The sequence below is a fragment of the Oryx dammah genome, unplaced genomic scaffold, assembly GCF_014754425.2.
Source record: "Oryx dammah isolate SB20612 unplaced genomic scaffold, SCBI_Odam_1.1 HiC_scaffold_13, whole genome shotgun sequence".
Classification (NCBI taxonomy): Eukaryota; Metazoa; Chordata; class Mammalia; order Artiodactyla; family Bovidae; genus Oryx; species Oryx dammah.
The window spans coordinates 57,912,447-57,984,535 of record NW_024070197.1 but is presented as its reverse complement, the minus strand read 5'-3'; the positions used below and the strand labels follow the sequence as shown (position 1 = coordinate 57,984,535).

The window sequence follows — 72,089 nt, the reverse complement described above, 5'->3', positions numbered from 1 at the left end:
ATCTCTGTACCACCAGCCGCAGGGCAAGTCTTTGTCTGTACTGGGAGCTTAATCCGTGCATGTCCAATACATTGCAGAAAGGTCCATTCCTTTCTGTGCTTGGAAGAGAGTGAAACAGGGCTTTCTATGCTAGGCAGCAAACTGATGGAGACCTTATCCCCAGGGGTGGAATAAACAACATCGTGGACTGACTGTGGGGAAACCGAGGCACGTAACCCCTGAGAGGCTCCCGATGGACTGTGGCTTTTTACCACCACTTTTGCTTTGGGTTCATTTCTATTCCTCCCTTCCCTACTCCTGGTCTCTTTGTGGTGGGCGCTGTCCACATTTGGATCCGAAGTCTTCCTGACATTGCATTTCTCTGTCTTTAGAATTAGGGTCCTGGAGCTTGAGAAAGCCTCAGAATCTCTGAGGCAGCTTAGTTACTGCTCAGATTTCACCGAGACAGTGGGGATGGGCGGGGCTTGGGGGGGCTCCAGGAGATGGCATTTCTCACAAGCTCCTGAGGGGCCGGCCTGTGGGTGGTCCTCCAGTTGGGCTCGGGAACTGTGCTCCACGCTGCCCATCTCGGCTAACTGACCTCTTCCAAGAGCTTCAGCTGCCACCTTAGTACAAATCTCTCCCAGCTATATATATATATATATATATATATATACACACACACACACTTATTTTACAAGGATATTCTGAGTGCTGACTCTGTGCCAGGTATTGCTCCAGGCCCTGAAAATGAGACGGAGACCCTAAGAATGGTCCTTCCCTCATGGGGGACACAGTCAACCTTTTGGCCCATTCTTCCATGACAAGAATGCCTAGAATGTCCCTTCTCACCCCTTCTCTTCCTGGCAGCTCCGCCTCCCACTGGCCTTCCCGCCTCCTGGTGCCAGCATTCTCAGCCCAGTCGCCCAGCTTCCACGTGGCCTGTGCTCTGTATACTCCGACTTCATAAGCAACATGTCTTGATTCTTCATCCACATTTGTCTCTTCCCGTGTCTCTTGTCACCACAAATAAGATGCTCAGAGGTTCATGCTGGAAATCGCAGACGACTCTTACTCTGCCACTTTGCCGGCGATCTCTGTGCATTTTAATTCATTGAGATTGATCTTCTACAGCAGCGTCTCTCAAACTAGAACATGTGTCAGAATGACCTGGAAGTCCTGGGAAAATGAGATTCCAGTTCAGCAGTTCTGGGGAACGGCCCTGCGACTCGGCCATCTGAACCCCTCCCAGGTGAGGCTATGTGCTGGTCTGTGGACGTCACTTTGAGAAGCAGGGTCCTAGAGCAGAGCGCTTTCTCTTTGGCACTCTCCACTTAAGAATTCTTCACTGTCACCCACTAGGTTAAAGCCCTACATTTAGACAGACATTCAGGCCCTGAATCTTTCGGTAGTCTTTCTATTCATGCTTTATCTCCCACGGCATAGATTACTTCCTCCCTCCCGACCCAGTCCTCATCCTTGTTTATGTACCTTTCACACCAAGAATGCCACCGTCTCTCTCTTCCTTCTTATAATCCTTACTTATCCTTCCAGTTAAAAGACGCTTACTCCTTGGAAGGAAAGTTATGACCAACCTAGACAGCATATTAAAAAGCAAAGACATTACCTTGTCAACAAAGGTCCGTCTAGTCAAGGCTATGGTTTTTCCAGTAGTCACGTATGGATGTGAGAGTTCGACTATAAAGAAAGCTGAGTGCTGAAGAACTGATGCTTTTGAACTGTGGTGTTGGAGAAGACTCTTGAGAGTCCCTTGGACTGCGAGGAGATCCAACCAGTCCATCCTAAAGGAGATCAATCCTGGGTGTTCATTGGAAGAACTGATGTTGAAGCTGAAACTCCAATACTTTGGCCACCTGATGCGGAGAGCTGACTCACTTGAAAAGACCCTGATGCTGGGAAAGATTGAGGGCAGGAGGAGAAGGGGAGGATAGAGGATGAGATGGTTGGATGGCATCACCGACTCAATGGACATGGGTTTGGGTGGACTCTGGGAGTTGGTGATGGACAGGGAGGCCTGGTGTGCTGTGGTTCATGGGGTCGCAAAGAGTCGGACATGACTCAGCGAGTGAACTGACTGATCCTTCAGGTTAAACTCAAGTTCTGTGTCCTCTGCTTTTTCTGTTTCAGGACCCAGGCCAGTCTCTGATCTCCCAAGATAAATACTTTTGACTTTTTGCCTTTGTCTTTATCATGTGCTTTGTCCTGCGGTGACTTTACAGTTCCGTCTACTATAAGAAGGGAGTGCGTTTCCCTGCCCTTGACTTTCTGTTCAGCCATGCGTCTTACTGTGCCAATAAAATGACAGGGCAGCCAGTTGCAAGCCCAGGCCTTAAGATATCCCACGCTTTCCTCTCTGCTCTTGTGTGTTTCTGCAGTAGCCATGAAAGCTCGTGACCGAATGTGCCCACGGATCTCCCAGGAGGAGAAGGACAGACAAGCGGCGCAATGAGGCTGACACTGCAGGTGACCCAGAAGTGTGAGTGAGCCCAGGCATGGCCAGCAGGGCCCCTCCTGCCACTGAGCCCCAGTTGGCCCGTGCTAGCCAACCCACACTTCCTGTGAGTCAAACGAATGCTTATTTTTGCAACAAAAATTGAGACTTTTGTGGTTATTTATTATGCAACTATAGCTAGCCAGAAGAGGCATGTATGTTTTTAAACTGCTATTTTTTAAAAATTGAAGTATAGCTGATTTACAATATGGTATTAGTTTCAGGTATATAGCACAGTGATTCAGTTTTACATTTATATATAAATAAATATAGGCCTTCCCTGGTGGTCCAGTGGTTGAGAATCTGCCTGCCAACGCAGGGGACACCGGTTCAATCGCAGGTCTGTGAAGATTCCGCATGCCGTGGGGCAGCAAAGCCCATGCACCATGCCTCCTGAGCTTGCTCTCTAGTGCCGTGCTCTGCAGCTACTGAGTCCAAGTACTGCAGGGGCTGAAGCCCGTGGGGCCTAGAGCCTGTGCTCTGCAACCAGAGAATCCACCGTAACAAGAAGTCCGCACACCACAACTAAGAGGAGCCTCCACTCGCCACAGCTAGAGAGAAGCCCGAGCAGCAGCAAAGAGCCAGCACAGACAAAACTGAACAGATAAATACCAAACTGAGTATATATACATATTATACATATATATTAAAATATGTATATTGCTTTCCTGCTGGCTCAGATGGTAAAGAATCTGCCTGCAATGTGGGAGACCCAGGTTTGATCCCTGGGTCGGGAAGATCCCCTGGAGGAGGGAACGGCAACCCACTCCAGAATTGTTGCCTGGAGAATCCCATGGACAGAGAAGCCTGGTGGCTATAGTCCACGGGCTCACAAAGAGTTGCATAAGACTGAGCGACTAACACTTTCACTTTAAATACATGTATCATACATAGCAAAGAAGCAAAGAAGAGAAATGCTATATATATATATATAGGTTATATATATAGGCTCTCCCCACCCTGGAGTTAGCCTACAAAGCAGGAGACACAGGAGATGTGGGTTCAATCCCTGGGTCGGGCCGATCCCCTGGAGGAGGATATGGCAACCCACATCAGTATGTTTGCCTGGAGAATCCCATGGAAAGAGGAGCCTGGGGGGAGTGGCCTATGGTCCACAGGGTTGCAAAGAGTTGGACACGACTGAAGTGACTTAGCGCACATGTGTGTATATATATACACATATGTATATTCCTTTTCAGATTCTTCTCTTACAGGTTATAACAAAACAGTTTCCTGTGCTACACAGTCCTCACTGGCAATCTATCTTATATATAGTAGTGTGCGTATGTTGATCCCAATCTCCTACTTTACCCCTCCCCACCCCCAGTCCCTTTTACCTTTGGTAACCGTAGGTTTGCTTTCTATGTCTGTGTCAAATTACTAATTTTTGCACAACACTTGTGGGCATCGTGCTAAGGAGTTCACATACTGTGAGCTCACACACTCCTCTCCTCATTACAAGGCTGAGAGGTGGATACTGACCTTATTCCAATATGACAGAGGAAGAATTTGAGTTTCAGGGTCATTAAGTGAGCTGAACTGTTTGGGTAGGTTGTTCTCAAACAAATGCTCACTCTGAGGCTTGTCTTCCCAACAGCTATCCTGCCCTCTGAGGGATGTTTCTATGTTTGGATGCATAAGAAAATATTTGGATTTGGTTAGGAAAGAGGGGGCTTGGATATTTTCACAGCAGGCAGGAAGAATCACAACATCTTTAAAGACCGCTCCATTTCCACCTTAACCGCCTCAACTGACAATTTTTAGGACCTCCATCCCAAGAAGTCAGTTGTGGTCATGCTGATATCTTTAAAATATTGCTCAAAGCAGGGGGATGGGTTTGCTGTTACTGCCTGTCTGCTTCTGAGGACTTGAACCCAGCCTTGGCTGGGTGGAATCCAAAGGTCCAGGAACTTTGTTTGTGTTCCCTCCCCAGCGGGGCAGACAGCCAGAACCCGCGCGTCCTTTAACCATTTGTACCTTTGGGTTTGCAATGGCAGTGGAAACCAGGGGGAAGTAACGATAGGAATGCTAAGCTGTGCTGGGCTCTTCAGCCAGAGTGACCTTTCAGGATGCACAGAGGATCGTACAATGCCTGTCAGTCAAATGCACAAATCCTTTACGTGACCCACAGTGACCCCGATCTCTGTCTTGTTCTCTCTGCTTCTAGTGTCACCACACTTGCCATGGGCTTCCCTGGTGGCTCAGCTGGTAAAGAATCCCTGCCTGCAATGCAGGAGACCTGGGTTCGATCCCTGGGTTGGGAAGATCCCCTGGAGAAGGGAAAGGCTACCCACTCCAGTACCCTGGCCTGGAGAATTCCATGTAATGTATAGTCCATGGGGTCATGAAGAGTCGGACACGACTGAGCCACTTTCACTTCACAGTTGCCTTGACTCTGAATATATCACACCTTCTCCACTTCTGAGTCTTTGCGTATGCTGTCTCCTTGGTGTTCAAAGCTGTTTCTTTTCCCTTTGATGGCTAAACTCTATTTATCCTCCAGGTCTAGACAAGAGTCTGTTACTCACTGAAGCCCTTCCTAACCTCTGGGACAAGTTCAAGTCCTTCCACAGTGCCCGTTTTCAGTGTCGACCCTAGACAGTGAACTTGGGCCCACTACTGTACCAATACTAGTTAAAATTCTGAACTATTTTTGTAGTTGTTGATGCTTAACTAAGGCTCTGAGCCCCCAGTGCCACGCTCTGGCCAACTTGGCCATCTCTGGACCACTGCCCCAGCCCATTCTCTACTTCTACATAATTGAGCAACTCAAGGTTTCTTGCCTGGCACTGCAGAGGACTTCCAGAGCTGGAATGGGTTTCCAGCAGCTCTGATTAGAATCAGCCAATTCTGATTGGTCTGTCCAGCCCATGCTCATACTTCCCCTTATGATTATTTGTCTAATAATTCTATAGCTCGACAGTGAGTATTTCTCTTCTTTGCTATAGTTGAATTTCATAAAAGCAGGGACAAGTTTTGGAGTGTAGAAAGCCTGGCGCCTGGGAGATCCAAAATCCATACATGTTAACTTTTCTTGCCATTAATCCTCACAACAGCCTGTGGATGTAAGAGTGATTCTGTGTGTATTAGTCACAAGTCGTACGACTCTTTGCAACCCCATGGACTGAAGCCCGCCAGGCTCCTCTGTCCAGGGAATTCTGCAGGCAAGAATACTGGAGTGGGTTGCCATTTCCTTTTCCAGGAGATCTTCCTGACCCAGGGACCGAGCCTGGGTTTCCTGCATTGTGGGCAGATTCTTTACCATCTGAGCTACCAGGGAAGCTCTAAGAGAGCTTGTGACCCCCATTTCACTAGCAAAGCTCCGAAAGGAAAATCAGAAGTGCATGCTGACAAGAAGGGAGATGGAGAAAACCCCAGACGTTGAAGCTTGGGGCTGTGTCATCTGAACTCTACCATCTCGGGACAGCCTGGGAGCTGCCAGCTGTCTTGATGGCTCCTCTTTGAAGATGCTGCCATGAAACAGCTGAGGAAGGGCCACTGTGGCTGTGTCCCACCAGCGTGCCCCTGTCAAAGTAGCAGAAGTCGCTAGTGCGGCAGTACGTGGGGCTTCCTGGCCTGGTCAGGGGCTGAGACTCCAGGACCAGCCACGTTATGCTGGGACACAGCTGAGGCTCATGTCTGCACCCATTTTGGTCTCTAGCCAGGTGGTCAGCAGCCCTCAGCATGCTCCCCGGTGACCCCTGCCTCTTGATAGCTCATGCCCTTGTGCCATTCACTCCCCATGAGCGTGGGCTGGACCTACCGGCCGACTCCTAGCAAAGTGGTTCAGGAGCAGGGATGGATAGATACCACTTTCAAGGTGAGGTTGTGGGACTTCTTTGGTGGTTCAGTGGTTAAGAATCCACCTGCCAATGCAGGGGACATGGGTCCAATCCCTGACCATGTGTTGTAGCGCAACTAAGCCCACACACACAACTCCTGAACCTAGGCCCCGGAGCCTGTGTTCCACAACAAGAGAGCCACTTCAATGAGAAGTCTGTGCCCCGCAGCTAGAGAAAGAAGCCCTCTTTCGACGCAACTAGAGAAAGCCTGTGCACAGCAGTGAAGACCCAGCACAGCCATAAATAAATAGTACATTTTTTAAAGAGATGAGGCTGTAAAGATGATGTGGCTTCTGCCTGGCTCACTCTCTCTTACTCTCTGCCTCTCCAAGGGCAGTCAGCTGCCACTTTTTGTACTGCCCTATGAACGTGCCCACGTGTCAAGAAATTGGAGTGCCCCCTACCAACAGCCAGCAAGGAACTGAGGCCCCAAGTGCAGCAGCCTGCAAGGGCTGAGCGGTGTCAACAGCCATGCAGTTGAACTTGGAAGAGCTCCCTTCACTGGAACTTTTAGATGAAACTATAGGAATATCTGCACTGAGGCCTTAGGAGACCTCTTACAGCAAAGGAGCCCAGCAAAGCCACACTTGAGCTCCTAACCCACAGCAGCTGCGAGATAACAGATGTTGACTGTTGTCAACCACTAGATTTGAGGGGGGGGGGCGGCATTTGTTACCCAGCAATAGAAGATTAATACAATTTGGTAAGGTAGTATTCCAATTGTTGTTGTTTGTTTTGTTTTTTTTAACTGCAGGATAAAATTAACCCCTTTGCACAAACACTCAAATCTCTATGCTACAGACTAAGTTTTGGCTTGCGTGTGTGTGTGCTAAGCCATTTCAGTCATGTCTGACTCCTTGCGAGTCTATAAATTATTGCTACGTGCTAAAGGTTCATCTAGTCAAGGCTATGGTTTTTCCAGTAGTCATGTATGGATGTGAGAGTTGGACTGTGAAGAAAGCTGAGCGCCAAAGAATTGATGCTTTCGAACTGTGGTGTTGGAGAAGACTCCTGAGAGTCCCTTGGACTGCAAGAAGATCCAACCAGTCCATTCTGAAGGAGATCAGCCCTGGGTGTTCTTTGGAAGGAATGATGCTAAAGCTGAAACTCCAATACTTTGGCCACCTCATGCGAAGAGTTGACTCACTGGAAAAGACTCTGATGCTGGGAGGGATCAGGGGCAGGAGAAAAGGGGATGACAGAGGATGAGATGGCTGGATGGCATCACCGACTCGAGGGACATGAGTTTGAGTGAACTCGGGGAATTGGTGATGGACAGGGAGGCCTGGCGTGCTGCGATTCATGGGGTCGTAAAGAGTCGGACACGACTGAGCGACTGAACTGAACTGAACTGAACTGAAGTTAAATTATCTCATCACTGGTCAGCCACTATGACCCACATCTTACTGAGAGAGGTGACTGGAGTTTAAATGAATCACAGAAGGTCACTTAAGTGGAGTTAGGTCTTTCACTCAAATTCTAAGGCCACCACCCCAGAACTTTGAGACCGTGTAAACTAGCCCACTACAATCTTGAATGGTCTTGCTTCCCCTCCTCCCTAAAATACAAGCTCAAAATAAGCAGGTGGCTTAAAAAGTGCTTTTATTAAAGGATTTTATTTTATTTTTTTAATATTTGCCATCCTTTTCTTTCCCCCTTAAGTACAGTGAAAGGGCCTTTACCATATTTTAAATACATTCCTGGGATAAAGTTCCTCAATGATAACATGTTAGAAGTAAGTAACAATTAGGTTATTTTCGTCTCACTAGAAATGTTCATGGAGCTGTTGGTGTTGCTCTCTGAGTTAATAAAAAACACTTGCAGCAAAAGCCACTGCAGATAAAGCCACTGGCAAGAACTGGTCTGTTTAAATACCAGAAAACAGCCCCATATCCAAACAGGTGTGCGATAAAACAGCATAAATAAACTGCTCTGTATGCAGTTTAGCCCAAGCAAAATTGGGTAAGAAACTTTCCTTCTATTCTGAAAAAAAAAAAAAAAAGAAATATATATATATATGTGTGTGTGTGTGTGTATGTGTATACACATATGTCCAAACCAGACCTCTCCTAGCCTCCTCAGACTATACAGCTGGAAAAACAGTTCTTATACAGAGAGTCAAAAGTAAAAGTTGTTTTAAAAAGTTTTTTTTTTTTTTTAATGGCCAGATAAACAAAATCTTGCTAGGGCATGATTATACTTTTCCAAATGTGGCCTTGAGCTAGAATCTTGTGAAAGACTCGCCTCTTTTCAAACTTTAAGAAATATGTCTGCCTCTTTGAATTAGCGACGGTCACTTCACGTGGTGCTGTGATATTTTTGAAGAATGTTTTTGTTGGTGCAGCTTTCTCAACCACGTTGGTGCCTGACTCGGGGCGCTGGGAATTGACAGGCCTGAGAGACCTGTTTGGTTTCCATTAAGGCCTGCTAAGTGCACAGGAAACATGGTTTAGAGCTGAAAGAGGTTACAAAAACTGCCCTTCATTTCATGCCATTTCCTCCTGGCCAGGAACAAAGGTGGAGCAAGGAATTCGTCCATGCCAGAGCGTCTGGAAGTATGTGGGTTAAATATTCCCCACGGGGCTGTCTGTGGTGTTTGGGATCCTTTATTCTTTGCCAGCCTGTGTCTGGGTGGGGTAGGGGGTGGGGGGCAGCACAAACACTCTGGTCCTGGAGGCCCCGATGCTTGGCGGGCCTCCATGGTGAGGAGGAAAAGCAGGGCCTCCTCTGTCTACAGGAGTGCGAAACCCCGCCCAGCTCCCAGCCAGCATCCTACTTTAACTATTGTCACCGCTTGCCTCAAGAAGCTTTTCCCCCAGGGAACACATTTCTCCCCTCAAAACACACCTCCCTCCATCCTTTCCTCCTCTTGGAAAAGCTTCTCCTAGGCATCATGTGCAGAGTGGAATTCTGCCAGGGGAGTCAGGGGGGAAACCAGTTGTACGGTGATCACATGGTGTGGCCCTCAAGGCTGTGAATTCTGAACTCAGGCCTGCTTCAAATTCTAGCCTGTTTTTTTTCTCTAGCCAGGTGATCTCTTTGAGCCTCAATGTCCTCACCTGTAAAATGGGGATAACAGCAGGCTTGCCGAGCTGCCCTCTTGAAAGGGCAGAGTGCAGATGTTGCCGGGCCCCTCACGTGCTTTCTTTGTGCGTCTGGGGAACCACACGGGCGGTGGTATCCTCTCATGCTGTCTTCCAGACAGACAGAGCTTCCACCATGGCTCTCCTAATTCTAGTAACCCTTCCAGGAGGGTCCCAGCCTGGAAATAACCACTTCAGAGCCAGAAATCACTGGTTCATATTTCAGACCCTCTGAACAGACCTCTGACTTGGGCCAAGCTGAGTGGTTCCGCACCCAGTTCTGGCTATGTTTGAGAATGAGACAGAAAGCCAGTATTTCTTTCTGGAACAGAATATTCTCTAAGAAATGATCAGGGAACAGCTAATCAGGATAAGCCTTCCCTTCCAATGCCGCTGAGGGGCTGGGGCGGGGGTGGCGGCCCCTGGGCGCGCAGGGCCTGCAGCACCTTTGGGGGCCTTCTGCTGTTGGTCCTGCTCTTGTGTTTTCCCTTCCCGCCTCGCCCCCCGTGGCAAGTATTATAAATAGGTCTCCTTCTTATCTGATCCTCCTCTAAATGTTTTTCATTTGAAAACCACAGTTAATTTCAGATAATTGTCCGAGATAATCTCAATTTGTGTGTAATATAGGCCTGAGTTCTAAGAAAAACATGACATTTCTGGAGGACCTGGGTTTGGTTCCTCCAACCGAATTCCCGCCCTTTATCAGAGACAGGCTGTGCCGCGGGCCTGCGGGCTCCCTTTGGCAGAAGCGGAGAAACGGTCTTCCCCCATAGGGCTCCTCTTAAACTCAAGCGCTTCCCGGGTATGACTGTTTTAAAGCTGGAGAAAGGGGCTCAGGGTGGCGAGGCATGAGCCCCCCAACCCTGCCGCTGGGATCAAGTCTCGTGTCCTCCACCCTCTGACTCCACCCTCCACCCTCTGACTCTCACCCGCCCAGCCCCCCAGATAACTGCAGTTGTAAATGTGCAAAGGCTGCTGTGCCGCTCTGGTAAATAACAGGCTGCTTCTCAGGGCCTGGGCCACCCTTGTCCTGGCCCGAGTTAAGAGGTAAAGAACATTCCAGTTGCGAGTTTGGAGGGAAAAAAATATTTCTGAAGTTTTTTTTCTGCTAACAAGGTAGGCAGAAGACTCAAATTCCAGTAAATGAAGGTTAAAGACGGGCTGGTTTGCAGAGTACAGTCATCTCCCTCCCTCCTTCATTTTTCCATAAAGTGCCATAAAAAGCCATTATACTAACAAACATTTGGGGAAGGGAACAGGCTCCCAGCCAAGAAGCCGCAAGCTTCAACAGGGGTGGGGGGGAGCTTGGGGGGTGCGGCGGGGAATCTGAGCCCTGAGGCATGGTTTCTTGAGCAGTCAGGATTCTAAAAGAGATCAAGCATTAACAACACTGCCCAGACCAGCTCTGTGACCACCCGGCTCCCTCCTGGGGCCTGAAGGTCAAGGGAGGCCCACCTCCTCCAGTCCAGTCCTGCTCTTCAACCTGACCTAAGAAGTATGGGGCGAGCGCTCCTCCACAACCCAGCCTCCACACCTGAGAAGCAGACACGTCTCTCTGTTGAAAGGACCGAAAGCAAACCCGATGCGATGCAGTTCACAATCAAAACTCCAGCTGCGTTTATTTTTTTCAGGACTTAACTGTTGTGAAACACAGAACTATTATGCAAAAAATGGATACAGGAGAGCAGAGCTCCCCAGAAAGCTAGGTCAATCATGGAAAAGAAGAAATGGGAAAGGGCTACAGCCCGCAGAATATTGACATACTACAAAACCATAATAATAAAATCAGTATGGTACTGGCTCAAGAACAGAGACCCACAAACAGCGCCTATTATAAATGAGGACTTGAAATATGATTAACACAGTTTATAAATCATCGGCAATGATTATTTAGTAGACGGTATAGAGGAACTGGCCATATGGGGAAAAATAAAATCTGTATCCCTCTATTACACAAAGGTGGAATCCAGATGAATAAGGGATTAAATGAGAGGCAAAGTGATAAGGTTAACTAAGAAAATTGAGAAGAATATTTTTATGACTTAGAGGTAGAGAAAAATTTCTAAACAAGACCTAAACCCTCAAAGTCTAAGGGAAAAAAAAAAAAAGGATGATTTTTATCATTTAAAAACTGAGGAGTTTCTTTTTAATAAAGGATAGCAAAGATGATGCTAAAAAAATACAAATGGCAGCACAATATTCACAATGCCCCGAACGGACTAAGAACTAACATAGGGTGTGTGAAGGAGACTTGTCAATTAACGTGAAAGGAACCATAACAAGCAATACAAATGGGGCAAAGGATATGACAAGCAACTCGCAGAGGCAGGAAGAAATCCCAGTGGCTAAAGCAAGGAGAGGCGTTCAATTCATGAGTCTTCAGAGAAACCAAATCAAGCCTAATGAGATCTTTCATCAGATAAGCAAGGAAGAGAAAGCTGGATAATTCCAAGGGTTGCCAAGTGTAATGCTCTTGGGTTGTAAGTGAGATGGGGAACTTGGTGAGGCCATCCTAAAGAGAGTTTCCTGAGACTGAGAATCTGTGAGCATTAGCTAGCATCTACAGTTCAACTTCGGGAGTATCTCGAAGAACCCTCACTTGGGTCCATCAGAGAGAACAAAGGGGATGTCCTGGGTATCTGTGGTTCCTGGGCAAGGGAGGCAACCGTGGGATCCACAGTTGAGGAAAGGAGGGGTATATAAGACAGCGGGGTGCATTATGGAGGACTGTATGGGCAGCAGTTAGCAGAAATTTGGTGGATTGCCGATTGGCGCTAGGTGAAGTCCTTAAAAATGTGGCACTGAGTGAAAAACAAGGAAAGCACAGTCAGGGTTGCTGGGGGCTCAGACGGCAATAGAGCACCCCATGCAGCTACTGGCCCAAAGGAAGTATCTGATTCTGTCAACAGGCCGATGGGAAATCAGGAGGCTTAGTCAGCCCTAACTGGAGAGTAGGGGGTGGTATCTGGGACTATTCCGAATGGAGTCTGTGGACTGTCAGCCACTCAGTTTTCTTTCCCTTGTCCTTTCTCTCCCACTTGGTAGCTGAACTGGGGATTCTGCAGGGAGGAAAACCCTGAACATGAAGCGTTACTAGACTGGCAGGCAGTCTACCTGTCCTAACGTGAGTGGGAGACTCCTGGGTCGCCCTAAGCCGGGTGCTAGGTTTGCCAAAGTGAATTCGGACCTGTTCATTTCTGCAGGTCATCACTCATCATTGGCCTCCCTTGCCTTTGCATGTGCAGTCCATGTTCCACCATCACGGAGGGAACCTGCTGAGCTTCACGGAGCACATGGAGTCGATTCCAGATGGGCTATGGGGGAACCAACCATGATTGGATGGAATGAGGTTTTTTTTCCCCTTCTTCCTCTGACCAGGCATATACTGAATATTTTTGAGCACGGCCCTCCTATGAACGTGCACTATTGATCTGCCAGTGCCTGGCAGCTCTAGAAGTGGAGGAGGGCCGTGGACGAGCTCGCCTAACACTCTTGTTCTGGGGAGCCTGGGAGGATAGATTCCATTCTGCAAGCAGGAGGCCGGGGAGTTCACTCATGGTGCAGGAGACAGCAGGTTATTTACACTGTTTGCGATCAGGGGTCACAGAGAGGGGCCAGGAGTTGAATTCCAAGAATGGCACAGAATCCAGCTCTCTGAAAAGGAAATTCAGGGTTTGGACAACTCCCAAGGAGCAATAATTCAACCGGACTAACCCGATGAACTGTTTTTAAATGAGTTTGGAGAAATATAGTCAAACATTGAACAGCTTCCTAGAACTGAAGCACCCGGGCAAAGGTAACCTTTTATTAGACCTTAGCAGTACAGCCGGGGAACTGGTCAGAGTGTAGGGCTCGGCTACCCCAGGAGGAGGGAGAGGAAGACTCCGTCTTATCTTCTCCATTGGGAAGCTGTGGAGTGCAAGGCATGCGTTTTCCACTTCCTGATAATTCCTTCTTAGAAGCTAAAGTATCAGGCAAACAAAGTCAACTCTGTGTATTGAATGCCTCCTCTATGCCTGGGGATCTGGTGGGGTTTCCCCTATCTTATCTCACGTAATCTGTTTGCAAGCCTTCAAGGAAGAAATGATCTTTCTCCATTTTTCCAGAAGAGTCAGGGAGTCTCTGGGAGGTTAGAGAGATCTTCAAGGTCAGATGGCATTTACCAAGAAGGTGCAGATTCAAACCCAAATGGCTATTCCACCCTGGAACTTCCTTCAACCCAGACCTGTGTTTTTAAGGGATATCAGGCAGCCTAGAGGGCCCGGTGATACCAGGGATGAAGGGATAAACGGTCGCCTCCCCATCCATCTTCAGGCAGGGGTGCTGGAGGAGAAGCTGTGCACTGAAAGGAAGCCGGGCAGAGTGATAATCGTAGTCATGATAGGGGCCTTCCATGAAGTTCTCAGGTGCCGGACATGGAAAAATGGTCTGCAGGTGTCCTAGGAGCTGGTTAGATTACTCAGGTTTTCCCTTTGGCCACGTTGAGTTTCCAACTTCAATTAAGTATCCAAACTCAAATATATAGTATTTCATGGCAGAGATCCTAAATATGTCTGACTTTCAAACCAGCGCTTTAAAAAAAACCAAAACACTACCTGAAGTTGCTTTCCTAGGAAATGGGAGTGTGGGCGGCGGCGGCGGCGGCAGCCGTGGTGGCGACGTTCTGGCAGCTGCAGCAGGATGGTGGTGGAGACGGAGGTGGTAAAAGCGCTGGTGGCGGTGCAGCTGAGGATGGTGTTTGTGGTGATAACAGCGGTGGTGATGGTTGCAGAGGTGCTGGTAGTTGTGGCGACAAAGGCAGTGGCAGTTGCGGGGACCCTGTCGATGGTGATGGAGAGGGTGGTCATAGGGGTGGTGGGGGTGGAGGTGGAGGTGGAGGGGGTGGTGGTGGTGATGGGGCGATGGGGGTGATGGGGTGATGGTGGTGGTAATGGGGGTGATGGTGGTGATGGGGTGATGGGGGTGATGGTGGTGGTGGAGGTGATGGAGGTGATGGTGGTGGTAATGGGGGTGATGGTGGTGATGGGGTGATGGGGGTGATGGTGGTGATGGGGTGATGGTGGTGGTGGAGGTGATGGAGGTGATGGTGGTGGTGATGGGGGTGATGGTGGTGGTGGAGGTGATGGAGGTGATGGTGGTGGTGATGGGGGTGATGGTGGTGGTGGGGTGATGGGCGTGATGGTGGTGGTGGGGTGATGGTGGTGGTGGTGATTGTGGTGGTGATGGGGGCGATGGTGCTGGAGGTGGTGGTGACGGCAGCGGGGTTTGCAATCGTGACGCTGGAAATGGTGGTGCAGGTGCTGGGGGTGATGTGATGATGATGGTGGAGGGGTGGTCACCTTGCCAGTGCTGATGATGATGGAGGGGGACTGGTCCTGATGGCGGCAGAGGCTGGGGTGGTGGTGGTCACAGTATTAGTGAGCAGAGCGGCTCTAGTTGCTTCTAGTTCTTCTGGCCTCATGGGTGAATACACAGAGGGGCTTCTTGGCACTGCCTCCTGGGGGGGTGGGCTTAGCGGAACAAGGCTTTTTTTTCCCCACCACCTAGGCGGTGGTAGATGTGAGGGTGCTGGTTGTTGCTGTCTGTACACCCTCCTCTGGAGGCGCTCCTGAGGCCTCTGCAGAGATTCTGAGAGTGAAAGACTTTGATTTTCTCTATGCCTGCAAGTGTTACTTAGCTTTTTCTCCACAGGCTGCCCCTGAATTCCTTCTCCTCTATTCGCTTCCATGCTGTGGACAAGGCCGTAGACGTCCAGGACCAGTCAGGGAGAGACGGACCCTGTGACCGCTTCCCTGAAAGCGGCCTTTGACCGCTCTGTGCTGGAACACAGGAGCCCCTGCCTCGCCCCTGGCACCTGAACCAGGTGACTACTTGCCAGGGCCCAGCCCAGTCCAAAGGGATTTGGGATTCAGTGTCCCAAAGAGGCACTGATTAGCTGGCAATCAGGCAGCGATTAGCAGGCCAGGTCACCTGCAGTTCAGTGCCCATTGTTCCCTGCAAAGTCCTGGGATGTTTGCCACGAGGTCGGAGAGTGCGAACATCTGAGGATCCCAGGGCCTGCAGCTCTGCTGTGTCAAGCGGTGACAAAGAAAAAAAAACCCTGTTCCACTAAGCCCACCCCCCCAGGAGGCAGTGTCAAGGAAGCCCCTCTGTGTATTCACCCATGAAGCCAGCTTGAGAGCCCAGCACTGATCAGGAGAAGAGGCCCCGAGGATACGCTGAAGAACCAGAAGCAATGATCACACTCTTCTTCATGCCTGATGTGGAGAATGTGAGCAGGGAGACTGGACAGAACTGGGCCCGGACTGGGACTCTGCTGCGGCCTTGATATGTGACCTTGGACAAGATACTTAACCTCTGAGCATTGCTTTACCTCGGTTTTTAAGAAGGTTAATAATAATGCTTGTTTATTATGATTGTTTGGGGTTTAAATGAAAAGAAAAAGTGAAGCAGTTACTGTCGCCTCTAGGACAGAGAAAGTATCCACAAGTGCTAGCACCATTACCATACTGTGTAGCAGTAATGTCATCATTTGAAATGCTGTAATCGTCCCTTCTTCAGAGACCACCATAAGGATGGGAGAGCTGACTCTTGTAAAGCACTCAACACGGGCTGGGCACATAACGAGCCCCCGACATGTGACAGTACTAACAATGAGAACTGTCATTACTATCTGCTCAAAGACGGTTGCAAAAGAATATTTTTGCAGCATGTTTCACCATACTACAGCATGTGATCACGAACATTTAGATGGAGCCTAATTTTGAATTAGAAGGGGATTAATGAAATGCTTCATGGTACAGTCACACCATCAAGTCCCATTCGGCCAGGTAATCCCCATGCCCTCAGACGACCTGGAGGTCTTGCTAAAATGCACCTTCTCGTTTGCTGGATCTGGGGTGAGGCCCATGAGCCAGCATTTCTAATGAACTCTCAAGTGATTCCAGAACTAGGGTTCATGGACCATACACACGTCCATAAGAAAGAGAAGTATGGGTATATGTATTTCTACACCAGTAGAGAAAAAATGCCTGGACTCCATTATAGAAGAGTCATTTCCAAATGAGGGTCTAGGAGTGCATTTTTCCCCGCTTTCCCTAAAATGTTCTATTTCCACCTCCCCCCCCCCCCGGCAGGAGGGGTCAAGGAAATGGTACAAAACACCACACGTTTTATCACGATAGGATAGAAAGCCCCTCCCTTCCCCTAAGTCCTGTCTTGCAGCCGGCTCTCCCAGCACACGCCTTCCTGGTCAGAGGCCTGAGGCCAGACCTCCTCCTACAGCCACATGGTGCCGGGACCACAAGGACACGGCGTCAGTGTCCGCGGGCCCTGTCGGCATCGGCTCTCCCGGGAACAGGGGACCCAGCTCAGAGCTGGCAGCTGGCCAGGGCTCGGGGCCCAGAGGTGTGCACGTGGCCTGGTGAGAGACGGGCAGCTGTGAGCCCCGAGGATTCTGAAGGTGGTTCAGGCTGCCCGTGGAGAGGGCTTCCAGCGAACGAGGCAGGGCAGTCTCCAGAGAAGCAAAGAGCTTGAGAAAGTCCATCTCGCTGGCCAGGGTTGGGGGGGGGACCCCAGGGACCCCCTCCTCTTCCTTACGAGTCCCCTCAAGACAACAGGGTACGTGAGCCCCGTGTCTCAGCCTCACCAGACTGTTCTTGTCACTGACAGGCTGGCCTGCGTGGGCGGAGATGGAAGTGCACAGAGAAGTATAGTGGAATTCACTCAGTCGTGTCCAACTCTTTGCGACTCCATGGATACAGTCCACGGAATTCCCTAGGGCAGAATACTTGACAAAGTAGCCTTTGCCTTCTCCAGGGCATCTTCCCAACTCAGGGATTGAACTGGGTCAGCCTCTGGCCTGGCCATTTAACAGCTAGACCGCCTTAGACCTGCGCTGAGGCTCCGCGTCCCCGGTGATGAATGGGGTGAGCGCTGCTCCGCCCTGGTTTCCTCCGGTCAGGCCCCCAGCAGGCCTGCAGACGATGACGCCGATAATGGGCATGGGTTTGGTCACTGTCCTCCTCACCTCAAAGCTCCCCTTGTACTTGTCTAGAAGAACCACCTGCCCCCAACCACTGGGAAGTCCCTCGTCCTGGCCCCCACCAGCCCTGCGGTTGGAGGAGCAGACGCACGCTCGAGCTGGGTAACAGAAGACGGAGGGACTTGTCACTGAGATGTGGGACCACGTGGTGCCCCAGGGTTGGCCACAGAGGCTGGAACAGGGGCTGAGAAGGGGCCCTACCCTCCAGCTTGAAGGGGAGGGGCAAGTACAAGGGCCCCGAGAAGGCAGCTGTGTGGAAAGGGGCTGTGTGCCTGATAGGCGCTCCGGCCTTTATTAAGGGAGCAGCCACCTCACCAAGAAAGTGGTGGACAGCGAATAAAGAGCCCACTCCCTCTCTTACTACCTGCGGACATGCTGCGGACATGCTTTTACCAAGACTGGGGTGTCCCCCTGGCTTCCCCTTGGTACCTCCTGATCGCGTTGGTGGCTTTCTTCTGTGCACTGGTGCAGGTTCAAGAGATGGAGGCTATCGTTCCAAAGAGGATTGTTGTTGCTGCTGTAGAGTCGTTTAGCCATGTCTGACTCTTTGCAACCCCACAGACTGCAGCACACCAGACTCCTCTGTCTTTCACTATCTCCCAGAGTTCGCTCAAACTCATGTCTGTTGAGTCGGTGATGCCATCCAACCATCTCATCCTCTGTCGTCCCCTTCCCCTCCCACCTTCAGTCTTTCCCAGAATCAGGGTCTTTCTAATGAGTCAGCTCTTTGTGGCCAAAGTATTGGAGCTTCAGCTTCAGTCCTACTAATGGAAGTGCTGTGCAAGTTGCTTCAATCATGTCCAACCCTGTGTGACCCCATGGACTGTAGCCCACCAGGCTCCTCTGTCCATGGCGTTCTCCAGGCAAGAATACTGGAGTGCACTGCCATGCCCTCCTCAGGGAATCTTCCAGACGCAGGGACTGAACCTGGGTCTCCTGCACTGCAGGTGGATTCTTTATCGCTGGGCCACCAGGGAAACCCTACTGATGAGTATTCAGGGTTGATTTCCTGTAGGATGGACTGGTTTGATCTCCCTGCTGACTAAGGGACTCTCAAGAGTCTTCCCCAGGACCACATTTCAAAAACATCGATTCTTTAGTGCTCAGCCTTTTTTATGGTCCAACTCTCACATTCATACATGACTACTGAAAAAACCATAGCTTTGAGTCATTTATAGACTCCATCAGATTAGTACTCTAAAGTGCCAACTTGCTTGTAATCACTGACATCAAAACGTGGTCACAACTGTTCATGCCAAAGGGCCATCCAGGTAATGCAGAACAGGCTCTTAACATTTTACGTCATGGCTCATGTTTGGAGTGAAAACACAGGGTTTGAGAATGCTAGCAGAGAAGCTGGTTTCCCTGGCCCCCCGCTGGGACGTGGCACCTGCAGTCTCAGCCTCCAGTCTTGGGGGAGATGGGTGTGGCCTCTTCCATTTTCCATGCAAGGACCCGGAGGCTCAGGGGGCTCAGCCACTCATCCAGCTCTACCCACCTCGCAGGTGACGGGGTGAGGCTCAGACCTCGGGCTGTGTGTGTATCTCTATGTTCAGTCCTGTGGTTAGACTGGGCTAATCTCAGAGCACCGCTGAGTGGTCAATGCTATGATACATATTAGAGATGAGGGATGGTGGGGGGTGGTGCTGGAGAAATACAAAGTGAAGGGGAACAAAATGTGCTTGGCCAGAGACGGTGGTGTAGACACAGTCCACTGGGCTCGAGAGAAGAGCCAGGAAGCCACGGACGAGGCGCCGTCCCTGGGGCTCGAGGTGGGGCCACTCTAGGACCCTCCACAGCTTGCAGAGAGGTAACCAATCCACGAAGGACTGAGGGGCATGAAGAGAAAGTTCTAGATTGCTCCTCATTGTCTGACCCTCACTCCTAGTTCTAGGCATCTGCTGTTTCCTGCTTTGACTCTGAAGCTGGAGGTCCCTCCCCAGACCCTTTTGTGTCTTCAGAGAATCATAGGAAGAGTGATCCCCAGCTCGTATCCACAAAGCTGGGGCCCTCTGTGCCTCCAGGGCTGGAAAGAGTGTCATCAGCCAGTGTCGACAGTGAACGTCATCTTCACTGTGGAAAAGCCGAAGGAAGCTGCTTCCTGTCCCTCCAAGACTAAGTGTTGAGAATTCAGGAGGCTAAGAGATAAAGGCAAGATGGGATAAATGGGCAGATGGGATAAACACTTCGATCCAACACTCAACACAACTTTTGCAGGGCTTGCATTTCCTGAAAATACAAATTAAATCTGCTGATTAAAAAAAAAAATCCCCTTCCTGTGGCAAAGTTACTTTTCTATTATTTTGGGGAGGAGAAAGTGAGTCATGTGAAATTTCAGGAATATCACACACACACTCACGCACACACACAGCAGGTAAAGCCGTAACAAAAGTCCTTTTTGCTTTCCATATATCTCAAGGACAATGAAGCCATTCAATCAGTGCCCAGAAGGATAATTATCTTTTTGGACACATGACCTCACAGTCCCATTCTATTAAGCACACAAAATCTGAAAATGAGTGGCATTAGTGATTCTATTGAAATGGATACAAGGGAACTGAAACAAAGCCAGCTTTAGTTGTGTAATCCCCGAAGGAATACGTGCTAAGAGGATGGTGACTTAGGACCCTTAGGAAGAAAGAGTACAGGGAAATGACCTAGTGGATGCTTGCAGGGTTTTACTCACTAGATGCCTGACCTTCTCGGCTTCGGGTCACATGGGCTTTGATGCAGGTGACTGAGGGTGGGGGTTGACTTGGGTGAGGGTAAGAACTGTGATGATTGACGAATCCACGTAAATGATTGGATCCCCAACTGCCCCTCAGTTATTGCTGCTTTTTTTTTTTTTTTTAATTAGGATCCTAAAATAGCCGTGCTTTTGGCTACTAGAGCCAGTCCATAGAGGGGTTACTTACAGAAACTTGTGGTAGTTTCGCCTTCACTCTTGGGGCACTCTCGTCCAGGTTTGTGGGCCCTCCCTTCTCTGCAGACATGGGTGCAAGCTGCACCAAGTGAGGTGCGCTGGAAGGTGTGTGACTGTGCTGCTCTCACAAGCTGATCTGCCGAAAGAGACCCGCTGGTGATCGGGAGAGCCTGCGGGCTGCTCGTGTGCCCTCAGTATAGGGCCCGCTTCCTGCCTTTCTGGAATACTTTCTGTACAGAGAAGGACCTGAGCTACCTGCTCTTAATAGGGAGCTTAATTTCTGTGTTCTGAGCCCCACCGTGTGTGGCCCCAAATTTATTGCTCCTCCTGGAAGGCCTAGGAGTGGGTGTTCAGGCCCATGGAAACCTTGGGGAGGGGGCTGAAGGTCTCAGGTGGGAATGTTGACCCACTGTCTCCATGGCCTGTCCTTTCACCCCTCTTCTGCCTCCTGCTCCAGCCCCCAGGGAGACCCACAGGAAAAATGCTTCAGAGCAGGAAAAGCAGGAAACCTGGCTGATGGATTAATCAATCAACCAACAAGTACTTATTGAAAGGACCTAATTTTTACTCAACAAATGCTGACAGGAGGGGATGGTGCAGGAACAGTTAATGGAGGACTCTTCAAAGTCAGATAGAGGACTTGAGACAGATAAGCAACTCGCCATGGATTCATTCAACAGGTGGTGACTGACCACCCGTCCGTGAACTGTACTGCCTCCTGGGAAACGGGGGTAAGGAAGACAGGTTAGACTCATCCCATGGAGCTTATAGTCTATCAGGGCCGTGGGTCGTGCTTTTTTTTTAAGGCACTTAAAGGTAGTCTGTATTATAATTGGAAAACAGCCTGCTTAGGCAGCTTATAGTAGCTACAGAAATGAGGACATTTCTCAGCTGGTAAAGAACCTGTCTGCAATGCAGGAGACACAGGTTCGATCCCTGGGTTGGGAAGATCCCCTGGAGAAGGAAACAGCAACCCTCTCCAGTATTCTTTCTTGGAGAATCCCATGGACAGAGGAGCCTTGGCAGGGGGTGGGGGAGCTATAGTCCAAGAGTTCAAAGAGAGTTGATGGGACTGAGCGCCTAGCACACACAGAGCTGCTTTAGGTTTGCAGCCTTAAAAGGATGGAACCAAGCGGGTTGTGGGAATCTGATGATGGTGGCGGCAGACAAGGCAGACTAAGGATGAGGATGAGGCACTGGCTCGAGTGACGTGCCCCCCACGTCCACATCTACCTAGAACCTCAGGACGTGCTATGATTACACCACTATAGGGTCTTTGTAGGTGTAATTAGTTAAAATAAAGTCATATGTTTTAGGGCAGGCCCTGAATCCAGTGACAGGGGTCCTGATAAGCAGGTCTTGTGAAGATATAGATGCCCAGAAAAAAAAAAAGGGAAGTGAGCATGGAGGCAGAGACTGGAGTGATGCAGCTAAAAGTCAGAGAACACCAAGGATTACTGGCTGTCACCAGGAGCCAGGAGGGAAGTATGGGACAGATTCCTTCCAGAGCTTTTAGTGGGAGCAGGGCCCTGCTGACAGGTTGACTTCAGGCTTCCAACTGCCGGAATGGTGAGAGAATAAACTGCTGCCCACAAGGAACTCCAAGGGCTTGTCGGCTTCAGGATAAGAGGATTGAAACCAAGGGGATACGGGGAAAGATGGAAGGAGGCTGAAAGGGATGCGAACAACGTCGAGGAGAAAAACATGAGCGACGAGGGCAGTCAGGGTTTCTTCATTGAGAAGATGACAGCTTCAGTTCAGTTCAGTCACTCAGGCATGTCCGACTCTTTGCAACCCCACGAATTGCAGGACACCAGGCCTCCCTATCCATCACCAACTCCCAGAGTTCACTCAGACTCACGTCCATCGAGTCAGTGATGCCATCCAGCCATCTCATCCTCTGTCATCCCCTGTTCCTCCTGCCCCCAATCCCTCCCAGCATCAGAGTCTTTTCCGATGAGTCAATGCTTCGCATGAGGTGGCCAAAGTACTGGAGTTTCAGCTTTAGCATCATTCCTTCCAAAGAAATCCCAGGGCTGATCTCCTTTAGAATGGACTGGTTGGATCTCCTTGCAGTCCAAGGGACTCTCAAGAGTCTTTTCCAACACCACAGTTCAAAAGCATCAATTCTTTAGCGCTCACCTTTCTTCACAATCCAACTCTCACATCCATACATGACTACTGGAAAAACCATGGTCTTGACTAGAGGGACCTTTGTTGGCAAAGTAATGTCTCTGCTTTTCAATATGCTATCTAGGTTGGTCATAACATTCCTTTGAAGGACTAAGCATCTTTTAATTTCATGGCTGCAGTCACCATCTGCAGTGATTTTGGAGCCCCCCAAAATAAAGTCTGACACTGTTTCCACTGTTTCCCCATCTCCTTCCCATGAAATGATGGGACCAGATGCCATGATCTTCGTTTTCTGAATGTTGAGCTTTAAGCCAACTTTTTCACTCTCCTCTTTCCCACTTTCCTCAAGAGGCTTTTTAGTTCCTCTTCACTTTCTGCCATAAGGGTGGTGTCATCTGCATATCTGAGGTGATTGATATTTCTCCCAGGAATCTTGATTCCAGCTTGTGCTTCTTCCAGCCCAGCGTTTCTCATGATGTTCTCTGCATAGAAGTTAAATAAGCAGAGTGACAATATATAGCCGTGACGTACTCCTTTTCCTATCTGGAAACAGTCTATTGTTCCATGTCCAGTTCTAACTGTTGCTTCCTGACCTGCATACAGATTTCTCAAGAGGGAGGTCAGGTGGTCTGGTATTCCCATCTCTTGAAGAATTTTCCACAGTTTATTGTGATCCACACAGTCAAAGGTTTTGGCATAGTCAATAAAACAGAAGTAGATGTTTTTATGGAACTCTCTTCCTTTTTCCATGATCCAGTGGATGTTGGCAATTTGATCTCTGGTTCATCCGCCTTTTCTAAAACCAGCTTGAACATCTGGAAGTTCACGGTTCACATATTGCTGAAGCCTGGCTTGGAGAATTTTGAGCATTACTTTACTAGTGTGTGAGATGAGTGTAATTGTGTGGTAGTTTGAGCATTCTTTTGCATTGCCTTTCTTTGGGATTGGAATGAAAACTGACCTTTTCCAGTCTTGTGGCCACTGCTGAGTTTTCCAAATTAGCTGGCACATTGAGTGCAGCACTTTTACAGCATCATCTTTCAGGATTTGAAATAACTCAACTGGAATTCTATCACCTCCACTAGCTTTGTTTGTAGTGATGCTTTCTAAGGCCCACTTGACTTCACATTCCAGGATGTCTGGCTCTAGGTGAGTGATCATACCATCGTGATTATCTTGGTCATGAAGATCTTTTTTGTACAGTTCTTCTGTGTATTCTTGCCACCTTTTCTTAATATCTTCTGCTTCTGTTAGGTCCATACCATTTCTGTCCTTTATCGAGCCCATTTTTGCATGAAATGTTCCCTTGGTATCTCTAATTTTCTTGACGAGATCTCTAGTCTTTCCCATTCTGTTGTTTTCCTCTATTTCTTTGCATTGATCGCTGAGGAAGGCTTTCTTATCTCTCCTTGCTATTCTTTGGAACTCTGCATTCAGATGCTTATCTCTTTCCTTTTCTCCTTTAACAAGGATTAAAAGAACTGATGAGGGTGGGCCAGCCAGTGAGGGGAGAGGACCAGAACCGTGGAAGTGGAGAGAGATCCGAGTTCCAGAGAAGTGAGAAGGGGCTCCTGGGCATTAAGAAGAGAAAGAGTGATCGGGGAGAAATTAATTCTTTGGCTAAAGGTTTAAGTCATTTGGTAGAAAAAAGAAAAAATAGTGAAGCAGGTTTCAATACAGAATGTTGGAGGAAAAGACAGAGGTTGAAGGCAGAGAAGAAGGGACTTTGAAGATACCAGGGACTTGCATTTCCTTAGGAGAGAGGGGTGAGAGACAAATGAATCAACCAACGTTTACTGAGCACCTAGGACATGGCAGACACTGCAGCCATTTTCAAATACACTTTCTCTGCATCTGAAATCCAGACTCCCATGAAATGTTAGCTTTGGAAAGAAGAAAGAGGTTTTCCTCTAATGATGGGAAGGGGTAGGGCAGACAGATGAATCTTTAAGGAAGCGGGGTGAACAGGTTCTCCCCTCAATCATCAAATATCCACTGGGAATTTCCTTTCTGCTTGACACTCTGCCAAGGGCATCAGATCCATTACCCAATGGGAGCCTTACAGCAACTCTAGAATGTTCTATTGTGGTCCTCTTCTTGGAGATGAGGAAACTGAAGCTCTGTGGAACCTTTGCCAAATTATTTCTACATGCAGGCAGTTACTAGTGAAACCAGGATTCAAAACCTGAGTGTGCCTAGACAAACAACTGTTTATTTCTCTGCCACTGCATCTTCATCTGTGCAATTACCTGCAGGGCTATGGTGAGTTGTGTCATGGGGATGACCCACATGTGCACGTTCCTGTTCTCACTCTCACTTACCTTCTTTAGAATGAGGCCGTTGGGTCCTCACTAGACCCTCAATCCTCTGCAAGACTTTCCATCACTTTCTGGAGTCATAGACCTCCTGAACACCCCTGTCCTCCCCCACTCCCCCCCACCGCCACACACACACACACACACACACACACACAAAGGTGCCACAAGCATTAGAAACTGAAATCCACCTGCTACCTTGGCCGCAGATGTCTGCTCCTTGCTCCCAGAAAAGAAGCCATGTTTAGGATGCTCCCTAAATACAGGACATGACCAAAAGCAAAGGGGTGTCTCCAAAAGGGATAATGCAAACTGAGACAATAGCTTCGCAGATCAATAGGAAACCTTTAAAGGCCACTGATGAGCTAGACTGCAGGGACGCTCCTGTTCTGTAAAAGGAAAATAAAATGGATCAATAAGAGACGAAAACTGATATGAAATGGCTGAGATGGACGCCTGCTCCCAGGCGTTCTTCACCAACTTGGTTTTTCTGTCAGACTGTTCTTTCCCGTCCTCCCCACTGTGATGAGACCCTAAGGCCCTGGTGTCACAGCAATGAGCCCCTTGAAAGAGGGCAGCAGAAAAGCCACAGGTCGGGCCCATCCCACCACTCTGCACACTGGTTCCCACAATGCGGGCAATCTGCCTGAATGCACCAAGCTGGGGATAAGAGGAAAACGTGTATGCCTAGACTCAACCCTTCACACGCACCCTCCAGTGCCCATTTGCGCGGTGTTTCAGCAGCATGGTACACTCTAAAGGGCTCCCTGGTGCCTTTAAAGGATTCATCTACTGACTATGTAATCTTGGGCAAAATTTTGTAACCTCTCTTAGCCTTAATTTCCTTTTCTCTGACCTTGGGAGCGTTGCTCTGATGGAACAGGACAAATGATCATTGTCACCTTCTTCGTCAGCACCGCTGGTCCAATGGTTAAGCGGGTGGATGTGGCTGGATGCTGCGTGTGGCTCTGTTGGGGGAGGGTTGAGAGTCAGGTGGACATTCGGTCTTGATCAAGTTGTGAATCTTCTCTGACTTTCATGTAATCCATCGTGGACCCAGGTCAAAAAGAAATCTCTGCTGGCTGCTGTGAGGCCTGGAGGAGGCAGGTAAAGTGCTCAGCACATGCTGGGCATATACCAAGTGGTCAGTAAGGGCCCTTTCTCTTTGCCCCCTGACTCCATCCATGACTGGTCCCCAACAGAGAGCCTTAAGCTGAAATCCTGGTGAGTCCAGGTTGATAATCTGGAGTCCAGCTCAAGAAGAAGACAGGAGGGTTCATCCTGGGGAGAGAGAGAGGTGGAAACCTTCATGGTCTAGACTGAAGGAGGTCCTGGCAGACTCGGCGCCCTTGGGGAGAAAGCGTCCCACCTCCATGACGCCAATCCTCACATCTCCAGAGCCTACAGCTTCACTCCAAGCTGTTCGGGTGCCTGCACAGAGCAAAGGGACACGGAACCTCTCTGCTGGGGCCCTGGCCATCCTTCTCCAGCTCTCTGCCTGGAATGCTTGGGGCTTTCCTGGTTCCCCACCGGGTGCCCGCCATCTCACTTTGCTTCTAGGCCTCTGGGCTCCACTGGTGGTCCAGGACAGGCACGCGTCCACGGGGATCAAGACGGCCACTCTCCTGCCGTAGGTACGGGTTCATTCAACACTGCCTGAGCCCCTGCTGTGTACCAGGCACTGTGTTGGGCAGCAAGCACCACGAGATGAACCAAGCAGAGTCCTCACCCCTCAGGCCACCCTGTGCTGGTCTGTAACCACAGATGTCTTGAGCTCCGCCCCACACCGAGACCATTTTGCCTTGACGAGAAATCGGAGAGTGTACGATTCTCTCCCATGTTTTTTGAACAACTCCTTTAACACCGCCTCCTGCGCACTGACAACCCAAGAATGTCACCCTGAGCCCCCCATGCCCTCCCTCCTCCCGCGCCGCTGGGTCCAGTGTCCCCTCCCCCACGCTGCCCTCCTGGCTTCTGCCTCTGCTATGTCCTCTCTCCCATTACACTTGGATGCTTCCTCCCCATTTTGTCTCTGCTGCTTGTTGGCTCACTGTTCCCAGTGGAGGGTGGGGACCTGCTTTTTCTCTGCCTCTCTTGCTCTGACTCTGAATAAGTGAATATGTAAGCGTCCGGGTGTCCAACTCTCATGCGCCCCCCAGAAGGCATTCTTACTTGCCAGACAGTCTATTGTCCTGGCTGTGTGTGGCCTACAGTGTGTCTGGGTGAGGCCTACGCAGCTTGTCCGCCCCCACCCCCTGCAAAAAAATAGGCGCGACGGGGAAGCCAACCCTTTTCTTTCTGCTATCTCACTGCTCCTTGGAAGAAAAGCCATGACGAACCTAGAGAGAGTAAGCAGAGACATCGCTTTGCCAGCAAAGGTCCTTCTAGTCAAAGCTATGGTTTTTCCAGTAGTCATGTGTGGATGTGAGAGTTGGACCATAAAGAAGGCTAAGTGCTGAAGAATTGATGCTTTTGAACTGTGGTGTTGGAGAGACTCTTGAGAGTCCCTTGGACTGCAAGGAGATGAAATAGTGAAACCTGAAGGAAATCAACCCTGAATATTCACTGGAAGGACTGATACTGAAGCTGAAGCTCCAATACTATAGCTAACTGATGTGAAAATCCAACTCACTGGAAAACCCCTGATGCTGAGAAAGATTAAGGGAAGGAGGTGAAGTGGGCGACAGAAGATGAGATGGTGGGATGGCATCACCGACTCAATGGATATGAGTTTGAGCAAGCTCCAGGAGATGGTGAAGGACAGGGAGGCCTGGTGTGCTGCAGTCCATGGGGTTGCAAAGAGTCGGACACGACTGAACAATACAATCTCACTAATAAGGAGTTCTTCCACTATAAGATTTCTTCTGCCATTCTGTTGTTCTTACCACACACATCATCTGGTTCCTCTGAGTTCTCCTGTATCATTTTGAATTCCATTTTAGCAATGAACTCTATCCTTTAGCAAGGACAAGACCTTCCTCATCGAACATAAAGAAAACCTCTGCAGGTCACTTTCTTTCTTCTCTTTTCCAACTTCCTTGGGAGGAGAGGGACTGACGTTTGTTGGCACCTCCACATTTCACGATGTCATAAAATACGTGCTTGGGCACATCTCAGCCAGGAGTGATTAGCTTCTTTCCTACAGGGAGAAAACTGAGGCTCAGAGAGCGGAAGCCGCGTGTTGTAGCTCACACCACATGACGTGACAGGTCTCTACGACTCCTCGCCGTCATTTGAAATACACACATGGCGGACACCTGTGAACACGTTTGGACCCCTGTTGGCTGGGGCCGTGTGACATTCATTATAGAAAATGTCTGTCTGATTTTATCTCATTCCTGAGTCCTGCTGCGGGGCTTGGTGCAGGCTTTGGAATGACTGTCTTCTAAGGGATTCTGTGCTCAAAGTTGTGCAGTGCAAAGGACAGAAGTTTGAGCAAATCGGGGGCAGGGAGAAGAGCCAGAATGTCTGAGTTCAAATCCCAGCCCCTTCTGTCCAGATGACCTTAGGCGATGGGTTGAGCTCATCCCCGGAGGGTTGTTATGGGTCTTTCACCTCCGGATTGCCTCCTCCTAGGGCTCAGGGTGGAGGTCACACAGTCACACATGGGGATGCGGACTCTTGTCTGGCACATGGGATGCATAAATGTGCACCGATGGGCTCCTTCTCTGCAGTGGAGTTGGACCAACAACTCGTTAGCTGTGAGACTCTTGGATAAATCTCTTGACACGGCCAAGCTTCATTTTTTCTGGTTAATAAAACAGAAGTAATACTCCTGGGGGCGAACCTTTGCTAGGAGCCTCTGATGAGCTGTTTTCTTGCTAAATGCATGCCCGTTTTTCTTTCCCTTTGCTTGAGACAGCTCACAGGGCTATGTATCAATCCTGGGGATGGATGGAAGAAACAAGGAGGAGGAAATGAGGAGACACACAGATGGGCTGGGGCTGGCTGAGGCTCAGCTTCACGGGGACGATCAGAGACCCTCCTCTCTGCTGTTTCCACCAGGGGGGTCTGGCCTGAACACTCCACTGGGGTCCATCCCGCCCCTTCCCCAGGTGGTCCCCCAAACTTCTTGGGGAGCGGCCCTGCCAACGTGGCTCCCCCAAGGGTGACAGTGGTGATATGCAAGATGACTCATGCCTGCATTGGGCTCTTTCTGAGTCACTGCAGAGCCTGGTGGTGACTGGAAGAAAACACCCCTGATCAATACCACATTTCCAGTTTTCATTAGAGTTTTTAATAGCTCGATGCTCTTTTGGAAGGCAGAATCAGGCATGTGTAACCTTTTTGGAGACAGAAATGTTTCAAGGCCACCCTTTGAGCTTGGATTTGAGGACACCCTGGGTCCTCTGGGAGGTTTCTCTCCTTCCAGAAGCTGCATGCAGTTGGCTCAACATGGGACAGACCCTCCCGTCCTGCCTCGAGGTTGGTCTCCCTGTTCGTCTATGCAGCCAGGCTTTCCCTGGGACATCGTGAGCTTGGCTTCTGTGTCATTCCCCAACTTCTGCTCTTCTCCCCCTCATCCCCACTGAGTTCCAACAACAGTGCCACTCAAATATTGACTTTTTATTTACCGATACGTCTACAGCCCAAGCCAACTCCTTGGAGAGACCAACTGCAGTGATCGCCAGACCTCTGGGCACCCAGAGGGAGCTGTTCAAGGTGTTAGTTGCTCAGCCGTGTCTGACTCTCTGCAACCGCATGCACTGTAACCTGCCAGGCTCTTCTGTCCACAGAATTCTCCGGGCAAGCATCTTGGCTTCTGGGTCTCCCCCACCACACCCGGGGCCTCCCTGACAGGCTCATCTAAGGCACTGCTGTTCCAATTGCCATCATGTGCTAGTTATTTCCCCTTATTTTTCCCCATAAGTTGAGATGATGAATGGCTTATCCATGTGCTTCAGTATCTCTTCCATGGGACTGAAAGCTCCCTGGGCACCTGGGGACTTGGTCAGTGCTCACCCCCCACACTGTGCCTGGCATCCGGCCGGCCCAGGGTAAATGAGTGTTGAGGGAATGAATGAGTGTTGGGCGACACACGGCGGGTCACTAGGGAGGCTGGGAGGTCTCTGCTGTGTTCCTGTGGGGGTTAGGCTAGGTGTGTGCACCCACGTTTGCGTGGGCATGTAAATGGAGGAAGAACCTTCTGTGGCTTGGACTGCTCCCTGCTAGAACCTTTCGGCGGCTCCCACTGGCCCTGGATGGAGCCCTGACCTGGCTGAGCTTGCGAGGCTCGCCGTGGACTGCCTGCCCCTCCCCCTGAAACCTCCTTCCCACACCGCCTCCCGCTCTCCGCTCTGCAGACCGCTGGGGGCTCCAGGCACACCCACTGGCTCGGCCCTTTCTGCTCTGAGTTCCATTTCTCACCTAGGCCCCTGCCATCCATCTCCAGGGGGCCTTTTCGGAACCTGAGTTCCATCTCTGTGTCTGTGATATGCTTCTTGCACTGTCGCCTAGCACCGGAGCCTCCAAAGCTGGGAAATGCAGAGCCTTCTTTTGGGCAACTATGCAGTGGATTAGCACATTAATCTTTTAATTCCAACCTTCGTATGCCTGACGACGTGTATAAAATATTAGCATCTCGGTGCCCACCAGTTAATGTTAAAGGATGAAATATAAATGTGTATAGGAAGTATGATCAAGAAATTTATAATAAGCGTGCATAGTCAAAAAAGGTCAGAGACCATGATAACATAACATACACACATCCCTGTATTTGCTGCTTTTCAAATTATTCATTCATTCATCTGGCTGCGCTGGGTCATGGTCGCGGCAGATGGGATCTTCTCTGAGGCAGGTGAACTTTTATTTGTAGTATGTGGGGTCTAGTTCCCCGGTCAGGGATCAAACCTGGGTCCCCTGCCCTGGGAGTGCAGAGTCTTAGCCACTGGACCACCAGGGAAGTCCCTGTATTTGATGCTTCTTGTCTGTTTCTTCCAAGACCACTTTTAAAGGGACTCATGAGGGAAGGAATACCACACAGAGTAGTGCTACCCAAAGGTGGTACAGGAGCTGGTTTTACATAGTACGTCAGAGAAAGGCGCTGAAAAACACTGACCCCTCTTGAGTGCTCATTGCCCTTTTCAACCCTCTTCCATTCTTTCTCATTCACGTAGGAGAAAGTCTCAGCCAGGCGGTCAGGATGTTTCTAACACTTTTGGGTTAACACTTGCTAGCTGCCCTTTTCAGAGAAGGCGATGGCACCCCACTCTAATACTCTTGCCTGGAAAATCCCATGGACAGGGGAGCCTGGTAGGCTGCAGTCCATGGGGTTATGAAGAGTTGGGCACGACTGAGCGACCTCACTTTCACTTTTCACTTTCAGGCACTGGAGGAGGAAATGGCAACCCGCTCCAGTATTCTTGCCTGGAGAGTCCCAGGGACTGGGGGGCCTGGTGAGCTGCCGTCTATGGGGTCACACAGAGTCGGACACGACTGAAGTGACTTAGCAGCAGCAGCAGCAGCTGCCCTTTTAACAGAGTGATCACGCTGCAGGTTCAAGACCTTGGAGAGGGCCTCTTATCCAGCCAGACACCAACAGTGGGGCTTTATTTTCATTTCTCCTTTCTATTTGGGACAAGCCATGTTGGTTCTTCTCTGCTAAGCTTGCAAAATTTATTAAAACAGATTTATCTAAAGAGTGAATAAATTTTTAAAATACTGAGTAAGTTATAATATATGTATAATTGAATATGGCAACTCATTTACATTTGGGAAACACTAGGGTAGGATAATGAATGTCATCTTTGAAATGTGAAGGCGCTGTTAAGATTTCTAGCTCCGGCAACGGCTGAACATGTGGTCACTGTCGAGTTATTGTCTGAAGCTGACTGTAAAATGAGGGCCAAAATATTTAGCTCTCAGCGGTTTTTTGAAGTGTACTTAAAGACATTCCCCAATGCATACAACCGATTGGTTTGTGCAATGAATGGAAGGAGAGAAAGAAGGAAATAAATTTGAATCAATGAAGCCTTGAATCTGGCTCCTCCATGAAAGCCCCGCCCCTCTTCTCTGGGTCAGGCTCTGCAGGGTTCCCTTCTCTCTCTCACAGGGGTCGGATTCAAGACCCAGCTGACATTTACCCAGGAGACTTGGATGAACTCAAGAACCCTCCCGGTCCCTTAGCTTTCTCCTTTGAGGTGCTGACTGTGAGAGGAGCACGGAACATGAGTGAGACCTGGACTTATTTGTGGCTGCGCTGGAATCCTGTTAGGACTTTGGAGAACATAGGACTCTCTAAATATAACTCCTGCCTGGGCAGTGGGTGAGCTCCCCATGCAAAGACGTGCCTGAGACCAAAGCAGGTGACCACCATCCAACGCAGGTCCTGTCGTATCTTCTGTCTAAGAAACACCATGTTCACCATCCTGAAAACAAAGAGACACTTTGAAGGCATCACAAACCAGGCCTAGACTGAGCATTTCTGGAATCCACAGGTATTCTCTGTGGATCTGACATTAAAGGTCAACATTCAACCATCCCCTCATGCAACACTCACAAACACAGCTGCTCCACTTACATTGCAAAACGAGAGCTATGTTTTTTAAGAAGTCAAATCACCTACATTTTCTTTTTAGACAACAAACAAATGAACCTCCCCTCTCCACGTCTTCTCCCATTTTTCAGTGGTTTGGCCCAATCTTCTTTACATGACATTTGGGTCAGGAAACGGTAGATGTGGAAGCTCCTAGACTTCTTAAGGTGCAGTCTCACTCCATCAACACAGGCAGGAGGACAGCTGTATTCAAGGGAAGAGGCCTCCTCCTCTTGGCAGAAGCAGTGGCACGTGCGCACAGGGCGGGGAGGAACTGCTGGGTCCATGTCTATGTCTCACGCAAGCATGCACACGTGCACACACTCCCGGTCATGAGTTGCAGCACTCACTTCTGCTAACACAAGGCTCGAGATGGGCATCAGCTTCTGCTGCGGGACCTCCCCGTGGAATCTCCACTGGGTCCACAAGGAGGATGCCTTCAGGTCCCTCCGCTGTGCTTTCAGCTTCTTTTCCACCAGAGGGAAATGTGAGAGAAAAGAGCAAGGGGTCAAACAGACAAACAAGCTTCTGTCCATGGGACCACTCTGGCAGGGAGCTGAAAGGTGTTCCAGACGCTGTGCTGTCCTGTGATGACCCGCACTCTGTCCACCTTTTCCTGCCACTCACTTTTTGCCCAGACCACCCCCCATGCAAGCCTGTCCTGCCTCGGGCACAATACCATGCCTTTTCTCTCCTCTAATTAGCGGATCAAGGTCCACCCACTCGATGGCCCTCGACATGATTCTCCTGATGAGAACAAGTCAAAGGGTTTTCTTTGAGAGATGCTAGAGCATGGACTGGAATTGCCTAGATGGGAGGGCAGACCGCGAAGGCAGAGGAGACAGATCACGCGAAGTCAGATGTAGAAAAGAGACTGGCTTCATGGCTATCTGGCAGGATTTGTTTTCTAGCTTCACCTCTGAGTGAGACTTCTGTGGGCCTATGGGGTGAGAGGAGACGAGGAGCCTTATAAAGAAAAAGGATGTGAACACACGTCCTCTGTCTGTGAAGGAGAGATGGTGAGAAGGCATTTGAGAATCAGGTGACAGATAAAGGAAATGTTTACAGTCGGAGATTTGTGTTTGGTTGAAGTTGCTTTTGGCAAAGAGGGTAAGGCCTGCAGTGACTGTAACAGATTTCAGTGTCCTCAGGGATGATTTTCCCTTATTACCATCCCAAGCCTGCTGCATCTGTCGGAATGTAGCCAACCCTCTTTCACTAAAGAGAGAGGATTTTCTGTTTAAGTCAATACCTATGTAACTTCATTCATCAAATGAAAACAGCCATCATTTTAAAAACACTACGCCCTGAAGAGAATAGTACCTCTATGCTTGCAGAAACCAGTATGAACTCCCCCAAACCAGAAGCAGTTATCACGAAGTGAAAAACTTCTCTTCAAAAACAAACTCTGAGCAATGAAACCAAAAGTTGTTTCTTTGAAAAGATCAACAAAATTTACATACCTTTAGCTAGATTAATCAAGAAAGAGAGAAGTCTCAAATTACTCAAAATCAGAAACAAAAGCACTACCAACTTTACAGAAATAAAAGGGCTTGTAAGAGAATACTATGAACAGTCATATGCCAATAAATTAGATAACCTAGATGAAATGAATAAATTCCTGGAAACGCACAAACTACCAAGACTCAAGCAGAAAAAGAAAGACACAGAGTCAGTAATTAAACAAAATAAACTTCCAACAAAGAAAACCCAGGACCACATGGTTTTATTAGTGAAGTCTTCCAAATATTTAAAGAATCAACACCAATCTTTCTCAAACGTTTTCAAAAAGAAAAACAGGGAACACTTTCTAATGCCAAATAAAATCACAAGAAAAAAAACAAACTATAGTATCTCTTAACAAATATAGAGACAAAAATTCTCAACAAAATACTAGTAAACTGAACCTAGCAATATAATTAAAGGATTATACATTGATACCAAGTGGTAGTCATCCAAGGAAGGCAAGGTTGGTCAAAATAAATCAAGGTAATATACCATATTAATAGAATAAAGGGGAGAAAGCCACATGATCATATTAATAAATGCAGAAAGAGAATCTGAGAAGTGCTGACAAGACCCATCATCTTCCATGATAAAAACACACAACAAGCTAGGAACAGAAATTAACTTCCTCAACCTGATAAGGAGAATATATGAAAAACTTACAGCTAACAAACTCCCTCAGTGGTGAAAGAGTGGACACTTTCTTTCTAAGATTAGGAACAAGACAGAAATTTCTATTCTCACCACTTCTATCCAACAATGTACTGGATTTAGCCAAGAAAGTGTAAGATGTGCACCCTGAAAACTCTGAAACTTTGCTGAGAGAAATCAAGGAAAACCTAAGTAAATGAAAAATGATATCTATGGTTATCCATGACCATAGATAAAAAGTCTTAATGTTGTTAAAATGGTAATAGCTCCCCAATGAATCAATACAAGTCTATCAAAATTATAACCGTCTTTTTTTATTTTTGATAGAAATGGACAAGCTGATGCCAAAGTTCATAAGGAAATGCAAAGTACATGAATAGTCAAATCCATGAAAAACAAAGTTAGAAGACATACTCCTGATATCAAAACTTATGGAAAAACAATAAAAACCAAACTGTGTGATACTGGCATCAAGACAGACATATAGATCGATGGAACAGAACTGAGAGTACAAAAATAAACCTATACATCTATGGTCAATTGATTTTCAACAAGGTTACCAAGACCATTCGATGTGAAAGAACAGTCTTCTCCACTAACAGTGCTGTGGCAAGTGGATATCCAAGGGCAGAAGAATTAAGTCAGGTCCCCTACCTTATACCATATGTGTATGTTCAGTCACTCAGTTGTGTCCAACTCTGAGGCCCCATAGACTGCAGCTCACCAGGATCCTCTGTCCATGGGATTTGCCAGGCAAGAATACTAGACTGGGTAGCCATTTCCTCCTCCAGGGGATCCTCCCGAGCCAGGAATCGAATCCTCGTCACCTGCATTGACAGATGGATTCTTTACCACTGAGCCACCTGGGAAGCCCTCACTTTATACCATATTCAGCAAATTAACTCAAAGTGGATCAAAACCTAAATGTAAGAGCTAAAACTATAAGAGGAAAAAAAAGGAATAAATCCCTATGACTTGGATTAGGCTGTGGTTTCTTAAATGTGACAGTAAGAGCACAAGCAACAAAAGAAAAGAAAAAAGACTAGATAACACCCTGTATTTCAACAAAATTTAAAAATCTGTGCTTCAAACGATGCACCTTTGAAGCACCATCAAGAAAATGAAAAATGTAAATGTTATGTACTGAAGTTGTGTGTCCTTAAATTCATATGTTGAAACTCTACCCACTAAATACTGAGGCGCTTGGAGGTGGGGCCTTTGAGAAGTAATCAGGGTTAGATGCAGCCACTAGGGTGGAGCCCTCACAAATGGGATTTGTGCCCTCTGCGGGTCTGAGAGGGCATGGAGGATGCAATGAGAAGGTGGCAGTCTGTGATCTTGGAGCCTGTTCTCACCAGAACCTAATCTCACAGGCCAGAACCCTGATCTCACAGCTTCCAGCCAGAGCTACACGATACAAATCTCTGTTGTTTGTAAACCACCCAGTTAGCAGTGCTTTATTACAGCAGCCTGCAGCAACTAAGACAACATCCCAGAGAATCACAGTAAGTGTTTGAAAATCACACATCTGACAAAAGTCTAGAATTCAGAATCTATGAAGAAATCTCACAAAGCAATAAAATGACAAATCACCCAATTAGAATATATGCAAAAAGCCTGAGCAGACGTTTATCTAAGGAAAATAAACCAACGGCTGACAAACACATGAGAAGATGTTCATCATCGCTATTCATTAGGAATATGTAAATCAAAATCATAATCTGATGATATCACTTCACACCTACCAGGATGGCCATAATTTAAAAATGAGAAATACAAGTGTTGGTGTAGGTATGGAGACACTGGAAGCCTCATTCATCGCTGATGGGAATATAACACGGTGTAAACACTGCGAAAAACATTTTGGCAGTTCCTTAAAAGCTGAAACACAGAATTACCATATGACTCAGACTTTCACTCCTAGGTATATACTGAAAACAGACAGAAGCATATGTCCACAGAAAAGCTTGCAGAAAAATGTCCAGAGCAGCATGACTCACACCACCCAACAGGTAGAAACAATCCAAATGTCCATCAAATAAAGAACTGCCAGAATAAACATGGTATATACAAACGCTGGAGCATCATTCAGTCATATAAGGGATAGAACACACGTGCTCCAACACAGACAAATCCTGAAAGCGTAATGCTAAGTGAACGAAGTCAAATGCAATTGGCCATATAGTGTATGAGTCTATTTATAGCAGTAGATGCACAGAATGGGCAAATCCATGGAGACATGAGGCAGTGCAGTGGTTGCCAGTGGATGGAGAGGTGGGGAAAATTGGGAGGGAAGTGATTTCTTTTGGGGGTGATGGAAATATTTTAGAATGACTGCACAACACCGTAAACATACCATAAACCACTGGATCGTATATTTTAAAAGGGCTAAAATGTTTTCTCCTATAAAGTTATTTCGAAAACAACAGCAAACTTTGATTTGGGAGGATGAACTGTCAACACAACCCCTTTGCCATCTGGTTCTGGGTTATTCCTTTTCCTTGTGCCAGCTGCTCCCCATGCCACTTCCCATCACCTGTGTCCCACCAGACTCTGTCGCTCCCACACTGACCTCTCCTTTTCCCAGCTCGCCAGGTGAATCCCCCCCGCAGGACCTGCACTGGCGACTGGGGGCTCCTGCCGAGAACCTCCTGCTCCTGGTCTGGGCATCAGTGGTTTCTTTTCCTTTTGTGGTCACAGTTCAAATGTCCCCCTTAAGAGAGATCTTCCTTGAAAACTAAAATCGATCCTATTGCACCAGGAGGTGCTGGAAAGTTTGAGTTTGCCCCTCTGGGTCCCATCTACCCCTCCCCTTCTTCTGTGCTAAAGAAGGCTGATCTTTACGGGCAACAGTGGGCTCCAGGGACCTCAGGCTACAGGCTGGATCTGGCCATTGGACGTGCTCACAAGCAGTCGTGGGCAGGAGGGGTGTGGGTCAGAGTATTGATGGCCCATGCCGTCCCTGCTGGGGGTCTCCGGTTCACCCTGAACCTGCCCACACCTACATAAAACAGTCCTCTACAGAATTCTCCTTAATTATTCAATTTGTGCTGTCTGTCTTCTGATATATGTGTGTTGATGTGTGTGTGTGTGTCCTGTTATATATTCTCGACAATAACTTTAAATATCTACATTTTTATCAAGCTCTCCCTCTAGAAGAGTAAACCTCACGAGGGGAGACAGCCTGCCTGCCTTTTTCACAACCATAGGCTGGGTGCCTGAAACTGCGCTCAGCAGAAAATACGTGCCTATGAATATATTTGAATACTTAATATATTGTTGTTGTTACTGTCGCTCAGACACTCAGTCATGTCCGACTCTTTGTGACCCCATCGACTGCAGCACGCCAGGCTTCCCTGTCCTTCCCTATCTCCTGAACTTTGCTCAGACTCATGTCAATGATGCCATCCAACCATCTCATTCTCTGCCAGCCCTTTCTCATTATTTGCAATTATTTTATCAAGGGAAACCTACATATTGCTAATGGATCAAGTCCCCTACATTTCTTCAACTGACTTAAGCTCCCAGGCAACAAGGTTTCTGAGTTCATGCTCATTTTCCTTAACCCCTTTGGCTCTAGAGAGCTGCAACACAGGGTTACAAACGAGTTACTCTCTGGAATGGATTTAGCTGTAAAACCCTTCTGTTACAGGTTAATAAAATCTAGGAAATTACCTCTGAACAGCCAGAAATACATTGTGGGCAAATGAGGAGACAGCTGAGAAATAAGGATTTGAGTTTTCAACGCTTATGTTTGCTTTCACTCCTAATAAATATTTAAGTTAAATTGAATTTAACTTAACTTGATGACTATTTAAGTTTAATAGTCATCTGTTTATAGCAGTACTTTCTGCAAATTTTTAGTTAAGAATCTTTGGCTCTTAACCAAATGCATTAAAAAAAAAAAAACACCTTTCTCCTTCTACTATAAATTTGTAATTCCACATTCACTTATGTAATTGTTGTATGAAATCAATTTCAGTTGTATTTCTTTTGCAGAAGCACAGATGGGAAAGGACTCATTTGCATTGGAATTTACTTGGTACAGTTGACAGCCAAAATGAGAAATTGTGATAGTCAGAATAATGACCCCCCCTTCCCCCCAACAAAAACACGGTCCAGTCCTAATGCCGAGAGTATGTGTCTCTATTACTTGGCATGGGAAACAGGAATGATGGTTGCAGACGGAATTAAGGTTGCTGATCAGCCGACCCTAAATAGGTGATCTCGGATGACCCGGATGGGCTCGGTGTAAACACAAAGGTCCTTCAAGGTGGAAGAGGGAGGCGGAATCAGGGGGTTGTGATGTGAGGAGGACTCCGCCCACTGTTGCTGGCTCTGAAGATGGAGGAAGGGCCACAAGCCAAAGGGCGCACTGACCTCTAGAAGCTAGAAAAGGCAAGGAAATTAGTTTTCTAATTCTCTCCTAGAGCTGCCAAAGGAACACAACTATGCTGATTTTAGCCTAGGGAGACCCATGTCAAACTTCTGAAGTCCAGAAGAGTAAGATAACTAATTCCTGTTGTTTCAAGCCAAACTGGTGACAGTGTGTTACTGCAAGAAGAGGAAGTCAGTGTAGACATACCTGCATTCTCCATTTTAGAGGGGCAGCCTGTGCCCCTTCTCTAAACTAGGTGTTATTATTTTTTGTGGGACATTTTGATCGTGCAAACATGAGTACAGAGTCATTTAGGTAGACTTTTGGCTTTTTTTTTTTTTTACGAGTCTATAATACATTCCAAATATTCCCATCAAAATGGGAGGTGCCCCTAAGTTAAGTTGGGTTAATCTTCCAATTCCCAGCTCTTTTGCAAGAAGCAAAAGAGAAAACAAAAATCTCCAAGCACCCCAAAGTGTAGAGCAACAATGCAGATTGTGTGGCCTTTGCTCTTCCTGCCCAGCACGGTGGTGAGCTGCAAGAAAAGGGGTTAATATGCACGAGGAAGGTAAGACCTGAGTTGCGAGGGAAGAGCAGCTCCCTAGAGGAGCGCGTTATTTGCAAAGTACATTTTCCTGCTTCCACGGTGTGCAGGGAACCTGGGCTTCCTGACATGTTGCAGCTAGCTCAGACGCTCCGACAGAGCCAAATGACTCAGCCCCTGGACCACTACCAATGTTTTCGGGATTGAATCCTGCACTTATTTTCTGAGGAACAATGTTGAACTGGTCTCTGTGGCATTGTGTCAACTGACATCACCCTTTAATTGCAGATATGTCACGGCAGACTACCACCAACACCGAGTGAAGGATACCAGGATGAGTTAAACGGTACAGTGGAAGCTGCGGTGCGTTTCCCATATTCCTGGCCCGGCAGAAGGTCCAGGCCATGAAGATGTGTGCGTTCAAGCCTGCTCGCTCTGACCTCGAAAATGCTCAAACAGGTTGAATCACATTTATCTACCAAGTACAAAGCAAGCCGGTGTGACAGTCTCTCTGAAGGGCACCTTACTCTGCTCTCATCTATTTTAAGTAACTCCCACGAATCAGATAGTGCTTGAAACACACACAAGCTAGGTTCACACCAAAAGCATTTTTATGTCCCCCTGTGGATGACTAATGTATATGCCATGAATTACGGGATGCAGAATAAGCTACTGCTTAGGGATTGTGAAAGTGAGTATCTGCATGGAGGATGAAATCTTGAGCCCAGTGGCCTTTGAATTAGTAATATCCTGTGAAGGAGACCATGCCCATACTTGTTTTCAATACCAGAGGATCAGGAGTGGATACAAAGAGAATTGACCTTTGTATGAGTCCTTTATACAACTGTCCATCCAGATGTGACCTCACACATAGTCATCAGCTGGCTTTTAATAAGACACTTGACATAAAGAACAAGAGCTGCCTTTATGAACTTGGAAAGGTAAAAGTCAGTGATCTCTTTCATACCTGTGAGAACTGAGGTTGAGGACTCCCTGGATGAATGGCCCTCGTGAAGCTCTTACGAGGCTCTTTAGTTTCTGGGGAACGAAGCTGATGGACCTGCAGCAGCCTTGATGAAGGTCTGGAGAAGAAAGCAAATGGAAAAACTCACAATGCTATGTGGGTCTTTGCATTTTCCTGGAGAGAGAATATAGTCCTCTGGTGATGGCCACAGGCTCCCCTTTTTATGGGTGCATGTGTAGAAGAATATGGGGCAGTGTGCATGCATGCTAACTTGCTGCAGTCATATCCTACTCTGTTACCCTCTGGGCTGTAGCCCGCCAGGCTCTTCCAGCCATGGAATTCTCCAGGCAAGAATACTGGAGTCAGTAGCCATGCCCTACTCCAGGGTATCTTTCTGACCCAGGGATCAAACCCAGGTCTCCTGAGTCTCCTGCAATGGCAGGTGGGTTCTTTACCACTAGTGCCAACCTGAAGTGGGTACTCTCCTCAGAGGTGAGACACTGATTAAGTACCAAGGATGTCACATGCCAGGGAGCTCGCCATTCTATGTCCTCAACAAATAAATCACAGTCCCCTTTCATTATCACAACACTCTGTTCGAAGCAACGTACTAGACACTTTCCATGTACTATTTCATGACCACTTCTCTGCCATGTTCTTTTTCTAAAGTGTCCCCCCAAAGCCCCAGGAATTTGGCCAACATTCCGTTGGATGGCCTGATAGTGCCTATGTCTGCAAAGCTACTATATTAAGGCTAATGTGTATATTGTTTAAGTTAAGGTCGGGTTTGAAAAAGAACCTGGATAATCTAATGCTTGTGTTCGATACTCTGCCACTTGAGATGACTTCAGATTCTCAGGCTAAAATAAAATATCAAGGCTGGCAGAATGATTTCTGCACAGTTCAAATAAATTGATGAAAAGAAAAATAAACATAATCCTTCCCAGTTCTGCTGTGTTTAGGTTATAAAATCTTACTATCTGCCTTAAGCTTAGGCATTTCCTAGAAGCGTTTTCAAAGTGTGGTCCTTGTGGAACTTACCAGGTCAAGGTCTTTGGCGGGGTGGTGAAGCTTCACAAGTCTCAACTGCTGACAACCCCCCGGGGAACACCCATTCACAGGACAGCTTTAAAACCAGTGTTCAGGCGGGAGGCTACAGTCAGCCTCAAGCTCTGATATCTAGGGTCCCTTCCTTTCCCCCTTCTGCCCTTCTTTCCCCTTTGTTTCTCCTTCTCTCTCTCCGTCCTATGATTTTTCAATTCTTTAATGCTTTAGTCTCTTCTTTTCTCCCATATTTTTTGTCGAAGTTTACTTTTGTCTGTGTGCCAGTGAGAATTGAGAGAAGGACAAGTAAATCAAATGTAGGTAGGTGGGCAGGTAGGTTTAATTACATGAAGAATACAACGTTTTTCCATGAAGAGCAAGCTATTTCTTTAGCAAACTTCCTTAGCAAGCTGGAGGGAGAGAAGCCAAGGCCCTGGCGGGCCTCAATTTGAATAGCAAGGCTCTGCAGGGGGCAGAGAGAGGAATGTGTTTATTGCTCCTGAGCAGAGGAGAGGAGATAAGGGAGGATGAGGGGCAGGAGAAAGAGGGCCGGTAAGACTGGGGGCAGGGTGGGGGGCGGTACTCACAAACCACAGTATGTCCACTCCCAGCACTTGCACCAAATGTAAGTAAAATATACCCAAATGCGCGCAGAATTCATGTTGGTGGAGTCTGAGTCAACAGTGGTGCTGAATCAACAATGAAGGCCGAATTCTACATTTCGGTGGATGCCTGAGAGAACCAATCTAGGGAGCCACAGAGAAACATGAGACATTGCAGCCCAGATACTCAGACACTTCTGTGAATCTAAGGGAGGGCCTGAGATTGGCAGGCACAAGTCACGACCTGAGGGTCTGAACCAAGTTTAAAGATCTCTTAGGAGGAGAGTTAACTAGGAGTTCTCAGAAGATGGGGATACTTCTGAGAGTTAGAGGGAGCATCTGAAAGATGCAAGGACAGGAGGCATATCCCGGGAAACAACCAGAGAGGCCTCGGGTATCTTGAGTTCACAGGAAAGCGAATAAACACCATGGAGCTGGCTCAGAAGGTCCCCCTAAACTACGCTCAGGCAGCTGGGGGACAGAGGAGAAGGGGAAAGAGACGCGACTGCATCTGGAAGAGAAGCTCCAGAAACGCGAGCCTTCACGTCTTCGAGAAGATCAATACTGGCAGCCTTAGGTAACAGATAGGTTACAGTTTTATAGTTCAGTTCAGTTCAGTTCATTCAGTCGTGTCCGACTCTTTGCGACCCCATGGATCGCAGCACGCCAGGCCTCCCTGTCCATCGCCAATTCCCCGAGTTCACTCAAACTCATGTCCATCGAATCGGTGTTGCCATCCAGCCATCTCATCCTCTGTCATCCCCTTCTCCTCCTGCCCCCAATCCCTCCCAGCATCAGAGTCTTTTCCAATGAGTCAACTCTTCGCATGAGGTGGCCAAAGTACTGGAGTTTCAGCTTTAGCATCAGTCCTTCCAAAGAACACCCAGGGCTGATCTCCTTTAGGATGGACTGGCTGGATCTCCTTGCAGTCCAAGGGACTCTCAAGAGTCTTCTCCAACACTACAGGTCCAAAGCATCAATTCTTCAGCGCTCAGCCTTCTTCACAGTCCAACTCTCGCATCACCATACATGACCACTGGAAAAACCATAGCCTTGACTAGATGGACCTTAGTCAGCAAAGTATAATGTCTCTGCTTTTGAATATGCTATCTAGGTTGGTCATAACTTTTCTTCCAAGGAGTAAGCGTCTTTTAATTTCATGGCTGCAATCACCATCTGCAGTGATTTTGGAGCCCCAAAAAATAAAGTCTGATACTGTTTCCACTGTTTCCCCATCTATTTGCCATGAAGTGATGGGACCAGATGCCATGATCTTCGTTTTTTGAATGTTGAGCTTTAAGCCAACTTTTTCACTCTCCACTTTCACTTTCCTCAAGAGGCTTTTTAGTTCCTCTTCCCTTTCTGCCATAAGGGTGGTGTCATCTGCATATCTGAGGTTATTGATATTTCTCCCGGCAATCTTGATTCCAGCCCAGCATTTCTCATGATGTACTCTGCATAGAAGTTAACTAAGCAAGGCAGATAAATAACCAACACTAGGTTCAAAGGAATTTTTAAAAAAGGAATAAAGGAAAGAAGGCAGGAAAAAGAATGGAAGGAAGGGAGGCAGGGTGGGAGGAAGCAAAGGAGGAAAGAAGGAAGGAGAGGGGCAGGAGCGGGGAAGAGGAGCTGCGGGAGGGGGAGTTGGTCTGGAGCCACCTGTCTCTGCTGCCTTCCTCAGTGACCGAGGGTAGGATTCAAAACGCTGGGACTGAGCCATGTGTGAGGTCCCCTAGAGGGAGGAAGTCCCCTCCCTGCAGACAGAGGTTGAGGACAGGCAAGGCCACGCTGTTCTTTGCAGCCCTGGGCCTTTGGCCATAAGTAGGGTCATGCAGTTACAACTGATCTTGTTTCATTTTTTTTCATAGCAAAAACCAGAGTCAAAACTTCCACAGAACAAAGCGAAAGCGAGCAACAGCCACAATGGTAACAACGTGCTCCCATTGTGGAGAGGAGACTCTGAATGGAGGTGGGGGACAGCACCGTGAATTTGACCCCACAGGCCAGCCTTGTGTGTCGCTACACCATCTGCCTGAGGAGAGTGAGCTCAGGTCTGGAGAAGCATAAGGGAAAGGAGGCTGAAGCCAAGGCAGACGCTGCAGGCTTGGGTACCACCCGCTGCTGACACACTGAAGAAGAGAGAGGTCGGGCACACCCACTCATGTCCCCCCAGCTTGGCGATCTCCTCCAGATTTCTGTTAGTGAAGCTAAGGCAACAGACAACCTCACAATGATGATGATACTATCCAACAACGCTGCCATAGCAGTGACTGCCTTCTTTAAAAGCCCCAAAAGACAAGTTGGTCTTCATATCTTGAACGATTGCAAAATGCCTGTCCCCCTCCCCTCTGTCATCTTTCTGAGATGACTGTTCCCTCTGAATGAGTCATTCCAATAGGAATGTTAATGCATTTGACATGTGTCAACATCACCCTGAAGAAAAGCTGTTGGATGGTTTTACCGACACACGCAGCGCGGGGCACCGATGACGCGCGTTTGCCTCAGCCTGACACTCACATGGCATGTTCAAAGCCGGTCGCTTGTGGGATCCTGACACTGCTTCAGTGAAGGGAGTCCTGCTCGCCATGCTCGCCAGCTACGTTCCTGCCACCCTTCCTTTTAGCGAAAGGAGGGCCTTTCCTTTCTTGAATCAGAAATTTGTATGGAGACTGTCCTCCTCGCAGATACTGGGGGTATGAAAATAAAGCATTGGGAATAATATGCAAAACTGGGAGTACAGGGCTGAGACACAATACTGGACTTGAAGATGCAGGTGTTTGCACTCAGATAATCGTGGCTTTCTGATTTTTCAGTTTGCTCTTATGTAACGAGTGCAAAAATGACAAGAGAGTGGCCTCAGTCAATGTGGGCACTGCTTGCTATGAGGCCCACTCCCTAGGGACATTGTCCCCTGGGAATTGGCTTCTGGTTGCCCCAGTTGTGGGAGACACTGGCTGGAGTCTGGCGGCTGGGAGGTGAAGACCTGCCAGAGGGATTCTTGCCCGCTCTGTGCTGTGCTCGACATCTCAAGCAAGGCTTGTCCCTCCTTCACTGTCACTGCCCCACCCAGGGAGCCTCCACCACCCAGTTTGCCATCGTGCAGACTGGCTTTTGAGTCCGGATGAGACCTCATCCTGCCTTTGTCCCTGCAGCCCCAGGGGTGGCAGGAGACCCCAGCTGTCACCCATCCCTGCTTGCCTTACGCTGACACCTTCAGACCCTGTAATACGACGACCCATAGTGAATTTTTGCTATTGGGCCCCTGGCTCTGACTCCTCTTTCTGATAGGCTGGAGTGTGACTGGTCCAGAACATTCCACAGGGCCGCGTGAATGCAGGGTTGGAATGTCAGCATGCTGTTATCTGACTTGTGTCTTTTCAGTTCGTTTCCTGTCAGCCCGAAGAACTTTCTCAAAATTACATGGACTCTCAGCTGGTGTTCCATTCAAACTTTCAGGGCATGCAGTTTTTAATACCATTGTTGGCATATGATTCTCCCTAGGAATGAAAAAACGCCCAAGACCCTGAGGGATTTACAGTCTGGGATGGGGGGAGTAGCTGAGGAGACGTTTTCAGACGATTCTGAACTCAGGTGGGGAGACACTTCTCCAAACCAGAAAGGGCAGCACGTCTTGGTAGAGTAACCACTCCTCTCTCGGGTGGCCTCGGGCGCTCCGTCTGATCTGGGGTACTGTGTGTCTTTCACAAGACGGGCTCTGCTTCACTCCCAGTTGACACGGGAGTTTGGCAGGATGCTCGAATTAGGTGTTCCCTTGTTCCTGAGACTCGTTACATTTGAGAGAGAATTCGGTCCCAGCCTGGAGGACTTTGCTCCGGGGAAGGTGAGGCCCAGCTTTTCTGGAACTACGAGACAAGCTGTACCGAGGGAGAAACAGCTCCCAGGTCTCTGTGATTGTGCTGTGAGCTCTGACACGTACCCGTGGACGGCAGCTTTTGGAGGTGTGGTGAGGTCAAAGCATACCAAGCTCCACGGTGGACACCTGGGTCTCCCGGGTGCCAACAGAAGCATATCCACAACAAGGCTGCCTAAAACCTTGGCCAAGAAAATGAGTGATGGGCGCATCTCATAAAACATTTAAGTTTGGGCTCATTTCAGTTAAGCCTCTCAGAGCCTCAGGTGCCTGTCCAAAGCTTACCTGAGCCTGAACTCTTGGAACCAAGCAAGTTTGCCGAGACCTGCACGAACATGCTTTCCCATGAGAAGTCTGGCAGGAAGAACCCCCTCATCTCCACCCCAGCCTGAAAAGATCCCAGCTGAGAATTACAAAAAGTACCTCCCAAACATTTCTAAACTCTGAAAAGTCTGGATTTCAGTTTAACCAGCAATGCCCGATATCTGCTCTTATTGACGGGTGGGGTGGGGTGGGGAGGGTGAGAGCTCAAAAAGTATCTTTCTGTCCCAGATGAACATGTCATATAACATGGAGGCAGAATGTCTCCATGAGGCAGATAACCAGTGAAGGGCATGGCGCAAAATGTGATTCTTTCTTTCCTATTCTGGGTTGAAAACTGTGGGTTGCATTGAATTAGATTGGGGGTGAGTTCAGGCCAGAGTGGGTTGGCGCTCTCTTACATCCTACCGTCATTAAAAGCCTTTATCCAATATATTTAATGACAATGATAGTAACAGTATAATAACTGACATTAATGGAGCTCAGATCAACCCTGTGCTGAGCACTTTATAAGTGATTATCTTATTTTATCCTCATAGCTACTCTGTAACAGATGAGAGAAATACGCCATGCGAGGCTACATTACTTGTCTAAATTCACCACTGTTAAGAGGCAGGAACTGAATTTGGGTCTCTCCAGTTATAGAGCCCGAGCTCCTAAACATTTTGCTGGATGGCTCTCCCCTGAGATGCTTTATCGTAACCAAGAACAAAGCTATCATCTGAATAAATGAAGCTGGTTCCACTCATAAGAAAATGGGCATGAAAAAGCTTTGAGAGTGGCAAAGCCTCACAGAAAGGTTAAGAATTAATTACTACAGAGAAAGAAATTCTACGGTGTGGGAGGAATGGCAGAAAAGGGAGAGTGGGGAAGATATTGATCATGAAATGAAAAGAACTGTATCTTGGAAACATATCAATGTAACGATTATGAATATGGAAAACTTAAGCTTTCAAGGACTGGAAGGGAGAAATAAGGAGAAGTGAGGGGGGTATTAATTTGTGGGGAGGTGTGAAAACGGGCACAGATCTTTTCTGTCTCTGATTCAGATTTCCATTAGGTCATCTGTGTAAATTAAAAAAGACCCTAGGAATCCTCATCAAGAACCGGGCATTCAGGACTGTTGTGTGGTTAACCACAGCCCTGCAGACACAGGCTTGGCATGTCAGGGCTATGTCACTGAACAGCACTTGGAGGGAGTGTATATTCTACATGGCAAATGTCTGTATTCTTTCACCGAGCCATGCTCTGAGATGTCGCCCTTATGACAAGGAAAACCCTGGACGAGGAGAAAGAACACCAACTTCGGGCCTTGACTTTGAAAAGGCTACAGGCTCTTCTGCGTGTTCTTAGAAACACGGTTGCACAGGGTCTCACATTGGAAAGCGCGTGAGAATCACCTGGCGATCCTTTAAGACCGGAGACTCAAAGATTCATACCTAGACGTTTGTGACACAGAAGTCCAATGGGGACGGGGAATCCGTATTGTTAACCCCTGCGCTAGGTTATCAAACCCTTCAGGAGAGCCGGGTTGTCGACCCCTGGGTCAGGAAGATCCTCTGGAAATGGAAATGACAACCCCACTTCACTATTCTTGCCTAGGAAATTCCATGGACAGGGGAGCCTGGAGGGCTACAGTCTAAGGGTCGCAAAGAATCAGACATGACTGAGCACGCACTCACACTCACACAGGTGGTTGGGATGTCAGTGGCCTGCAGACCATGATGGGAGAGAGGAATTCACAGCTCAAGTGAGAGGGCACTAGGCCCTAATTTTCATGAGTGTGGAAACTGATATTTGTTGTATGTCGTTATAACTGAGCTCATCCTTAGAAAACCAGATTTTTTGCATTGGTGGATGGTGTGACTTTGGGGGAAGCCACATATGCTTAGCACTATGTGATCTCAAATCATATACACGGAATAACTTTGTAGAGTAGGATTATTTTGCAGGTAAGAGAACTACAGATTAGGAAGGTTTAAGTATTTTGAGAGAGGTCATAACAAGTGTGGGGTCAGGATTCTAAACCAATATGTACACTCAGACCTTTCCAGTATGCCATGCGCCTTCTAAACCTCTGTGTTCAGGTGAAATGCACAATGCATCCACAACTGAAATAAAAGTTATCTGGGAGAAAAAGTGGACACTGTACACAGAATGATCACATTCACAGAGCCTGTGCACACTGGCCTTCTCGGGGAATGTCAGTCCTGAGGGCTGAGTCCCATGGTTCAAACCATCTACTCCAGGTCCCTGCAGCCATCTTCCTACTGGTGCATGTCTCTTCTCTTCCCCATCTGGGACTCAACCAGTGGCTACTACTGACCAACCACCACAACAGAGCAGGATACATCCTGTACCCTGGTTTGATTTTATCACAGTCATGAAAATGGGGGCAGGGGGGAGCATACCCTCTGCAATGAAAACTTTCCTTCTGTATATTTTAATAACATTTCATTTTTTATGATTATCAAAAGAGCATATCAATTTTTTCAGCGGATATTTATAGAATTCTAAGGCTGTGTGCCAGGGAGGGAAGGGGGTTTAGATTTCTGAACAAGGCAAAGCTCTGCCCTTGGGAAGCTTATATTCAAGAAGATGGAGCACCCACTGACATGTCGGAGAGAAACAACTGAGTGCATAAGATGTTGGCAAACGTCAGCGTGGAGAAGAATAAAGCAGAGTAAGAAAGATAAGGAAGGGAGAGCGGTCAGCATGTTAGTTACACGTATTCATACATATTAATGTGTAGATGAGGAGGGCATGGTAACCCACTCCAGTATCCTTGCCTGGAAAATCCCATGGATAGAGGAGCATGGCAGGCAATGGTTCATAGGGTCGCAAAGAGCTGGACACGACTGAGTGACGTAGCACACACAATGTGTAGATACTTTTGAAAACTTTGAACACTACGAAGGGAATATAAAACGTCACCCAGAATCCTACTACACAGAGATAACCACTGCTGACAGTTTGGCCTGTTTTCCTTCAGACCTTTTTTCTCTACTGAATTGTGATCACATTCTGCCTGCTTTCTTAATGTAACCTGCACTTTTTTAACCTAACAGGCCACAGTCATTCCCCCATGTCATTAACATGACTTCATAGCTAAAGGTTTGCTAAGTGCCATTGGAGGAAGACACTATAATTGATTGAGCTATTTCCTCTGTTGTTGGTCATTTAGATGATTTCGTATTCTTCCCAGTACAAATAACATGCTGACGCCCTTTCTTACCTCTAAGCTGTAGTGTGGATATCTGAGTGTTTTTCCAGAATAAATTTGTGTATTTTTGAGTCTGTTTTCTGAGGTTCTTGATGGATGTTGCCAAACTGGCCCCCCAGAAACAGGGTGTAGCAAAGCCTTTGCTAAACTCTCTCAAGAGTTCTGTTTCGGGCATGTACTTAATTTGCCACCCACCCCGCCTTGAGGGTCCAGGCCTTCCAGGTCTCAGGAGACGATATGCACGAGCCACTCCCTGGTGTGGCCCCTGAAAGGACCCTTGCCATCTGCGAGGTGGAGGAGAACGCCTCTGACCACATGGGCCAGGACCTGAAGAGGTGACTTTCCTCCCTTCCCCCAACCTTTGCTTGAGTGAGTCTTAATCTATTCTGGGCCTCTTGGGGCCGCCCTCCAGGAGGCTGTAATCACAGCACTAACCTGTGTTCACATTTCCCATTATCGAGCAGAAATCCCCCTGTGTGTCAACATAGCCTGGCTGCTTCCTAATGGCCCTAGCTCCCAACTTCTAATGGCCCCATCCTCATTTCTCCCAAGAGCCAGCTCTTTTTGTTAGTGTTTTAAGATTCCTGGTCCAGACGAAATTTCCCCCATGATGTCCATCTGACCAAATTGAAGGTGATGCCAGCAGTGAGACAGAGAGACGGGTGTGTCTGCGTCAATAGGACAGAGGAACATCCAGGGCTATCCATCTTCCGTCTCCTCCGGTGATGCCCCACCGCCCCCGTCTTGTCTGAGACATGGGGCTGAGCGACGATGTCCCTAATTACCAGTACCATGCTGCAGAGAAGGGGCGGACGCTGGGACTCAGCTCAGCCTCCCCTCCAGCCCTGACAGCACAAGAAGACGCTGCTTTTCTGTTTGTGGGTCAAACCCCTCCACAGTGCGGGTCTTCCCCTTCACAATTTACTTGCAGTCTTCAGAGGAGATGTTACCAAGGGCAACAGGGACTCTCTGGACGTTGGTCCATGCTGGGGGTCTGAGCTAGCTGGGCCTCAACAAGGAGGCCCTTACCCACTCTTGACCTCAACTGCTTCCTCAAAATGGATAGAATGCCGTGCTGATGTAGAGAATCATGCTCAGAAGTGATTACCAAGCATGCTGCTAGCACAAACATAATGATTATTTTAAAAATGGAAAATATTATAAGTACTGGACCCTGCCAGCATCTCCATTTTTTTTTTTTTTTTTCCGTTCCTATGAAGCCACCTGGGGATCAAGTTTTCCATTTCCCCCTCCTTGATCAGGGTGAGAGATTATTCCCATGTGCTTTCCACGGCCAACTACTAAGTATATGGGTTTCAGGCTAGGCACCCACTTCCAGGAAGACAGAGACGGGGGAGTAAAGGAAAAATAAAAGTTCTTGCGCTGCAAATTCAAGAACTTATCTCTGAACTTGGATTTAACCATTAAAAGTGTTAGTCGCTCAGTCGTGTCTGACTCATGGACTGTGGACCACCAGGCTCCTCTGTCCATGGGATTTCCCAGACAAGAATACTGGAGTCGGTAGCCATTCCCTTCTCCAGGGGATCTTTCCGACCAGGGGATTGAACCCTGATCTCCCACACAGCAGGCAGATTCTTTGCCGTCTGAGCCACCAGGGCAATCCGTGTTAACTGTTAACCAGTAATTAAATAATGCAAACAAAGAAGAGTCTTCTTTCCAAATCCTTAAAGGATTCCTGGGAACAGACTGGAGCCTCTTTGAGTGACAAAGAGCCATGGAGCCCCCACTCACCCTCTCTCTCTCTGCTCTAGCATCCTGCCTCACTCAGGTTTCAGGCAAAAGTCACTCACTGGCTCAACAACTAGGATGGGGCGTCTCTTGGTTCCAGGGATTCTATTGGTGCCAGAGGCTCAGCAGCGAGCAGAGAAAGCTCCCTGCTTCATGGAGCTTCTGCTCTAGAGGACTGAAGGCAGGTCAGCCACCAGGAAAGAGCGAAACAAGAGAGGAGCTTCAGGGCAGCGCGCTGCTTGCAGGAAATTCACAAAGAAGGCGAATGAGTGCCAGTGGAGGTAGCAGCTGACGGGCAGCCACGCCTCTCCTCCGTCCCCTGTTCCATTCGCAGGAGCCAGAGGGAATTTCCTGAAGGGAAATCGGATCTTGCGTAACAGCCCCGGGAATCTGCATTTCACTCCCAGTCCTTTACACAGTGTCTTCCTCTGTCTACTAGAGGGTAAACGTCCTGAAAGCAGCATAGGACTGCGCTGTTAACGTCCTCCTCGCGGTGCAGCCCACAGTAGGGGCTCAGCAAATGTTTGCTGAACAGATGGAAAGATGGATGGATGAACTAAGAAAGGCTCTATTTGAGGAGGCCACTGTCAAAGACGCTTAGGAGAGGCTCCAGTTACTTCATATTCATCAGGGAAGCACCCAACTGGAGAGGTAACAAACAAGAAGCCAAGCCCATGGACTTGGGAAGCTGGCTCCAGGTGTCTGAAAATGGAAGCTCCATGACCTTGCACCACCAACCCAGGCACAGAGCCTGGAAAGGTGACCCCAGAGCCTCGCTTTCGTGGTATTAGGTCTAGAAGGGTTTCCACGGGGAGATCACCGAGAAGTATGATTGACTCAATTATTTAACATCATAATTCCAATTCCTAGAAGGTAAGAGAGGTCTTACAGGATGATGGGAATGTAGCCCCTCCAAGGCTCTTAGACACTTAGATTAGGATCTCTATGAAAGTACTCTGGGTTCTGCCTTTGTCATCTCCAAGTGAGGCGCTCGCTGGTAGTACACCTGATTCTTTCTACTCACCAACTGGGTTCAAACCTTCACTGAGGATCTTTGCTAGGAAGGTCAGGCTTTCTGCTTGGCCAATCAGAGGTCTTGAGGCAGAGGCATTTGTTGAATCAAAGTTAACCTGGCTTTATCCAAAAGGCCATGAATCCCTTATTAGAGGAGAGACTGAGGTCCAGGCTGGACACATCAGTGGTATTACACAGGTTTCCCCCAGAAAGTAGAGCATACCTCCGAAAACATTTTTAAGTAGAAGCACTGTAGATTGAAGAAGCAATTACCTGTCCTCCTAAGAGCAAAAGTCCTCTCAGATCTCTTCCAGTTAGTGAAAACAGGTATCAGCGCAGGTCATCTTAAAGTGAACTTGCAAAATGCATAGGAGTATCTTATCTGAAGATCAAACACTGGATAAGAATTGAAAAGAAAGAAAGAAAGAAAGCTGCTCTCAAATGCTGTCCACATCTGACCTTTTGTAAGCCTACAACATAAAACCCTCACTCTCTGAGTTCTCAAAGGGGACTTTCTCCTCCTCTGCATCCATGTCACACAATGGGAGTCAGGACCCAAGGGTTTTCTAGGCCTTTTTAAACTCATCTGCAAAGAGAGGTTGAACAGTTCTATCTCCTAGTGTGGTTGTAAGGGTCCCCAGGGGGTCACACTTAGGAAACACCAGGCTCCCACTCAGCATTTCATAAATCGTGGAGGCATCTGAAGGTGATGCCTTCAGTTCCGGGGCACTGAAAGCTTAGTATTTCTTAATAATACTAACTACACAGGGCCAAGGCAGAGACCGGTAGGACTCCAGTGCTCCTCCTGGTCCCTAGTTAGGGAAATGTGTTGATTTTATCCCTTTGGTGACCTGTACACCCACCTAGCAAGACCAGGCCTCAATGTGTAGTCTCAATTTCTTGATTTAGGAGAAAGACCCATATTCCAAGAGAAGCTTATTTTTACCAGTCTCATAAAAAAGTAATTTCCCACCCATGGAGAGTGGACTGGACTGTAAGAGGCCCTGCTAAATGATATAGGGATATCAGACACCACAGAGGACATGTGTCTGTGCTGGCTCTTCTTCCTACCCACCCTCACCCTAGCCCCCACACTATGTCCATCCATGAAACCTCAGCTCAAACATCACCTCCTCTGTGAAGGCTGCCTTGATTGCTCTAAATGACTAAGTTCTTTTAAACTCTGTGGTGATGTCCTGTATGTGTGGCTCCCTTGTAACATGATAACAGTGTAACTTCGGGTTTGTGATGGGGTTTGGGTAACACTGTTTTTCTCACTTGACTGCAAACGTGGGGCTAGGAGTCCCCAGTGCCCACCACAGGGGCAGAGCACCCTCCAAGGAAATGCTGGTGGAAGGAGAAAAAACATCCGCGTGGCTCTTGGCTACAAAGAGCACTGAAAGCAGGCAAGACATAGCACCATGTGGGTAGGTGTCTCACTGCCCTGAGAGGCTGGGAGGAGGCAGAGGGGTTCAGGTTAGCATTCAGGAAGGAAGCAAGCCGCTCCGCAAACATTCTCTCAAATCCTGGGCTGCGGAAAGAGTTACAGTGGGCCACCAGGGCCGTATCAGCCTCTACAAACACAACAATCTGCTCAGCCCCAACCCTGATTTTTATTTTTCCGTAGGTTTTACAGAAAAGTTTTCGAAGATAAACTTTACGGCGAAAGATTATGAGCAGGGTTTTGGCGAGGCTTCTTAAGCCAGGGGTATTTAAGGAAGGAGACAGTCCTATCTTTCTGGGACCCAGGGAGTCTCTGGGGCTGGGTGGTGCTGAACCAGCTCTCGGGGGCTGGGTAACACTGGGTAAAGTTCAAACACACCTCCTTTAAGCCACCAGACGAGAAACACCCCTTGTTGGCTTCTGCTGTGTTAGGGGTAGAGGGGGGCATGGCTGGCGAAGGGAAGAGGGAAGGCTAGTTGGGGCCTTTCTGCTCAGCCTCTTAGGCAACAGCAGACTGCGTACAGACACGCTTCCCCGAGGTGCCAGGCTCAGAACAAGGGCTAGGGTGGTAGGCAGTCTTCTGCCAGGTAGAAATCAGCCTTGCCAGCAGACGCTCCTTCACAGTCAATCCCGCTCCCGGCTGAGGGCCCACTTTCCAGGCAGTTTGCACACACACACAAATATAGGACTGAGTTCATTTCTCACCAGCGTTTTTTCTCCTGCATTCTCAATCCTTAAGTTCTGCTGTTGTTTTAAATTCCTAATTCATACGCCTAATTCATGGTGCCCTTGTCCAGTAGAGAACCTCCTAGCGAGGGGGCCAGGAGAGGAGGGGAAGTCTCCCCGCCAGCCTGGGGTCTGCCAAGGTGTTACTGTGTGACCTTGGCCGGGCACACAGCCTCTCTGCATTCTGTCCTCACCTTTAGTCGGGTTAATTTTGCTTGCCGTGTTGACCACACCAGTGGTGAAGCCGTAAGAAGGAGAACTGGAAGGAAGCCCCTTGAAAACAAAGAGAAAGGAAACTTGGTAAGACAAACACATTTTGTTACCTATGCTGAACTGGAAGGTTCTTCCTAACCCTGGGAACTAGTGACTCCCAGCATGCAGGTGGGTCGATGCAAGCACAGTCACGTGTCAGAGCAATGCCTTCGCAGACTTGCTCTACCTGGCAGGGGTGGGGCATGCCTAGACCTGGGACCCAGGATCCCCCATACATCAGGGGCTGGCTTAGGGCTGTGCAACAACTGGAGCCAAGCACATTCTCGGCTTCAAGTCCTGCTTCTGTCTGGCCACTGGGAACTAAGGGCTCCGCTGCTAAGTGCCGCAGTTTACCCATCTACACCAAGTTTTAAATCATGGCAACTGCTTAGCAGCAAAAGCACAGCGTCTGATAGTGTCTAAGTATGGCAAATGACAGCTATTATTATTTTACTACTGATGTTATTATTAACCAGTATCCAAAGGACCCAGTGCTGTCTACACCTCAATTCTCTTTCCCTATTATCCAGGCAATTTCCCTCCTGAAAAATTTCTAAACCGAGGACCTGCTTTGTGGCAAGGAAACTGCGTTCAGCAATGCCAAAGTGCTTTTGAACCAGTGTTTGTATGGGTTGCGGGTTGGGGTGGGGAGGACCTTCGGGGTGGGATGGGGTGGGGTGGGGGGCATTTACCTTTTGGAAGGGACCCAGAGGCCAGTTAGAGATTGGTGGGGGCGGGGGGAGGGGAGGAGGAGGGAGGGCGAGAGAAGCTGCCCGTGCCCTCGCGCAAGTTCGCCGAGTTGATAAAGTTATTCAAACATAAAACACGCACTGGCTCAGGGCGGGAAGTGGGGGGGATAAATAAATAAATAAATGCAATAAAACAGCCCGCGCACCCCGCGCCGTTGCCCCGGGCGGTGCAAAAGCAGGAGGGCGAGGGAGCTCGGAGAAGAGGAACGAGTCGGACAGGTGAACCAACCTCCCGGGGCGCGGTGCAAAGAGGCGGCAGCCCCGCCCGTGCTCGCCCCCAACTCAGCGCCGGGCCCTCCTCTAGGGGAAAATAAAAAAAGGCCGGAGAGGGAAAAGTCGGGGGAGGGCGGAGCCAGCACGGGCCTCGTGCGCCATTGGTCCACCCGCGTAGCAACAGCCGCGTGCCGACCAATGGGAGCTGCAGGCCGCTCTCCAGGAACCTGGTGGGCAGACAGATCACCGTCCCAGGCAGGAAAACAAACGCAGGCGCTCCTCAGACTTCAGCGCGAACTTTTCCTTCTTTCTCTCCCTCCCCTCCCCCTTTCCCCTTGCAACTCGTCTTCACCTTTAGTCGACGCTTGCCTGAGTCCCCCCACCTCGACGCCTTTTCGAAGGTCATCCCTTCCCACTCCCAAGGGAGAAAACCTCATTCGTGGTAAAAAGCGAAGGACCTTGGAAACGGTTGGTCGGGCTTTCAAATCCCACTGGGTCCCCATCACCAGCGGCCCTTGGCAAACTTGAGTTGCAATAGCTTCGCTTTTAATAGTGTGGCTGTTGTTTGAACAGATCTGCAAGGTCTGCGCCCAAAGGAAGGGCCCTTTGAACATCTATTGTGTGCCCGGCTTTGTCCTCGCGGTTTTATATGTCTTGCTGCTTTTAATGCTCCTTGTAACTCTGGGAAATGAATCGCCCTGTCTCCATGTGAGAGGTGGGAAGTAGAAGTTCAAAATGAGCAACGGAAGTTTCCAAGCAGGCACCCTTGGTATGTGGTCTAGCAGGACTCAAAACCAGGCAAAGATCACTCCGGTTCCTTGACGTCACACACCTCCAGGAGCATGCATCCCTGTAAGATACCCTAAAGAAAAACGCTACAGGGTGTGAGGAGCTGACCTCGGAGTCCCGGTCTGCTACCAAACCAGGGTGTGACCTGCACAATCGCATGAGGTCTTGGCAGTGAGAAGGTCTCATCTCACATTCGGTTTCAGGCTCTGGTGTTGCTGTTTTGAAATTCTTCAAGGTTTAAAGACTGGTCCCTGTGTTTTCATTTTGCCCTGGGCCTGCAAATTAGGTAACCAGCTGTGCCTCCAGGGATAAGAAGCTTCTAGGACAGTTCTGTGAAGACAGCTTATTTCAGCATCCCAGAGGAAACACACTGGGGGAATTTAGACCTTAAGTAAAGGAGAAGACTTGTAAGTGTCTCCCTCACTCTCTCTTTCTCTCTCTCTCTCACACACACACACACACACACTTCTGCACACACCCTGCAGATTAGTCTGTTTTATTACACTGTAACTGTAATTTGAGTCCCCGGTCTATTAAATGGGAGTGTATATATTTATGGCTGTGTTTATGTGTGTGTGCGTGCGCCTGCGTGTGCTTGCTGGTAGAGGGAATAGGGGATTGGGGAATTTACGACACACAGACACAGCCCTGATTATTGACTCTATTCCTTCCCTTTGGAGACATTACAAGGGATTTGAACCAGGCCCTGCTTTTATGAAATACATACTTGGGAGGTTTTGGAGAGGCGGCAAATGCTGGTCTGTGTGAGACGGAGGATGGGGTGGCGCCAGGTTCTCTGGGAGGAGACAAGCCTTGAATACACCATACGTGGGGCCTGGCAGAAAACCCACACAGTCCTGCATCTGTTTTTACCCCCAAATCCAAGTCCTCTTTCTTGGCGAAAAGAGAGGCCTGGTCTTTATTCTCCCGATTGTGCTGACTTTACTCTCCAAGTTAGGAGATTATGGGTGAATCACCAATGGTGTGAAAGTCTGGAATAAACGAGAAGAAAGTGTGCATGTATCCCTGACACTGATGTTGGCAGCCAGGATGTAAATTGCATGCAGTCAGGGTTGTAAGGGCCTCTGAGATGGCTGATAATTTTGGAGGTCTGTGTTTGTTTTATGGTGAAGGAAACTGAGGCCCAGGGAACTAAGCCCAGTCCTGCAGGCTAAAGAGCTGGGCGGTAGAGGTCTAAGTGGGTTACAGTCCACTTCTCCTGACTTCCATTCCAGGCTTCTTTCTTGCTTTCATTTCTGTGTGAGCAGAAAAATGCCATAAAGCATTACATAATCAGTTCGTGTGGGGAAAGGTTAATTTGATGAACAGCAATATGGGGTCAAAGGGGAGGGTAACTAACATTTATTAGTGCCTGGAACTTGCCCCTGCTTTGCCTACATGGTCTCATTTAACTGAATCTTCAGGACAACATTGAGAGAACATAGGTAATATTATTTTTATGTAACCAATGGGAAAAATGAGTCCCAGACTCATGGTATAACTTGCCGAGGCTTCCACACCTTGTAAATGGATTAGCCGAAATATGAACTCAGTTCTTCTTAATCCCTGAATAGCAGAACTAAATTATTCAGGTCATTATGGCTCCATGGCAGTTTGTGTTAATGACAATATAAACTAGAGAAATGAGTCTATACCTGACAAACATAATTTGTCTGTTGTGGTCAACATAAACTAACTTTGGGTTATTAGTTACTCTTAATTCAGGTTTGTCTCTATTTTTTGTGGGCTTTCTGGTGATGCTGTGCCCCATTCACTTTGAAACTGCAGATCTACTAAAAATCTCAGTCCAACCAAAATATGTCTAATGATTTTCTTGGTAGGTTTTTCAGGGGGGAAAAAAAAGAGCAAATGGCTTCACTGATTAAATCATTTGATTCTAGGTGAAACTGGCAAATACTGGCAGCTATTGTGATGACAAAGACTTCCCCAAGGCTTCTTCTCACCAGTTAATGGAGACTCAATGGATGCAAAGCTTCAGTTCAGTTCAGTTCAGTTGCTCAGTCGTGTCTGACTCTTTGTGACCCCATGAATCGCAGCACGCCAGACCTCCCTGTCCATCACCAACTCCGGGAGTTCACTCAGACTCGTGTCCATCGAGTCAGTGATGCCATCCAGCCATCTCATCCTCGGTCATCTTACAACTATGAAAACAATACTTGTGTGACCTGGTAAACAGATCAATAGAACTGTAGGGCCCCCACAAGATATAGCTGATTCCCAACCCCTGAATCTGTGAAGGTGACTTTATTTGGAAGAGAGTCTTTGAAAATATAAATGAGGACCTCAAGATGAGATGTTCCTGGATTTAAGGTGGACCCTAACTCCAATGATAGATGTCCTTATAAAAGAAGAGGATACATAGAGTAAAGATGGCAAGGTGAAGATGGTCCCAGTCTAAGTGTCAATCACCAGAGGGATGGATGAAGAAGATGTCACACACACACACACACACACATACACACACAGGAATACTATTGAGCCATGGAAAAGACACCATGCAATTCACAGCAAATGGATGAACCTAGAGATGATCATGCTAAGAGAACTAAGTCAGAGGAAAGACAAATATCATATGATATCACTCATATGTAGAATCTAAAAAAAATGATACAAATGAACTTATTTACAGAATAGATACAAACGTATGGTTACCCGAGGGGAAAGGAAGAGAGGGATGAATTGGGAATTCGTGATTAACAGATATCCAGATGAACGACAGGGACCCACTGTATAGCACAAGGAACTACACGCAACGTTATGTAATAACCTATAATGGAAAACAATCAGAAAGAGAACATGAATCAAACTAAATCACATTTATATGTGAATTAAACTAAATCCCTTTGTTGTGTACCTAAAACACTGTAAATCAGCTATACTTCAATTGAAAAAAAAGAGATGGAAGCAGAAATTGCAGTGATGTATCTCCAAACCAAGGAACATCAGGGCCTTTGGGCAGCCACCAGAGGCTAGGAGAGAGGCATGGGACGTGAGCCCTCCAAAAGCAGCCTATCCTGCCCACACCTCAGTTTCAGACTGCTGGTCCCCAGAACTGGGCAAGAGTAAATATCTGTTGTTTTAGGCCAACTAGTTTGTAGCAGTCTGTTATCAAAGATGTAAGAACGTAATACAAGTACTAAATTATTTTACCATATTTTAAAAAGGAAAGAAACACAGCATGAAAACAGCATTAAAAGCATTGCAAACTAAAACTGTCTGCCTAGCAACATATTGGAAGAGATGATTAAAAATGAGATTATTGTGTCTGTATATCAATAAATAGTTCGTGAGGTTTAATCAATACCTATGTATATAATTCAGAAAGACTGTCTAGATTGGATTAGCTGTTCAGTGATGAACTGAACATTGAAGCGACTTGTTGATCTGGCCTGCATCCCGTATATGTCTAAGAAGAAAGGAATATTTCTGGAAGTTTAGCATCTTTGTGTAAACAGAGCTTTCCACTTCTGCCTTGGGGATGGATAGAAAGTTGAACAGAGTATTACTCGCACCTTAACAATAAGAAAAATCCAGATGAACTAGCTTTTCTTGAACCTGTGAGAGAGTTGAAGTTAGAAGGTCACCAAGTAGCCCAATTTCCAAGTAAAGAAAGGCCTCTCCAAGGGATGAGAGAATTGGGATAGGAGTACAGTTTTCCACATGGCAGGCCAAGGGAAGAATCAACACCAGGAGGTACCTTAACATTTTAAATAAATTGCCAGATATAGAGCCTAGGCCAGCAGGAGGATAGGAGACCTCTAGGACCCACAGACACACTGGGAGCTGTCACTCAACCAGATGCTCACAATAAGGCTGAGAACTAGCAGTAGACCAGAGTGAGCCTCCTTGGGTGATGCAGCCCTAGGGGAGAGGACCCACTGCCACTGTTGCGGGGCAGGGGGGCAGGGCGGTGGGCAGGACACCTTTCCTCCTACTGATCAAAATCCTTAAGCTACCTGAGAGGCCCAGCAAACCCTGCGGCATCCAGGGCACAGGCAAAGAGTCATTAAGGCCTGCTGCTGCTGCTGCTGCTGAGTCGCTTCAGTCATGTCCGACTCTATGCGACCCCATAGGCAGTAGCCCACCAGGCTCCCCCGTCTCTGGGATTCTCCAGGCAAGAACATTGGAGTGGGTTGCCATTTCCTTCTCCAATGCATGAAAGTGAAAAGTGAAAGCGAAGCCACTCAGTCGTGTCTGACTCGCAGCGACCCCAGGGACTGCAACCTACGAGGCTCCTCTCTTGTCCTGCTCTCTCCTACTCTTGTCCATGGGATTTTCCAGGCAAGAGTACTGGAGTGGGGTGCCATTGCCTTCTCCACATTCAGGCCTGGGGAATAATAAAAGATACAGTCCCTCTATACCTGGGGAGGGCGATGAAAGTGTTCATTACGATCAAGAGCTACTGCTGGGGGAGGGCAGCAAGCTGCTGTCCCACGTGACTCATCCCAGGCATGGGGCAGAGGCTGGCTGCCCTGGAGAAAAGGCACGGAGACAGCCAGAGAACCCACCTGTGAGGCCCAGGTGTGCAGGCCCACCTCAGAAAAGAACTGCAAGTTCACTGTTGTAAGATACGTTCATTGCACATGTAGGGTTAAAATGTTATTTGCAGGTGAACTGCAATAATTTACAAACACATGCAGTAAACCCTAGAGCAGCTCCGAAAAACAGCTCAAGAAAAAGGTACAAATAATAAGCCAATAGGGAGGATAATCTTTTCAACACATGCTAATTGGACAACTATATGCAACATAAATGAACACTGGTCTACATCCTGAACCATTATAAACTAAATTAGCTAAAAATGTAAAATATTGGAAGAAAAGGTAAGAGAAACAGTGGCATCGGAGAAAATCCTAGGTTGGGCAAAAATCTCTGATACAACACAACAAATACAATCCACTTTTTAAAAATCCATAAATTGGACCTCAGCAAAAGGAATGATTTCTGTGCTTTAGAGGACACAGTGAAAATGCATAAACCAGCCAAAAGCTGTGAGAAAATATTTGCAAAATAAATGCCTGATGAAGGATTTCTATCAAGAGCCTATAAAACTCCATAATAAGAAAACAACCCAATAAAAAAATGGGCAAGATATTTTAAGAGACACTTCACTAAGGAAGATAGAGATGATAAATAAATACTTGAAAAGATGCTTAGCATTATTAGTCATTAGGGAAATCCAAATTAAAACCACAATGAGACATAACTACCTATTAAAATGGCTGAAATAACTTAAAAAATCAAAGTGGCAACACCAAGAGCTGACAGGAGTTAAGAACAACTGGAATTCTCTTGTAGTGCTCATAGAAATACAAAGTGGTACAGTCATATTGGAAAGTAGTTTGACACTTTCTATAAATATAAACATACACTTATATATTAGCCAGTAATTCCATCCCTGGCTGTTTACCCAAGAGGAATGAAAGTATACTTTCACACAAAAACCTCAATACAAACGTTTATAGTGGATTTATTCATAATCACCAAAACCCAGAAGAAACCAAACTATTGAAATGTCATTTAACTGGTGGATGGATAAACAAATTATGGTATACCCATACGATGAAATACAACTGGACAATAAAAAACCACATTTAATACCTGCAGTACTGTGGGTTAGTAAAAAACGCACCAGTAAGAGAAAGAAGCCAGTCTCAAAACCAACCAACTGCACGGTTCCAATCCTGTGACATGATGGAGAGAAGAAAAGCTGTGAAACTATAAAAACGGGCAACACATCAGTGAATGTCAGACGCCAAGGTTACAAAGAGGGCTTGGGGAACATTTTTGGAGTGATGGAAATAGTCTATATTGTGAATATAGAGGTGGCTACATGACTGTCATATTTGTCAAAATTCACATAATGGAACACAAAAGGTTAATTTTGCCATTGATAAATTATAATGCCACAAACCTGACTTCAAAAGAAAAAAAAAAATGTGCGATTCGGAAACGTGGATTCCAGGACAGATACCACTGTTCACTTGGCTCCGGGAAGAATGGTGAATGTGTCCCATCCCAATTATATCTGAATTGCTATGAAAGAAAAACCTACTTAATCCAGAAAACAATAAAGAAGTATATAGAAACATGGGCTTCCCTAGTGGCTCAGCGGTAAAAAATCCACCTGTCTATGCAGGAGACCTGGGTTGGAAGATCCCCTGGAGAAGGAAATGGCAACCCATTCCAGTATTCTTGCCTGGGAAATCCCATGGACAGAGAAGCCTAGTGGGCTGCAGTCCATGGGGTTGCAAAGAGTTGGACCTGGCTTAGCGACTAAACAGCAATATAGAAACACGTAGAACGTGTACAGAATTAAGGAACAATGAATGAACCTATGGGTAGAACAAGCATCTGGGCCTCGTGGGAATCAAAAATCAGGAGCAGAAAGAAAGTTTTCACCAGGGTCATCCTCTCTTCCTTTTTTATGGCTTCTTTCTCTCAGTGTGTCTGTTCTCTCCTTCCCCCAGCTTCCCATGTAATGAAACAGACAGGATTATCCCATCGAAAATGTACTTCATAGTTTCTTACAAAGGACACCACCCGCAGCCCAGGGACTCCCCTTTTCACTGTCTCAGGTGAGAGAATGTGATTGGTACCGTTTAGTTAGGTGTTTACCACTGGGCCATTCAACTGTACGCAGGTGGCTTTCAACTGACTGGTCTTAGGAGAAACTGACACAGTTTCAGAAACAGTGCTTGATCTGGTTCTCAAACTGTAGAGACAATTCCAAAAAGATCTGTCCGTGATGCTGAGAATCACCGGAGACACTTGCTCACAATCTCTAAGGTCCCAGCACAGACCTGCTGAATCCCCGGCTTGACGGCAGCACTCACACTTGGCAGCAGGCAGGAATCACTTGGGGAGCTTTAAAGCCGCTGATGCCTGGATCCTATACCCCGAGCTTCTGATGGAACTGGTCTGGAAGACAGCTTGGTCATCAGCAGTTTTAAAAGCTCCCCTGTTGAATCTAATGTGCAAGGGAGGTGGAGATCCGCAGAAAGGACTTGGGAAGCCGTGCGTTGAGTAAGTATCCCAGGTGACTCTTACAGTCAGAGGACTTTGCGAACACGCCTACAAGTGAGGGATGAGGGAGCAAGCTTAAGAAGAGGAGGTGGGAAGAGGAGCCAGTGCTAGCCCAGAGGTCACGCAATCCAGTCTCACCTGGCATAATCTGAGCATTTTTCTAGAAGATGGAACGTTGAGTGGTGGAAGAAATAACCGTTGAAGAGAGAAAGAAATAGCCAGAGCCTTGGGACCACTTAGAGTTAATTCTGTCATCCTTGATGCAATCATTCCTTCGTCTTCCCATTCCACACTTGCTAGTCATCTTTTGTAGACTCAGAAATCATACTAGTAAAGGGACTTGAGCCCCCCAGGTGAATAATAATACAGACACATTGGGACCCTGTAGTATTTAAAATGGCTTTTGGCAGCTTAAATGATGGAGGAAAGTCTTGACTGAACTAAAATAAAATAAACAGGATTGCATATTTTCATCCCAGTCCTTTTCATCATACTGCTTCTTTCTCAGAGACAGCCTACGTATAATGGTAGCAAAATCCGTTCACATCCTGATTTAGAAACACTTAGCTACCCTTGTTGACAATGAGTCCCATGCTATTTTTAGCCTCTTACAAGAATTAAAACAAACAAACAAACAAGCAAAATGTCTACACAATGGGGCAATCTTCCAGAGGGAAAATTATAGCTTTCTGACCACATTTTATGGACAGATTTCTAACTGTTAACCAGTGGCTGCAGGAAAACGCAGATTCCAAAGTCACCTCTGAGCAGAGAGAAGCTGCCCGGGTTTGGAGGGCCGAGTTCCGCTGCAGTTCCAGGAAAGAAAGGTGCTTTCCTGCCTCCCCCGGCCCCAGCCCCCTTCTTTCCTCGGAAGGTTCAGGGTTCATCCTCCACACCTCCCATCACCAAGTCACATTCAACCACAGCATCTCCTGAATGCTGACCCCTTTCTGGTGGTTGCATTCATACTGGGAAGTCATAAAAACTGGGGAGCAGTTTTCCAGATCAAGCTTCCCTTTGCCAGATAATTCCTGAGCTCTTGGTTTTACTTCAGATGCATGCAATTTAATTTTCTCCCTCACCATCATCCAAATCCAGACATTAACAATTTCACAGCCTGCCAAACTGTGTTTTATCAGAAGAGTGTTGCTGGATCAGGGTGGTGCAGACTAGAAAGAAGGCAGTGGAGGGAAGCTCCCACTGGGAACGGGGGACCCACACGCTGGGGGTCTTGCAAACTTGCATCTCTTCATCTCTTTACACCTCCCACTGCCCTGTGAGCTGGTATTCTGCCCAACTTTAGAGAAATGGAATCTTACAGAGTTTTAATCTCGGGCCTTGGGAGAGCCCTGGCTAACAGGAGGTAGCTAATGTAAGGATTCCTTTTACTTGCGTTTATAAGAGGATTATTGGGCCTCACTTTTCTGTTTGTGTAATTTGGTGTGGTGGGAGTGGGGTCAGGGGAAGAGGAGGAGAAGACATAATCTAAGCATTTTATTGAGTACAAACCACACCCAAACTTCAGTCCATCCCCTGACACCTCTGCTGTCTGGAATGGTTCAGGCTGGGACACATAAAGGACTCTTATTTGCACAGCAGAGTCTCGCCTTGCCTTTTTCATAAGTGTCTTACAGGAGCCCATCTGCCTGCTCTGTGTCTTGGAATAGTTAAGCAGGTGTGAACAAGCCTGGTGGCTCCAGGACAGACTGGGTGCTCAGACCTGAAAGACACCGACCGTCTCCAGCAGACTTGGGCGTTTTTGCATCGCCCTGTTCATGGGGTGTGGAGGGGGGCGGTGCTGTTTGGGGGTGTCCAGTTCAGTAAGCATTGTTCCAGTTCCCAAAGGGACTTCCTGTTTCTACAAAGAAGTTGAAAAAAGTCATTCAGATCCAGAGGGAGAGAGGGTGGACTATTTTTGTTTGTTAGAGGGAGCATTTACAATTGGGGAGCTAGCTGCATTTCTGTGTGTGTGTGTGTGTGTACAAGGGAAGGTGTGAGGACCAAAAATCCTCCTTACATTCAACAAGCACTAGAAATTATCTCATTTCTTAGCTGCCCCCTCCTCTTCCCAGAAAAATGATCATTCCAGCAGGTTCTTTAAAAGGAAACCATTTTATGTTGAGACAGGTTGGGTATGGATGATATATTTTAAAATTTCCACTACAGCATGTTTTCCAAAGTTCCTATGGGAACACTGATTTATCGATATCAATAATTGATATTTATTGATATCAATAATCGAGTACATATATATCGACACTCACATGACATTTATGTGATGGAATGAATTTAGTCTTTTTTTAAGACTAAAGATAAAGCAAGTAAATTATAATCTGCAAAATATTAATTGAACTTTAGCACCTGTGACCTTGCAAATGTCCTCATTTCTCTCTTCCACAATCTTTCTTCTCCGTCTCCCCCAAGTGTTCCCCGTCCCCCGACTCCTGCCCTGACTGGAAGAACCAGCTTGTCTGCTTGCCTTTACCCCAATACCATAAAGGGAAAACAAACTTATGCCCCAGGACAGGGCTCCTGGTCGTTTTCCATTGCTCTCCTCTGATAAGGTCTTGTTGGTTTTGGATTCTGTCCCCGAAAACCCCAAGAGCACACTTTCTAGGTATAGAACAAAATAAGTGGGTTTTTTTTTTTTTTTAATACTCCTCCACTCAGCAGAATCTTGCTGAGTGTGTGGGATACACCGACTCAGTGGTGCAAGATTTGATTGGAAGCAGCTGACTAGCCCCGGCCATCTGGTAAATACACTCACCAAAGAGGCTGTCCCTTGTGGTTGCTTAAGAAAAACATTTGTAGTCTCTGGGTCACAATTGTTTCTCCTTTGTTCTGCTAAATGCTGAATTGAGGCTTGCTTTTCCCCAAAGGCTGGGGATGAGGCCTCTAAAGAGAGGGCTGCGTGCTCAGGGGAGGGACCCCAGGTCTGTGTGCCGGTGATCTCTTATGTGAGCCCCATGCTTCTAGACCCGTCCTCTCGGTCTTGTGGGGATTTATTAATATATCTCTCCCCTGCCCTTTATAGCTTATCCTCTTATAGATCAAAACTATAAGCTCTAGAGATCAAAATTGCAGTGCTACAGACTAGTGGGGCGTCCTCCCTGACTCCTCCAGAAGACTGTAAGTTTCCTGAAGGCAAGTGCTAACTCAAAACTTGGAACTTGGCAAGAATAGTCATCTGATAAATAGCTTTCCAGCACTTCAATGCATCAGAGAGTGTGGCCTCTTGCCTCAGTTTCTCCAACCCAGTTCTGGAGTGGAGAGGCATGTCCGAAAAACACAGGAAAAAAAAACCCCCAAAACCCATCATCCCTGCACGTATGTCCTACTTCTATCCCAGCTTTCCTTTGGGGAACCATGACTATTGAGCATGGACCTGAGTAGATGTACTCTGAGATGAAAATAATCAAGAAAAAAAATTCCAAACTCCCACCACTCCCGCCTGGTCTGGACTTACCATGGTGATTTATTTTGATTCCACTAAACTCCCTAGAGAAGGGGCAGAAACTCATTCTTTATCTTCCACTGCTGAAAAGCATGCTGCAGACTTTGAAGCCATAGGAAAAGAAAGGCATCTTGAGCAACTGGCTGAAAAAAAAAGGAAAAATGCAAATATTGAAGTTTGGGCTGAGAAGACATAAGAGTGATTATTAGAGAAGCACAAAGTTTTCCCCCAAAAGTGGGAATTGCTACTCTTTTTTTTTGGATGATCTCAAGGTGGCTTGAGTTGTAAATATGAACTGTTTTTAACTGGCCTCCTGAGTGGCCTTGGAACTCAAGACCAGAACTGGTCAAAAATTTTATTTCCCCCAACCACAGGGAGGAAAATGAAGGCAGGGTCACTAGCAGCTTAATCAGCACGGCAAAGTCAAGCCTTTTATTCTTTGTATACCACAGTCAACAGAAAGTTATTGCTTAATTAACCCCTCTGAATGAATACCTGATAATTAATAAACCCATGAAGTATACCCTAAGGCTTTAAGTTGAAGAAGGCTCCTCTCTTCAAGTGGAAAAGAGGGGTGGGGGAAAAAAACATGCTGAACTAATGGGAAAAAATTCCGGTAGAAGGCAAAGCAATTAGGATTAGTGAATTCCATTTCATTTAAAGTTCCAAGATTATAGAAGCCATTTATCTAACAAATTAATAATGGGAGTGACTTGCCTAATATAGTAACAAGTCCTTCTATTTTATTAGTGGAAATCCAAACTGAGTAATTTAATGATAGACAAGCTTCCATATATATAATTTTTTGTGACGCCTTTTTTTTATAAATGTCATTGCACAGAGATGGTTGTAGATTTATGGGTCCCTTCTAAATGAGTCCCCTCTCCAGTTTGGAATGATACATTTAATATTATGGCTTGGTTGAAAATCAATATATTTTTAGGGTTTTCTTTCATTTTAAAGAGCTTTATCATCTCGTTAATTGTGCCACCATAAGAGAAGAGAAGGGTTGATAAGGTGGTTCGTGGTTCACAGGTATTAAGAAATTTGCTGTAGACTCTGCAAATGGGAACCACCAGGCCTCTGCTGAGTGGACCATGAAGAAGCTGGGTGGAAGGGCAGGAGGGAAGGCACTAACTCAGGGCCACAAAACTACATTTTCTCTCTAAATTGAGAAAATAGGAGCTGTGTCCTGAAAATGTTTACGACAGTGATCTCAGGACAAGAGCCACTGGGCTCCAGTTTCTCACGGAGCCTCTGGGGCTTTGACCAGGACTTGAGCACACTGTCCCTCTGACCCTCTTTTTGTCTGAGGAGGTGCTCACCTACCCATTCGATAGATACTTACTGAGCTCCTGCCATATGCCAGGTATTTAGCTAAGAGTCCTTCCAAAATTTATTAATACAAACAGCTCATACAGCTCAGCATCAAAACAGCAAACAACCCAATTAAAAAATGGGCAGAAGACCTAAAGAAACACTTCTCCAAACAAGACATACAGACGGCCAAGAAGTAAATGAAAAGATGCTCAACATCACTCATTATTCAGTTCAGTTCAGTTCAGTTGCTCAGTCGTGTCTGACTCTTTGCGACCCCATGAATCGCAGCACGCCAGGCCTCCCTGTCCATCATCAACTCCCAGAGTTCACTCAGACTCAACGTCCATCGAGTCTGTGATGCCATCCAGCCATCTCATCCTCTGTCGTCCCCTTCTCCTCCTGCCCCTAATCCCTCCCAGCATCAAAGTCTTTTCCAATGAGTCAACTCTTTACATGAGGTGGCCAAAGTAGTGGAGTTTCAGCTTCAGCATCATTCCTTCCAAAGAAATCCCAGGGCTGATCTTCAGAATGGACTGGTTGGATCTCCTTGCAGTCCAAGGGACTCTCAAGAGTCTTCTCCAACACCACAGTTCAAAAGCATCAATTCTTTGGCACTCAGCCTTCTTCACAGTCCAACTCTCACATCCATACATGACCACTGGAAAAACCATAGCCTTGACTAGATGGACCTTAGTCGGCAAAGCAGTGTCTCTGCTTTTGAATATGCTGTCTAGATTGGTCATAACTTTCCTTCCAAGGAGTAAGCGTCTTTTAATTTTATGGTTGCAGTCACCATCTGTAATGATTTTGGAGCCCCCCAAAATAAAGTCTGACACTGTTTCCACTGTTTCCCCATCTATTTCCCATGAAGTGATGGGACCGGATGCCATGATCTTCGTTTTCTGAATGTTGAGCTTTAAGCCAACTTTTTCACTCTCCATTTTCACTTTCAGCAAGAGGCTTTTTAGTTCCTCTTCACTTTCTGCCATAAGGGTGGTGTCATCTGCATATCTGAGGTGATTGATATTTCTCCCAGGAATCTTGATTCCAGCTTGTGCTTCTTCCAGTCCAGCGTTTCTCATGATGTACTCTGCATATAAGTTAAATAAGCGGGGTGACAATATACAGCCTTGACATACTCCTTTTCCTGTTTGGAATCAGTCTGTTGTTCCGTGTCCAGTTCTAACTGTTGCTTCCTGACCTGCATACAGATTTCTCAAGAGGCAGGTCAGGTGGTCTGGTATTCCCATCTCTTGAAGACTTTTCCACAGTTTATTGTGATCCACACAGTCAAAGGTTTTGGCATAGTCAATAAAGCAGAAATAGATGTTTTTCTGGAACTCTCTTGCTTTTTTGATGATCCAGCAGATGTTGGCAATTTGATCTCTGGTTCCTCTGCCTTTTCTAAAGCCAGCTTGAACATCACTCGTTATTAGAGAACTGCAAATCAAAATTACAATGAGATATCACCTCACACCAGTCAGAATGGTCATCATCAAAAAATTCACAAACAATAAATGCCAGGGAGGGTATGGAGTAAAGGGAACCCTCCTGCAACATTGTTGGAAATGTAAATTGGTGCAGCCACTACGGAGAACAGTATGGGGTTTCCTTTAAAAATCTAAAAATAGAGCTACCATACAATCCAGCAATCCCACTCTTGGGCATATATCCAGAGGAAAACATGGTACCCCCATGTTCATAGCAGCTTTGTTCACAATAGCCAAAACATGGAAGCAACCTAAATGTCTATAGACAGATGAATGGATAAAGACGATGTGGTAGATATATATAGCCAATGGAATATTACTCAGCCATTAAAACAAATGAAATTATTCCATTTGCAGTAACATGGATAGGTCTGGAGATTATCATACTAAATAAAGAAAGCCGGACAGAGGAAGATAAATATATGATAGAACTTATATGCAGAGTCTAAAAAAATGATACAAATGAACTTTTTACAAACAGACTCACAGACTTAGAGAGTGAACTGATGGTTAGTTACCAGGTGTGGAACGGTACTGGGGGAGGGATAGATTGGGAATTGGGGATCGATGTACACACACTACCATATTTAATATAAAATGCCTTTCCATGAAAAAAAGAAGAGTCCTTGCTCTTTCCTCAAACTGATGGGGGAGTTACGCTGATGGAACTGTCTTTACGGTGATTGCCCCAGAGTTCCGGCTCTCATTCATGCCTGAAGAACAATGTGCTTCACTGTGGTGACAGGCAATAGCCACTAGTAGGTGAAAAAAACCTGAGACTTGAGGAAAGAGAAGAATGGCATCCAAGTCCCAGAACCATGACCTTGTCCAGGTCCGAGCCTCAGTCTCCATCATCTGCACGTCAGGAATCGGAATGTTTCCTACACGGTCTAGTTACTGTGCTGTGGGTCAGACTTCTGCCATATGGTGAGCAGGCGGGGATGCTAATAACCTTTTCTATTCTGCTGGCATACAACGTCTCGGAGGAATTCCAGAACTTTGAAATAACAATAATGATGATAATATTAACAATAATACTAATGGTCACAGAGACACTGAGAGTAGGTACCATGCCAGGCATTCTGCACAGAATTTTCTAAAGTATCCCGTAACCTGAGGAGAGCGATATTATCTAGCACATTTAGAGACACAAAAGCGGGTCTTTATCTTTCTGATCCACAGCCTATAGCCCACCTGGCTCCTCTGTCCATGGAATTCTCCAGGTGAGAATACTGGAGTGGGTAGCTGTTCCGTTCTCCAGGGCATCTTCCCAACCCAGGGATTGAACCCAGGTCAGTCCTGCACTGCAGGAAGTTTCTTTATCATCCGCACTGCAGGAAGTTTCTTTACCATCCGCACTGCAAGAAGTTTCTTTACCATCCGCACTGCAGGAAGTTTCTTTACCATCCGAGCCACCAGGGAATCCCTTCTGATCCATTACTAAAACTATCATTATGAATAGTGAACATGTATTGAGTGTTTATAACTATATACCAGGAACTTGATGTTTGTTATTCTCATTCATTCATTCAGCAAATATTTACTGAGTGCCAGATATTCATGGTATGGTGGTCTGATCAGTATATACTGGTCAACAGGAGAGAAAGCCAGTCAGGAGAGAAAACAGAGCAACTGAACTGGATACTGTTGTTACACTTAATATGTAGGTAAGGAAAACAAGGACTCCGGGACATGACTAGTCCATAGCAGGACTGGATTCAAATCCAGATTCTTCGCTTTTAACCTTGACCCTTGTTGCCTCTAAGAACATTTCCTGGGCTCAGGGGACTTAAGACATTGGGGGTGGGGTGGCAGAGATGACCTGTCCAGAGATGTCCATGTGTCATCGTGACTACAGGTCACTCCTTACTATCTATCGGATACTGCCTCCCAGCCAGGAGACCCAGGTCTATCTTGAGGGCAAACTCCAGGCTCCAAACCAGCAGCCCTGGTTCTTCTGTTTGCCACCAATAGCCATAGTTACAGAAAGTTGCTCATTTTTCTGTGCTTCCTTTATCAGTCAAATGGAGTTAGCCATATCTATCTTAGAAGGATCCCTCATCTATTTAAAATGAAACCCTTGTGAAAATGTGTTTTTAGAGCCAAAAAACACAAAATATCCATTTAAGATACTACTAATTTGAACAAATGGTGGTAAGAAGTTGAGATGGATTTTTAAATTTGCTCTCGCTTTTGATTTTGCCCAATGACACTGATGACAAATATTTAAAGGAAAAGGGCCAGTTGAAACAGAAACCAGGGGCAGAAAACACCCTCAATATGAAAGCTGGGAGAGATCAGATTGCTTCTGATGATCTTTGCCTCTTTCTGTTGGCAAGCTAGCCCCTCTACTGCAAACTTCTCAGCGAGAGCA

At 47.3% G+C, this 72,089-nt stretch overlaps 1 long non-coding RNA gene across 3 annotated transcripts; it reads right to left on the bottom strand.

Moving 5' to 3' along the window:
- Positions 1 to 29,045: 29,045 nt before the first annotated feature.
- On the bottom strand, positions 29,046 to 55,704 carry LOC120872823. 3 transcript variants are annotated; one of them, XR_005723347.1, is made up of 6 exons: positions 55,632 to 55,704; positions 54,596 to 54,674; positions 52,506 to 52,628; positions 40,412 to 40,526; positions 33,104 to 33,305; positions 29,046 to 32,832 (listed from the first exon to the last, which is right to left on the bottom strand). It is a non-coding gene; the product is annotated as an uncharacterized LOC120872823 (long non-coding RNA). The 3 variants fall into 3 exon arrangements; XR_005723346.1 differs by having other exon boundaries at positions 29,046 to 33,305; XR_005723348.1 differs by lacking the exon at positions 33,104 to 33,305.
- Between the last annotated feature and the right edge of the window lie 16,385 nt (positions 55,705 to 72,089).